This window comes from Amborella trichopoda, chromosome 8 (assembly GCF_054954075.1).
Source record: "Amborella trichopoda isolate Santa Cruz 75 chromosome 8, AtrichopodaSantaCruz75HAP2 v2.0, whole genome shotgun sequence".
NCBI classification, from domain to species: domain Eukaryota; kingdom Viridiplantae; phylum Streptophyta; class Magnoliopsida; order Amborellales; family Amborellaceae; genus Amborella; species Amborella trichopoda.
Genome location: NC_142343.1, coordinates 28,938,687 through 29,010,775, shown reverse-complemented (window position 1 = coordinate 29,010,775; position 72,089 = coordinate 28,938,687). Strand labels below are relative to the sequence as shown.

Here is a 72,089-nt window from a genome sequence, read left to right as displayed (position 1 = left end):
ATGGTGATGAGCTTCCTCCATCCATGACAAAGGAGTAAGAAGAGAGAGAAAATATGGATGGCGGTGAGCTTCTGCCGTTCATGATAGAGAATCAAGAAGAGAGAGAAAAACATGGATGGCGATGAGCTTCTACCGTCCATGACATCGTAGTGAAAAGAGAGAAAATATGGATGGTGATGAACCTCCATCGTCCATGACATAGAAGTGATAAGAGAGAGAAAATATGGACAACGATGAGCTTCCACCTTCCATGACATAAAAGTGAGAAGAGAGAGAAAACATGGACGGCGATGAGCTTTCGTCATCCATGATAGAGTAGTGAGAGAATAGAAGAAAACATGAACGACGATGAACTTCCGCCGTCCACGACATGGGAGAGAGAAGAGAGAGAAAATATGGACGGCGATGAGCTTCCGTCGTCCATGACAGAGGAGTAAGATAGGGGAACTTTAACAGAGGCCTCAAGGCTCAGCTCACTGTTTTATGTCCCAGGAATAAGAAGACATCACACCCAACAAAAGGCTCTGCCATGCATGAACAAAGAAGAGAGAGAAGAGAACAAGGAGAGAGAAGGAAAGAGAGGAAAAAGAAATGAAAGATAAAAGAGAGAGAAGGAAAGTGAATAAAGATGATCAAGAAAGAGAGAGGAAAAAGAAAGAGATAGATGAGAGGAGAGAGAAAGAGAGAGATGATAGGAGGAGAGAGAAAGAGATAGACGAGAGGAGAGTGAAAGATATATATGAGAGGAGAGAGAGAGATGAGAGGAGGAGAAAGAAAGATATATACGAGAGGAGAGAGAAAGAGAGAGATGAGAGGAGAAGAGAGAAAGTTACCTTCATCAAAGCATACTAGACTTTTTCTTATCTCTCATCTCTCTCATCTCTCTCCTCTCTCTCCTCTCTCTCTCTCCAAGATGTGCCCACAATTTCAATATGAAACTTCCCAAATTTTATTCATGAGATTAAAAAATGAGGGGTCCCTTTTACAAAGGGATTTAGCATGTACTTATAGCATTGGGCCTTAAACATGAGTGTACACCTAAAAACTATCTAAATTAATGATAATTACAATTTAATTGAATCAAAAAAAAATTCTAAAAATGAGTGCAAAATGGTTGTTTTGCCCCTTCCCAACAATACATGAAATTCCAAAACAATCCATGTTGCTGCCCTAGAACTTGCGTGATCTTCCATGGATGATTCGGGATTGCTTACCATCTGTTTGGCTGAAAGATGATTGCTTTCTTGTCGGGCTCAGCATGACGATCGATTTGATACCAACTTCGAGCCATGAATCGCGTTTTCAAGCCATGATCACGTGACTCAAAATATGTATAGATCTTGAAAACTTTTAGTAGATAGTGTGCCTGTTTCTTGATGTTTTTCAATGGTTTCTTCATTGAATCACACAATCATGTCGTCACGATCATGTTGCAATGAATGCAGCTCGATTTTGTGTCTAGACGAAGATTTTGTTATCATGGGTTTGTTGCCGGAATCACAAAATTCGACGGCCAAAATCTACAGCAATTTTGATGCCCTCGTGTGCCGAATCCAACCGTTCATCATATGCGGGGGTCGAACCAGACATAGCCTCGGACCTTACGTACATAATGCAATTGGTTTCGCGTCAATCGGGTATGTGAGTACTGTGATATGGCTCCTCGAGCGAGGCGTGTCACTACTAAATTTTCTACTCCTATCTTCACAAATCGCCAACTTCTCTCTAGTTTTCCTCCCTACTCGAGTATCGTCACAGGTCGTGCAACATATTAAAATGCTTGTCTTGACAAGATGAACGCGCTTAACAAAGTTGAACGTGATCTGACCCAAGACAAGTGAGATACGAGTCTTCAAAGTTGCTGCTCGTGACTGTTTAAACCAGTCTCCTTTAATGGAGATTGGTGCAGGAAGGCCGCACGGGAATAGCATGCGGTCTACCTCTTTCGGTCTTTTACCCATAACTTTATCCTGGAGCACCCGATTAAGCCGAAACTTGATCCCTAGGGGTTTTCAACCGTGCCAGCTCCAATGGGACCCAATGGCGGTGGTCCCACAGTTGTTTGACGCACCAAAAATAGAGTTTTAATTATGGGGTCTATTTCAGGGTGCTAGAGGCTAATTTTTCCAAAATTGTTTCTTTGTCTGCGCTGCCTTAAACATGTCGAATTATGAAGAAACTTGGCAGGTGGCCTTTTGGAGTGCATAGGAATATTCTGACTTATTCTGGGGAAATTTTGAGACTGTTAGGAATTCCACTGTATGTCGAAGCTTTGTTGACTCGCTTCTCTTTTTATTCTACATCGGGGACCCAAGGTGCTGAAAAATGTATTCAAACAAAGTGATGCCACCTCCAAGGAATTTGCGAGAGTTGAAGGCTCTCCAAAGTCATTTGGCATATATATGAAGGTTCATATCCAGCCTCTCAGGACAGTGCAAACCTTTTTTCCGATTCATGAAGAAAGACATTCCTTTTGCATGCGATGAACCTTTCCAAAAGGCTTTTCAAGATATCAAGGATTATCTATTAAGCCCACCGGTCCGTACAGCTCCCATAGCAAACAAGCCAGTCATCTTATATGCGATAGCTTTAGAAGGGTCTCTAGTTGCCCTCCTTGCCTAGCATACTGATGAAGGGAAAGAAGTAGCTTTGTACTATTTGAATTGTACTATGATGTCAGCCGAATACAATTATTCCCTTATTGAAAAGATGTGCTTGGCCTTGGTATTTTCTATTCAAAAGTTGTGGCCTTACCTCTTGGCACACTCAGTATAGTTGTTATCCTATGCTGACCAATAAAATATCTGATGACAAGGCATGTCTTATCATGAAGCCTCACTGATTGGCCTTTGCTCCTCAAAAGAGTTCGATATTATTTACATCCCACAAAAATTTATCAAAGGTCAGGCCCTGACGGATTCCCTGGCCGCTCATTCCCTGCTCGAAGGGTCACCCTTGAATGAAAACTTACCCGATGAGGAAGTCATGTGTACGAATGTACTTGCACAATGGAAGATGTTATTTGATGGTGCTTCTCAAGTACAAGGAGCCGAAGAGGGCGTGCTATTTTTTACACTTGATAAAGGGCTCCTCCCTTATGCCTTCTCGTTAAGTGAGAAGTACTCAAATAATGAAGCTGAATACCAGGAGTTGATCACCAGTTTAGATATGACACTAGAATTGGACTTGGGGTTTCTCAATATCTTCGGTGACTCCCAGCTGATAGTCCGATAGTCAAAAGAAATATATGAAGTTTGAAAAAATGAGCTCAAGCCATATTATAAAATCGCAAGTTATCTCCTTGGGAAGATGGACGAAGTCACTCTAAGAGGAAATGTTCAAGCTGATGCCTTGGCTAAGCTTGGGGCCGTCATGGTTGTCAAGCCTAGGGTTCCCCTTCATGTCCCCGTACAAGAATGGCGAGCCATCTCCATGATGGAAAGAGCCAATTTCGTGGACAAAGTAGATTTATGGGTAGAGTTTCCCTCATACCCTCAGGGGGATATGAGGAAATTAGAGGAAGATCCTACCTCGGCTGATATTGTGTTGTTGTGGAAGCAACTTAACCAGACTGACTTCAGCCTTTCCTGGAATATTTGGTGCATGGCTAACTCCCTGAACTAGGATAGATAGGTTAGCCCATAAAAGGCGAGCCACAAGATTCACTTTTCTCGATGACCAACTTTATAGGAGGCTAAATGATGGGATGCTGCTAAGGTGTCCCTCGCATGAGGAGGGACAGGCACCTTTGAATGAGGTGCGTGCTGGGGTATGCAACATGCAGTAGTTTGGGACCAATTTATATCGCCAACTACACCATATGAGATATTTTTGGCTCACTATAGCAAAGGATGCATTTAAATACACCAAAAGATGTCATGCGTGTCAAATATATGCAGACTATATTGACCAATCACCATATCCATTGCATCTGACTCTTATGACCTGGCCTTTCTCTCAATGGGGAATAAAAATTATGAGACCCAATACCCCAGCCTTGACAGGTAGTGATCTTTATATATTGGCAGCCACTAATTATTTCTCAAAGTGGGTAGAAGTTATTCCTCTTCGGAGGTATCAGATAATGGATCTTGATTCAAAAATGACCACATTTATCAATAAACCAGCCAATTCAGTATTGATTGGAGGTATTCGTCCATGTACAACCCAAGGGCTAATGGACAAGCCGAGGCATTCAATAAAAGCCTCTGCAAGGTACTAAAAAAGATCATTAGAAAAAGTCTGCATGATTGGTATGAAAGACTCCCCATGGCTCTCTGAGCATATTGGACGACGAGGAAGAATGCCAACTCAGTAACCCTGTATCCGTTGGTCTATGGGGCAGAAGTTGTTCAAATACCTTCTTTGAAGGTGGCAGTCCACTATGGGCTAATTGATGATGAATGTGTTAAGCTCCGACATAATGAGCTAAACACCCTTGATGAAAAACGATCGTTACTGAACAAAATTGAAGGTTTATCAAGAGATAATGAGTAAAGCATTTGATAAGAAGATACGATTACGATCATTCAAACCATGTGATTTTTTTTTTTGCCATAAGACACCCTATTGGGGCACCTCAATCAAAATTTCAACCTAAATGGGATGGGCCTTATATGATTAAGAATGCATAATTTGCTGCGGCATACCTCCTCTGCAATGAAACAAGGGAAGATGTCATGCCTTTGATTAATGGGAGGTACTTGAAGAAATATTATCCTTAAAGATATGATAGTATGCGTTGCACGACTTTAAACTGCCCGTCACATAGTTCAAACTACAAGACTTTAAATTGTCTAGCATATAACGGTCTTTTCTTAAACCAACATGACCAGATGTTGATATTGTGAAATGGTCGCTATATACTAGTCCATACCTAATGACTATAAACTGGTGAGTATAGCAGTCCTAATATATAACTTCAAATTGTGTCAAAGATGTTGTCCGTTTGGCATGACTTTAAACTACCATCAATACAACCCTGATACATGAGTATAAAATGCATCAAGAAATGATTCGTGACACATGACCTTAAAATATCTATCAATAGTTCCACGACGTATGACCTAAAACATCGCTACATAGTCCTTCCTGTATGACTCTAAACTACAGTACCCTCTTGGGGTCTTATGACTGAGCATTGGACCAGCCGCACCCTTTTATAAGGAGTAAGGAAGGCTTTTATACATAGTCTTTCCTAAATGACTCTAAATTATAGTACCCTCTTGAGGTCTTATGACACTTGAACATGGGGCCGCCCATACCTTTTATAAGAAGAAAGGAAGGCCTTTATACATAGTCCTTCCTGTATGACTCTAAACTACAGTACCCTCTTAGGATCTTATGATTCTAAGCATTGGGCCACCCATACCCCTTTTTATAAGGAGTAAGGAAAGCCTTTATACATAGTCTCCCACTGTATGACTCTAAACTACGGCACTGCATGGCTATTAGCGTTAGCTACTCGTGCCCTCTTTACAAATGATGTGGAAGGCTTTCATATGACACATCCCTATCGTTGCACATAACCAAACTACCGAGATATGGTTCGTTTTATCATAATGATGATGCGAAAATTCCTTTGAAATTCAAAAGCATAGGGGATAATTACTAAGCCAAAAGATAAAAGACAAGAAGGAGATTCATAGAGAAGATAGCCTTTTTACATCGGTCCAAAAAGAGCGAGAAAATAAAATAGTTTATCACAAAAGAGGGTTTCCTATAAGAAGGAAAGGAAACATCCAAAGAAAAAGGGGGAAGCGAAAAGTAAGTCCATCAGAGAGTTTTGAAGTGTTGTAACAACTCCTCCAGCCTTTTAGCTTTCTCCTATATCTGCTTCTGAGCTGCCTTTATGTGAGCCTCGTTTGAATGAGATCCTGGTGGACTACAATAGTTTCTCTGGCAATCGAATCCACGTGCCATAATGAAACTTGAAGTTCATGGAATGCGAGGTCCAACCTCTCAAAGATGAAACAAATGAGCTAACACTCGACGAAGCTCCCTCTTCTGTGTGGCAAGGAGAGGCTCGGTCTTCTATATGAAGTCTAGTATGACAGCCTTATGAGCATTCATTTGAACACGCTGCTCACTAAGTTGCCCCACCTTGTCCTGGATGGCCCTTAGATCCTGATTGGCGTTTGACATTGCCTTATCAAATTTTACAACAGCCGCCTCTCCCTCAGCTATCGCGAGAGGAAATTCATGAGCAAGTCCCTCCTAGTTAGACACAAGATCCCTAGCATCTCGGATGATCTGGTTCACCAGCTTATGGATCTTATCTTCATATGTGCCCAATGACCCAGCGAAAGATATCATCAGGGATATCACGAATCGGATATCCTCAAGGCCTGATAGACAACTGTCGCCTAAAATCCTGAAGATTTCCCTCACCATGCTTGTCCCCACTCGTCTCTAAACCACATTCACAAGCGAAGGGTCTCTCATTACAAACTCTATAAGATCCTCCGAAGAGTCAGCAATGGTGATCAAATCCCCCTCAGTGTCACTTCCTGCTTCTCAAAAGCCTCAACTTTGGTAGGAGTAGCGACCACGTCCACAATTGTAGCCACTACCTTTGAAGTTTTGGCCACAACTTCTTGAAACTTAACACCTTCAAGGTCAATGAGAGGAACGGGAACCTCAGCTCCAGTCACAGTCGCGGGAACGGCAGCAGCAATGATATCACTTTGAGCCTCCAGTGATGCTTCAGCATTATGAGTGTCTTGCGCATGAAGAAGAGGTCCATCTGTTGTATGGGTAAAAGTGGTCCCTACAGAGATAAGGAAGTCAGAACATAAAATAAGGGATCAGGAAGTTCTTAAAAAAAGGGGAGAGAGAAAATACTTTAATACCTGAGCAAACGACGATGTCTATTTTAATTGGGTTAGGTGGTAGACCGGAATCCGAAAATGGATGATCATAGGAAAACTCACCATGCGACAGATTTCACAATACTATTGCCATGCCTGCATCCACTTGAGACTGGGTAAGGAATGGCTGAGCAAACGACCCCTCTTTTGGGGTGGCAACAACTGCCGATGAGTTGTCCACTGAGGGATCAACATCGACCACATAAGCTTTCCCTTTAGCCTTCCCTAATTCGTTTACCTTGGGCTTTATCTCTAAAACTCCCTCATAATCCTCTGCCCTACCACTTCTAGAGGATGGATCCTCACTCTGTTTGGGGGGAGGAGGGGATGCCTTTTAAAGAATCAATATCCCATTCATCCTAGTATGAAGGGAGTAAAACTTTCTTTATTTCACAAAAGGACAGAGAGTCATCTTCGGGAATTTTTAAGATAGGAGCAGGAGATGTCGAGGATGTAGGAGAATCCATCTCAATGACCTCAGTCTTCTTTGGCAAATGTGCTTCGGGTAACTCTTGGTGGTAGAGCGAAAGCTAAGGGCACCGGTGAAATTGGGACAGAGGATGTCTCAACAGCCTCTCCTTGAGAATCTGTGTCTTTCGCCCTCTTTGACGATCGCTTGAAAGATAACACCAAGGAAGCAGAGCCAATCGATTTTCTCTTCCCTTGAGAATCCACATCCAAGCTTTCTTACAGTTCAGTGGAGACGTCTTCTCTCATAAAGACCTCTTTGGTCAATTGGGCTTGTATCATGTTGCCCACTCGATACACCAAACTCTTCAAAAGCACCACATGATGGATAATGTTTTTCTACCATCCCCTTGCTCATCCAATCCTCTTTAGTAGAGGAAGGGATTATACCTTCCTTCTTCTTCTTCTTCTTCTTTTGCTCAGACAAGGGTTTGCTTGGTGGAGTGATCAGGCTTTTGCTTGTCTTCGCACTTTTAGGCTCTTTTGTCAAAATGGGAGCTCGGAGCTGCTAGTTATGCGTGGCGCGCATGTGGGCGTGGGGCGTGAAGTGCGAATAGGTACCAACAGTAAGAGAATTTTAAAATGACAAGAAGGGACTTGAGCACCTATGCCCCAGCCCCGCCCCTTGACAGCTACCGTACTAGCCGGAGAGCAACAGAGTGTGGGATCGTGAACTAGAGTAGTGAAGGCCACTCAGGTGGGAGTGCACTCAACGCCTTAGAAAAGTGGTAATCAAAGCAAACCATGAAAGAAAACAAAACTTCCATAACACACACACATTCACTAAAAGCTGGACAACCAGATCCTTAACTGAAATACACTGTATATAAACTTTTCCCAAAGTATTACAAAGGGTTGCCGGGCATCGAAGGCTCTGATCATTACATAACTTCAAAATTTAATCAAAGGTTGTGCCTAACAACCATCAGAAACATACAATGGAAATCAAACTTATGTAAGCAGCACAACTTCACCCTCCAGTCGAGGTCCTTGGGCCACCTGTCCTCAACTATCTGCTATCAATCTACAAGGATGGAAGTTGAAGGAATTAGCTTAAACACCCAGTAATTAGATTCAGATGCCATGTTCCACTATTATATCAAGTAATGTTTCGAGAATGATTCTTTTCAGGGATGAGCAGTTACAATGCAGGGAACATATGAATTAGCAATTATCAAATAATCCCATCACAAGCATCCTAACAAATCATCATCACTCATAATTCAACAGGCATATTAATGAATATAAACAACAGTAGCAATCATTAACCAACTCACTCCATGATTCTCTTGCTCCCGAAGTAGAAGCCTTATTCATCATGCCAAGCCAATCCCATTGTTTAGGACTTCTACCATCACTCAGGAGGAAAGGCAATGAAAAGTAGGTGACCCACTTTGTAATGCCTTCACTCACACATACACACAGTTCCCAACTCGCTTTGGGACTTTTGATAGGCACTTGCCTTGCACGACACGATTCACTTTTCTTTTTGCATCACACAAAGTTTTTGGGGGTGCGACCCTCCCATCACACACTTATCCTAACTCCCCTCCTATCATAGGGAGTTAGGGAAACTGCCAGCACCAGTTGGCAATGCAATACGCTCAAAGCATGCCACTGGATCACATGTCTCTTTGCTTGTCTCAATATCAAGCACACATATCACTGACACTTATCACATGGTACTTATCAAATAACACTCATCACATGGCACTTATCACATGGCACTTAACAAATAACACTTATCACATGACACTTATTACATAACACTTATCACATGGCACTTATTACATAACACTTATCATGGCACTTGTCACATGGTACATAACAAATAACACATCACATGGCACTTTTCACATGACACTTAACAGAAATTACTTATCACATGGCACTTATCAAATAACACTCAACACTTTTCTGGGAATTCTTGCAACCACAACAACGATGTCCTCATAGAAAGATGAGCATAACATCCAAACCATAAAGAATTTTGGTGTGGTCAAAAGACCATTTTTGAAGTAGATTCACACATCCTTCATTCAAAAGATGTTTCAGTTAATTTGGATAAGATTTGGTAAATCAACTCGTTACAATACGTGTCACAGTTCTGGAAATTCCTGCAACCACACAGAGACACACTTATGGAAAAATGAGCATAATTTTCAAAAAAGGTTCCGAAACAATTTTGTGAAGTAGATTCATACATCATTCATTTAAAAGTGGTTTGAGTTCATTTGGATAAGATTTAGTCAATCAATAACTCATTACAAAACATGTTACAGTTCTGGAAATTTCTGCAACCACCACAGTGACACACTCACTAAAAAATGAGCATAATTACCAAACCATAAAGAATTTTGGCATGGTTCCAAAACCAATTTCAAAGTAGATTCAAACATATTGCATTTAAAAGTGGTCTGCGTTCATTTGGATAATATTTTCTCAATCAATAACTCGTTACAAAATGTGTGACAGTTTTGGAAATTCCTGCAACCACCATAGTGACACACTCAAGGAAAAATAAGCATAATTTCAAAACCATAAAGAATTTTGGCATGGTTCCAAAACCAATTTCGCAGTAGATTCATACATATTGCATTTAAAAGTATTTTTACTTAATTTTAATAATATTTGGTCAATCAGCAACTCGTTACAAAACGTGCGACAGTTCTCGCAATTCCTGCAACCACCAGAATGGCACTCAAGGGAAAATGAGCATAATTTCCAAACCAAAAAGAATTTTAGTATGGCTCCAAAACAAAATTCATAGTAGATTCACACATATTGCATTTAAAAGTATTTTTCGTCCATTTATATAAGATTTGGTCAATCAACAACTCATTACAAAATGTGTGACAGTTTTGGAAATTCCTGCAACCACCACAGTGATACACTCATGGAAAGAAGAGCATAATTTCAAAACCATAAAGAATTTTCGAATGGTTCCAAAGAAAATTTCAGTACATTCACGCATATTCCATTTAAAAGTGGTTTGAGTTCATTTGGATGAGATTTGTTTGGTCAACAACTTGTTATAAAACATGTAACAGTCCTTGGAAATTCCTTATTACAATTTTGGCATATTTTAGTAAATGGCTCATAACTCTTTAATCAAAATAGATATTTATATGGGGTATTTTCCCTTTTCAATTAGACTGAAAGAGGTATTTTTCTAAAGAATTTTATGCCCAACAGAGGTATTCTCAAAGCTCAAATAGTTGCTCAAAGCAGCATCAGAGTTCTGAAAAACAGAGTGCACACATGACTAACTACATTCACTTCCATTTTCCTACTTAATTTTCATAATTTAACAACAATGAATCATGCATCAAACAAACATGAAACATGGATCTTGAGTCCACTTACAATATTACAGACTCCTAGTGTACTCCAAGGGCCAAGCTCCAAAGATGGTGTGTGTCTTCAAGTTCTTAAGGCTAAGGGGTGGGCATGAGGGAGAGAGAGAGAGAGCAATGGCTTAAGGAGGGGTGAGAAGGGCTTACATAGGCCAAAGGGAGAAGGTGGCAGCAGGAGCATGCCAAGTGGCCTCCTTGGCAGCATACAAGGGCCAAGTGTCAATAAGAGAAACATGCAAGTGCCACTTAGCACACAAGGAGCATGCAGACATTCATGGGAGAATTGTGCTCGACAGTGTCTTCTTCGTCCAATTCGCGCACGGCAGCACTCTTTTCTTCTGGTGCGCATGGCAGTGTCACCTCTTTTAGTGCGCACGACAACATGCTTACTGCCGCGGGCTCACTCTCTCTTCTTACTGTCATGGACGCTCACTGTCACGCGCTCTCTTCTCTTCTTCCATCTCTTACTGTCGCGTGCGCTCACTGTCGCGCACTCTCTTTTCTTCTTCTATCCCTTATTGCCACGTGCGCTCACTGTTGCGCGCTCTCTTCTGATCTTCTATCCCTTACTATCACGTGCTCTCTTTTCTTCTTTTATCTCTTATTGCCGCATGCAGCGGTAAAACTTACACGCACGACAGCTCCTTCCTTACACACACGACGGCATCTCAAGCACGCACGGTGGCTCCTTGAGCACGCACGGCGGCTTCTTCCTTGCAAGCACGGCGACATCTCAAGCACGCACGGTGGCTCCTTCCTAGCACGCACGACGGCTCCTTCCTAGCACGCACGACGACATCTCAAGCACGCACGGTGCCTCCTCAAGTACGCATGGTGGCTCTGTCCTTGCACGCACAAATGGGGATACTTATTCCAGATTTCATCTTCCCGTTCCCAGGTCGACTCTTACTGTGAATGGTATTGTCATAAAATGCAGACCATAGGAATTTCTTTATTGCACAACACCTGCAGTTCGACCCCATATCTCAATAGGTTGCTCGATGTAGGTCAAGTCTTCTCTTATTTGAATTGGTTCATATCTTAGAACATGGGACGGGTCAGGCTGGTAGTTCCTTAACAGAGATACATGAAAGACATCGTGGATGTTTGCCAACTCAGGTGGCAGGGGCAGGCGATATGCCACGCTCCCAACTTTTTCTAGAATTTCAAAAGGTTCAATAAATCTTGGGATCAATTTTCCTTTCTTATCAAACCTCATAACACCCTTAGCTGACGACACCTTTGAGAATACCCGATCACCCACCTCAAACTTGAGTTCTCTTCTTCGGTTATCGGCGTAACTTTTCTGCCGACTCTGAACTGTTCTAAGCCCTTCTCAGATCAAAGTAATCTTCTCGAAAGCCACTTGAATAATTTCTAGCCCTAAAAGCCTCCTTTCACCAACCTCATCCCAACAGATAGGTGACCTACACTTCCTCTCATACAGGGCTTCAAAAGGCTCCATCTGAATACTAGCTTTTGTAGGCAAATTCTATATGACATAAATGATCATCCTAGCTTCCCTTAAAGTCAGTAATACAAGACCTTAGCATGTCCTCCCAAGTCTGAATGGTTCTCTCTGATTGCCCATCAGTCTGGGGGTGAAAGGCGGTGCTAAGAGTAAGTTTCGTCCCCAAGGCTGACTGTAGACTGACCCAAAATCTAGAGGTGAATCTAATGTCCCTGTCGGACATGATGCTGATAGGTATTCCATGCAATCTCACTATCTCCTTAATGTATAAATGGGCCAGTTTATCCAAGGTATAGGTCGTGCAGATCGGTAAGAAGTGAGCGGCTTTTGTCAGCCGATCCACTACAACCCAAATGATATCATGCTCAGAACTCGTTCTAGGAAAACCAGAGACAAAGTCCATAACAATGTGTTCCCATTTCCATTATGGCCCATTTCCATTATGGGCAAGGGCTGCAATAATCCGGCGGGCTTTTGGTACTCAGCTTTCACCTGTTGGCATGTTAAACACTTAGAGACAAACAATGCTACATCTCTCTTCATGTCATTCCACCATAAAGCTTTTCTTTAAGACTTGATACATCTTAGTACTCTCGGGGTGAATGGCATAACGGGAGTCGTGAGCTTCTTCTAAAATAGCTCTCTTCACATCCTCATCATTCCAAACACAGACCCGATCCTTGAATCTTAACAAGTCATCACCATTTACAGAGAAATTATCTTTTCTTCCCAGTTTTATTCCTTCTGTAATTTTCATGAGCTGGGGGTCTTTCTTTTGTGCCATTCTGATCTGTTGAAAGAGCTGGGGCTCCACCCTTATGCAAGCAGTCATACCTACCCCATCATCAAGGGGCAGAGCTGGGTACCACCCTAGCGTATCCTCTAACAATTTCATCTCTCGAACCATTAGATATGCCACTGATACTACAGGCTTTTTGTTTAAGGCATCTGCTACCACATTAGTCTTGCCTGGGTGGTACTTGATGGTACAATTATAATAATTCAATAGATCCATTCGTCTCCACTGCCTCATGTTTAATTCCTTATGAGAAAATAAGCACTTGAAGTTCTTATGATCTGTAAATACCTTAAATTGGGCTCTATAAAGGTAGTGTCTATAGATTTTTAAGGCAAATACTACAGCCGCAAGCTCCAAGTCATGAGTCAGGTAATTCTGCTCATACGGCCTTAACTATTTGGGGGCATAAGCAATGACCTTCTCTCGCTGCATCAGGACACATCTAAGCCCTTTCTGAGAGGCATCAGTGTAAATCACAAAGTCCTCATTTCCTTCGGGTAAGGTCAGTCTCTTCTTTAGTTCTTGAAAACTTCTCTCACAATCATCTGACCACATAAATTTTACTTCCTTCTGCGTTAGACGAGTTAGGGTGTAACAATCCTAAAATTTCAAAACAAAAAAAAAAAAAAAAAAAGGAGAAAAGATGCTTTTAATAGGTGATGGTCTGATTGAGTATGATGGTCCTTGGGGACCATCACTATTTTCAAAACTTTTTACTTAAAACTTTTGCTGCTGCTTTTGTTTGCAGCCTTTGCAGTTGCTGCTTGCAGCTGGCCACGTCCTTTAGCGGACGTGGTTTTCGTATGTTAAAAGCAGACGCTTAACGCGACACCTCAGGTATGAGGTAAAGCGTAATAAAATATTATAATAATACGTTATAAGAATTTAAATAAGGGAGGTGAGCACTCCCACCCTAGAAAATTTTGAGATCTCTCTCTCTCTCTCTGGTCGAAACACAGTGAACTCCTCTCTCGAACCGAATTTTTTATCGGAAGCTTCCTCTCAAACATTTGTGGGTAAGTGACATCGTCTTCCTGAAAAATAGTCTATTTTTAATAAATAGTGATATTTTCGTCCAGGATCTTTATTTTATAAGTTTTGTGTGTAATTGACCTCATTGTCTCGAAAAATAATTCATTCTTTTTTAAAAATGAAATGAAATAATTATTTCTGCTTATTATCATGAATTTTAGGCGCGATAAATTTTATGCGCACGTGACCTCATTATCTTGAAAAATAATCTTTCTAATAAAAATTGTGATATTTTATCTATGTTAGAAATTTTGAATGCCGTAAATTAGAAAAATAAATTTATTTATTTTTCTTGTCTATTGTTAGAAATAAATGTGATATTTCTGCTTTTAGTAAAATTGTGATATTTCTTTCTACTGTTTTGAATATTTAGACATTGTAAAATTCATGTGCAAATGACTGCTTTATTATTTAAAAAAATTGACATTTTTGCAATTGATTATAGTATTGTTGTGAAATGTTTATTTGTAGATTGATATCCCATAAATTGTGATAATTTCGTATTCTTGAATTTTTATAAGAGTTTTTTTATACATATTAAATTGGCAATTATGCTAGAATGCCTTTACAAACTGCTACCTTTCTAAATTTGAGCCCAAAATATTTGATTGGTTATTTTTAAATGTTATAGAGAGTGACTGTTATTAATGGTTTAAGTGAAATTCATATTAATGATTTCAGTTATATGTTGAGTACATGATATTGCTGCTTTCGAATGTTTAAAGAGATTTAGAAATAATTTAAGTATGTAAGTGGGACTCATCCGGTTCGCCGGTGAGGTATAAGTGGACCTATCTGGGACGTCGGTAGGGATTAAGTGGACTCATCCGGTACGCCGGTGAGGTATAAGTGGACCTGCAGGGATTAAGTGGACCTATCTGGGACGCCGATAGGGATTAAGTGGACCCATCAGGACGCTGATGGGGTATATAGGTGACCTACTTGGGACTCCAGTAGGGTATTTTGTGAAATCCTTTGAATTATGTACTGCCGTTAAAAGTGTTATAAGCATTTCAATTACTCGGATTATACTTAATTATGCATTTATTGAAAGTGAAACTGTTGATGCATTTCTGTTAATAAATCTCATTTTGGAAAATATTGATATCTTTCAATCATAATTATTTTTAGGATTATGATGATCACTTACTGAGTAGCCAAACTCATCTAATTATGGTAAACATTTTTCAGGATAACTGCAGATTCATTTTGAGTGCTAGTCAATGGCAACTTTGGAAGATATTGTAGTTGTGTCTAAGCTTTTTTTTGTTACTTTGTAAGAATTCGTCAGTGTAAATTTGTCCTATCAATAGATGTATATATGTTTTGTCTGTCACATCTCAGGAATAACAGCATTGTAAATTCTTGGGGTGTGACAATTATGGTATCAGAGAAATAGGTTTAAGATCCTTAGGAAATTTAAAAAGAATGTACTTAAAATCACATTTATTGTGTGTACAGACCGAGATAAAGTTAAGATCCAGAATAGCTGAAGCCAATATGGAAGGAATTCACAACGCCTTGGAAAATATGGTTGCTCTAATGCAACATCAGATGGAAAACAACAATCCACCCAGGCAGTCAGTTACAGGAAATGGTGGGAGCAATATCGAACAATTTAAGAAATTAAACCCAACTTCTTTTAAGGGTGCTGTAAACCCACTGGAAGCCGAGGGATGGATTATGCAATTGGAAAAAATATTCGAGGTTATGGAATGTCCTGATGATAGGAAGGTGGCCTTGGCAGTTTTTATGTTAGAAGGTGAGGCACAACACTGGTGACGAATGGCAAAAGGAGTATTGGTCAAAGAAAATAAAACCTTGACTTGGGAAGTATTTCTAGAGGCATTTAATGAAAAATATTTCCCAAATTTTATTCGAGACCAAAAAGAAATGGAATTTCTAGAATTAATCCAAGGAAATAGGACAGTAGCACAGTACGAGGCCAAGTTTACTGAATTAGCCAGGTTTGCACCACATATGATTAACAATGAGGCAAGAAAGGTGAAGAAATTTGAAAGGGGTCTCAGGCCAGCTATTAGAAGCAGAATATCAGTCTTGAAATTAAGAACTTATGCTGAAATAGTGGATCGTACCCAAATTGTCAAAAAAGATTTTGAAGATTACCAAAAGACGAAAAATCAGAACAGTCATGTTAGACCTACATCATCTAATCGACAACAGTTTGAAAGGCCAAACAAGAAGCCAAGGCCCTCGCCATTTCAAAACCCAATAGAACCATATAGAAAATGTGGGAAAAATCATGGATCAAGCCCTTGTTATTGGAATACCGGAGCCTGTTTTAAATGTGGAAAATTGGGACACCAGATTAAACAATGTCTTAGCTTACAGACACAACAGCTTCCAAAGCAGGGAGAGATAGCTCCAAAGCCTCAGATGAAGGGAAGAGTATTTGCGATTACCGAGCAAGACGCTCAGGCCTCAAAATCAGTGATCCAAGGTACTCTTACTATCTTCCAAAAAGTAGCTCATGTTTTGATTGATCCTGGATCTACTCATTCATTTGTGTCACAACACTTTGCATGCCACTTAAAGGTAGAACCAGAACAATTAGAATACATTCTAGAGGTAGCCACACCGATGGGAGATTCAATTAACACCAATATAATGTACAAATCATGTGTAATAAAGATAGAAGAAAAGGAACTGTTGGTTGATTTAATACTCCTGGAAATTCAAGATTTTGATGTAATCTTAGGCATGGATTGGCTTTCTGCATACCATGCAAGTATTGATTGTTATAAGAAAATTGTTACCTTTAGTATTCCGAATCAACCAGTATTTTACTTCAATGGTGTCAAAGAAGACTCCCCATCATATTTAATCTCTTGTATTCGAGCTAATCGCCTCCTTCGAAAAGGGTGTCAAGGCTTTCTTGCCTATATCAAAGAAGATAGGAAGGAAGAAATAAATTTGGATACCACTCCGGTTATCCGAGAATTTCCCGACGTTTTTCCAGAAGAATTGCCAAGATTACCACAGGACAGGGAAATTGAATTCTCCATTGAATTATTGCCACGGGTAGCACCAATTTCTAAGGCACCTTACAGAATGGCTCCTGCAGAACTTAAAGAACTGAAACAACAATTGGAAGAATTATTAGATAAAGGTTTTATCAGGCCCAGTGTGTCACCTTGGGGTGCTCCAGTACTGTTTGTCAAAAAGAGAGATGGGACTATGAGATTGTGTATTGATTATAGATAGTTGAACCAAGTGACAGTGAAAAATAAGTATCCATTACCTAGAATTGATGATTTATTTGATCAATTACAAGGATCACAAGTGTTTTCAAAAATTGATCTTAGATCTGGATACCATCAGCTTAAGATTAAAAGTGAAGATGTACTCAAGACAGCTTTCAGAACAAGGTATGGCCATTATGAATTTTTAGTCATGCCTTTTGGATTAACCAATGCACCAGCTGCATTTATGGATTTGATGAATCGGATCTTTAAGCCCTTTTTGGATAAATTTATTGTGGTATCCATCGATGATATTTTAATTTATTCCAAGAATCAGAAGGAACATGAGCAGCATGTAAGAATAGTATTGCAAATATTAAGAGAGAAGAAATTGTATGCCAAACTTAGTAAATGTGAATTTTGGCTTGAACAAGTGACATTTTTAGGACATGTCATATCAAAAGAAGGTTTATCAATTGATCCTTCAAAGGTTGAAGCCGTTGTTAATTGGAAACAACCAAGCAATGTGACTGAAGTTCGAAGCTTTTTGGGATTGGCAGGATATTACAGAAAATTTGTAGAAGGATTTTCTCGAATCGCAACCCCATTGACTCGATTGACACAGAAAAATGTCAAATTGGAATGGACAAGTGAATGTGAGGAGAGTTTTCAATAACTAAAAGTTCGATTAACTTCAGCACCTATTTTAACTATTCCTGAGGGGAGTGGGGGATTTGTGATTTATAGTGATGCTTCACATAAAGGTTTGGGCTGTGTATTAATGCAATATGGGAAAGTAGTGGCATATGCATCCAGACAGTTGAAAGAATATGAGAAAAAATATCCAATTCATGATTTGGAGCTAGCCGCAATAGTATTCGCTTTGAAAATATGGAGGCATTATCTATATGGTGAGCAATTCGTAATATAAACGGATCATAAGAGCTTGAAATACCTTTTCTCTCAGAAGGATTTAAATATGCGGCAGATAAGATGGATGGATTTCTTAAAAGATTATGATTGTACAATCCATTATCATTCAGGAAAAGCTAACGTTGTGGCCGACGCTCTAAGTAGAAAATCTACGTGAGTCTTAGCTCATCTAATGATCCAAGAAATGCGATTGTTAGAGGAAATAGTGGATTGGCATCCAACTCCGTCCATTAATGGTGTGGTAAGTATGATTGCCAATATTAAGGCGGAACCCCAATTAATCCAACAGATTCGATTGGCACAAAAGAAAGACCCTCAGCTTATAACAATTATAGAAGAGGTGAAGCAAGGAAAGAGAGATGAATTCTCTATATGTAGTGAGGATTTGCTAAGATTCAAAGGTCCGGTTTGTGTCCCGAATGATGAGAGTGTAAAGAAAGCTATCTTAGAAGAAGCACATCATTCTCGTTATACAATACATCCCGGAAGTATTAAAATGTATCAGGACCTGAAGAAAACCATTTGGTGGAATAATATGAAAAAAGAGGTAGCACTATTTGTGTCTAAATGCCTAACATGCCAGCAAGTAAAAGCTGAACATCAAAGGCCTGCTGGGTTGTTGCAGCCTTTACCGGTGCCAGAATGGAAATGGGAGCACATCTCTATGGATTTTGTCTCTGGCTTGCCTAGAACAAATTCAGGACATGATAGCATTTGGGTCATTGTGGACCGGTTAACCAAAGCTGCCCACTTTCTACCGATTCGCACGACGTACACTTTAAATCGACTGGCTCAGCCGTACATTAAGGAAATAGTGCGGTTGCATGGAGTTCCTGTCAGTATTGTATCGAACAGAGATACTCGGTTTACTTCTAAATTTTGGGCTAGACTACAGTCAGCCATGGGGACGAGACTCACCTTTAGTACTGCCTTTCAACCCCAAACTGATGGACAATCGGAGAGGACCATCCAAACCTTAGAAGATATGCTGAGGGCCTGTGTTATTGACTTTACAGAAAGCTGGGATGACCATTTACCCCTAATTGAGTTTGCTTATAATAATAGCTTCCAAGCCAGTATTCAGATGGCACCATATGAAGCCCTGTATGGAAGAAAATGCAGGTCACCCATATGTTGGGACGAGGTTGGTGAAAGAAAGCTTTTGGGGCCCGAAATTGTCCAGATAACCACAGATAAAATAACATTAATTCGTGAAAAGCTCAGGACAGCTCAGTGTCGGCAAAAGAGTTATGCCGATAACCGAAGGAGAGATCTTGAATTTGAGGAAGGTGATCGAGTTTTCCTAAAAATCTCACCAATAAAGGGTATTATGAGATTCGGCAAGAAAGGAAAGTTGAGCCCACGTTACATCGGACCATTTGAAATCCTGAAAAGAATTGGAGGTGTCGCTTATAGACTTGCCTTACCACCCGAATTGGCAAATGTCCATAATGTCTTTCATGTATCTTCACTACGAAAATATCAGCCCGACCTGTCCCATATCTTAAAATATGAACTTTTACCGATTAGGAAGGCCCTATCCTTCATTGAGCAGCCAATTTTGATACTGGATAGAAGGGTGCAAGTGTTGCGTAACAAGGAGATTCCTTTGGTCCGTGTATTATGGCAGTACCATTCAAGAAAAGAGTCGACTTGGGAACAAGTAGACGAAATCAGAGAAAAATACCCCTATCTTTTTCAGTAATCAGGTACACAAATTTAGAGGACTAAATTTCTTTAAGGGGGGAAGAATGTAACAATCCTAAAATTTCAAAAAAAAAAAAAAAGGAGAAAAGATGCTTTTAATTGGTGATGGTCTGATTGAGTATGATGGTCCTTGGGGACCATCACTATTTTCAAAACTTTTTACTTAAACTTTTGCTGCTGCTTTTGTTTGCAGCCTTTGCAGTTGCGGCTTGCAACTGGCCAAGTCCTTTAGCGGACGTGGTTTTCGTATGTTAAAAGCAGACGCTTAACGCGACACCTCAGGTATGAGGTAAAGCGTAATAAAATATTATAATAATACGTTATAAGAATTTAAATAAGGGAGGTGAGCACTCCCACCCTAGAAAATTTTGAGATCTCTCTCTCTCTCTGGTCGAAATACAGTGAACTCCTCTCTCGAACCGAATTTTTTATCGGAAGCTTCCTCTCAAACATTTGTGGGTAAGTGACATCGTCTTCTTGAAAAATAGTCTGTTTTTAATTAATAGTGATATTTCCGTCCAGGATCTTTATTTTATAAGTTTTGTGTGTAATTGACCTCATTGTCTCGAAAAATAATTCATTCTTTTTTAAAAATGAAATGAAATAATTATTTCTGCTTATTATCGTGAATTTTAGGCGCAATAAATTTTATGCGCACATGACCTCATTATCTTGAAAAATAATCTTTCTAATAAAAATTGTGATATTTTATCTATGTTAGAAATTTTGAATGCCGTAAATTAGAAAAATAAATTTATTTATTTTTCTTGTCTATTGTTAGAAATAAATGTGATATTTCTGCTTTTAGTAAAATTGTGATATTTCTTTCTACTGTTTTGAATATTTAGACATTGTAAAATTCATGTGCAAATGACTGCTTTATTATTTAAAAAAATTGACATTTTTGCAATTGATTATAGTATTGTTGTGAAATGTTTATTTGTGGATTGATATCCCATAAATTGTGATAATTCCGTATTCTTGAATTTTTATAAGAGTTTTTCTATACATATTAAATTGGCAATTATGCTAGAATGCCTTTACAAACTGCTACCTTTCTAAATTTGAGCCCAAAATATTTGATTGGTTATTTTTAAATATTATAGAGAGTGACTGTTATTAATGGTTTAAGTGAAATTCATATTAATGATTTCAGTGATATGTTGAGTACATGATATTGCTGCTTTCGAATGTTTAAAGAGATTTAGAAATAATTTAAGTATGCAAGTGGACTCATCCGGTTCGCCGGTGAGGTATAAGTGGACCTATCTAGGACGTCGATAGGGATTAAGTAGACTCATCCGGTACGCCGGTGAGGTATAAGTGGACCTGCAGGGATTAAGTGGACCTATCTGGGACGCCGATAGGGATTAAGTGGACCCATCAGGACGCTGATGGGGTATATAGGTGACCTACTTGGGACGCCAGTAGGGTATTTTGTGAAATCCTTTGAATTATGTACTGCCGTTAAAAGTGTTATGAGCATTTCAATTACTCGGATTATACTTAATTATGCATTTATTGAAAGTGAAACTGTTGATGCATTTCTGTTAATAAATCTCATTTTGGAAAATATTGATATCTTTCAATCATGATTATTTTTAGGATTATGATCACTTACTGAGTAGCCAAACTCATCAAACTATGGTAAACATTTTTCAGGATAACTGCGGATTCATTTTGAGTGCTAGTCAAGGGCAACTTTGGAAGATATTGTAGTTGTGTCTAAGCTTTTTTTTTGTTACTTTGTAAGAATTCGTCAGTGTAAATTTGTCCTATCAATAGATGTATATATGTTTTGTCTGTCACATCTCAGGAATAACAGCATTGTAAATTCTTGGGGTGTGACATAGGGGAAGTGCTATCTTCGAAAACCCTTTTACAAAACGTCTATAATATCCTGCTAACCCTAGAAAACTACGGACCTCTGCCACATTCGTCGGTCTCCCCCACTTAAGTAAGGCCTCAATCTTAGAAGGGTCAACTGCAACCTCGTCCTTGGAAACCAGATGCCCAAGGATGGCCACACTAGGATGCCAAAACTCACTCTTGCTCAGCTTGACAAATAACTTTTCTGACTTTAGAGTCTAAATGACTACTCTTAAATGCTTCTCATACTCTTCTAAGTTCTTTGAATACACCAAAATATCATCTATAAAGACCACCACGAAATTATCCAGAAAGGGTCTAAAAACTCTATTCATCAGGTCCATGAAAACAGATGAGGCATTTGTCAACCCAAACAGCATTACCAAAAACTCATAGTAGCCGTATCGGGTTCTGAATGCGGTCTTGGGAACATCTTCCTCCTTGACTCGCAGTTCGTGATAGCTCGATTGAAGATCAATCTTAGAGAATACTTTGGCCCCTTGAAGTGGTCAAAGAGGTCATCAATCCTAGGCAGACGGTACATGTTTTTCACTCTCACTTGCTTCAATTGTCTATAGTCTATGCAATGTCTCATGGACCCATCCTTCTTCCTCACAAATAGAATAGGTGTACCCCAAGGTGACACACTAGGTCGGATGAACCCCTTTTTTAGCAACTCCTGCAATTGTTCTTTTAGTTCTTTCAATTCTGATGGGAGCCATCCTATATGGCGCCTTAGATATGGGAGCAGTATCGGGGACCACATCTATTACAAACTTTATCTCTCTGACTGGAGGTAAAGAGGTCAACTCCTCAGGAAAACTTTTGGATACTTCTCTTACCGCATGCATCTCTTTTAACTTGAACTGGACATCCCAATTCTCTACTACATAGGTTATGTATCCCACACATCTTTTGGTCAGAAGATAGGAAGCCCAAAGGGCAGAAATAAAGAGTAGAGGGGGAGTATCCTTGAAACCCACAAAGTGCAGTTCAGGTTGGTTAAGGCGTCTAAAGGTCACCGTCTTATCATAACAATTAACAGTAGCAAGGTGTGTGGCCAACCAATCCATGCCCATAATAACATCAAAGTCCTTAATATCTAAAAGTATTAAGTCTATGGGCAAGTCACATCTCTCAAGCAAGACTTCACATTGTTTGTAGACCCTATCAGTTTCCATAGAATCCCCCACAGCTATGCACACCACTAAAGTATAGTCAAGACATGAAGGTTCAATATTTAGATGACATGCAAAATGAGGTGCAACAAAAGAGTGAGAGGAACCAGGGTCAATTAAGATTTTAGCTTCTCTACCACAAACAGGGAGCGTACCTCTAATCACCGAGGTAGATGCCTTGACCTCCTATTCCGCAAGTGCAAATACCTAACCTTGAGTCTTCTGTTGGTTCTCTGGCTTTATCATAAGATAGTCCTTGATCTAGTGGTCAGGCTTGCCACACTTCAGACATGTGTTCAACTTCTTGTAACACTCGGCCACACAATGGTTATTCAACCCACAACAAGAACAGGCTTGGCGCCGATTATCGCCCACATTGCCCGGAAAGGTCTTTTGGGCTTTCACGCTACACTGATTTGCCCTTCCCTTGAAGTCTTTCCTAGGAGGCAGCCGAGTCCTCTTCCAAAAATTCTCGGATGGTGCGGACCTTACTTTCCCTTCTTTCCTAAACCAAAACTCCTCACAATCTCTCTCAATCTTTATAGCGAGGTCTACCAACGGGGAGAACGTCTTAAGATTAGCTAATATTACCCTCCCTCTGATATCTGGTTGAAGGCTCCTTTCGAACTTGTTTGCTTTACGTGCCTCTGTATTGACAATATGGTGCGCGTATCAAGAGAGCTTCGCGAATTTGGCTGCATATTGCTCCACTGACAGCCTTCCTTGTTGCAGCTCAATAAACTCGACTTCCTTCCTTTCCCGAACAAAATTGGGGAAGTATTTTTCATCAAATGCCACTAGGAAGTTTTCCCAGGTGGCCTTAGTCCCTGTCTCCCTCCAGGACTGCTTCACCGAATTCCGCCAATGTTCAGCTTCCCCTTCAAGCATAAAAGTCCCCAATCTTACTTTTTGCTCATCAGAGCAATGCCAAACATCCAACATCTTCTCTACTTATCTCTTCCATTTTTCTGCCTTTTCTACTCCATCGTGCCCCGTGAATGATGGAGGTGCAAGTCTCCTGAACCTCTCAATCAATTAGCTGCCATCTTAGCCTGGGGTAGAGGTAGTTGGGGCGGGCATATGGTCTTCCATTATTTGAGTAATGGCCCCAAGAGTCCTCGTCATATTGACCTAAAACAGGAACACCCAATTACTAGCCTATCCAAACAAAAGAAAATCACCCAAATGACACTTCTAAAACTTTCTAGGTCAAGAATCCTGTTCTGGCTGCTCTGATACCATAACTGCCACAGCCCCGCCCCCTGACTCCTACCGTATTAACCGGAGGGCAACAGAGTGCGGGACTGTGAACCAGGGTAGCAAATGCCCCTAAGGTGGGAGTGCATTCAATGCCTTAGAAAAGTGGTAATCAAAGCAAAAAACAAAAGAAAACAAAACTTCCATAACACACACACATTCACTAAAAGCTAGAAAACCAGATCCTTAATTGAAATACACTCTATATAAACTTTTCCCATATTATTACAAAAGGTTCCCGGGAATGGAAGGCCCCGATCCTAACATAACTTCAAAGTTTAAACAAGTATGTGCCTAATAGCCGTCAGAAACATACAGTGGAAATCAAACTTCTATAAGCAGCACAAATTCACCCTTCAGTTGTGGTCCCTGGGCCACATGTCCTTGACTCGCTGCTATCAATCTACATGAATGGAAGTTGAAGGAATGAGCTAAAAAGCCTAGTAAGTAGATTCAGATGCCATGTGCCACTATTATATCAAGCAATGTGCGGAGAATGATTCTTTTCAGGGATGAGTAGTTAAAATGCAGGGAACATATGAATTAGCAATTATCAAATAATTCCATCACAAGCATCCTAACAAATCATCATCACTCATAATTCAACATGCATATTAATGAATATAAACAACATTAGCAAGCATTAACCAACTCACTCTCTGATTCTTCTGCTCTAGAAGTAGAAGCTCTATTCATCAGGCCAAGCCAATCACATTGCTTAGAACTTCTACCATCACTCAGGAGGGAAGACAATAACAAGTGGGTGACCCACTTTGTAATGCTTTCATTCATGCACATACACACACAATCCCCAGCACTCTTTGATGCTTTTGAAAGGAACTTGCCTTGCAAGACACAGTTCACTTTTCTTTTTGCATCACACAAAATTTTAGGGCGTGCGACCCTCCCATCACGCACTTATCATAACTCCCCTCTTATCATAAGAAGTTAGGGAAACTTTCAGCATCAGTTGGCAATGCAATACGCTCAAAGCATGCCACTGGATCACATGTCTCAATATCAAGCACACATATCACTAACCACATGGGCCATATCACATAGCACTTAGCACAAAACGCTTATCTCTTGACACTTATCTAATAACACTTATCACATGGCATTTATCAAATAACACTTATCACATGGAACTTATCACATGGCACTTAACAAATAACACTTATCACATAACACTTGTAACATAACACTTATCACATGGCACTTATCACACGGCACTTAACAAATGACATTTATCACATGGCACTTATCAAATAACACTTATCACTTTTCTGGGAATTCCTGCAACCACAACAGTGACGTCCTCATATAAAGATGAGCATAATGTGGTCAAAAAACCATTTTTGAAGTAGTTTCACGCATCCTTCATTTAAAAGTGGTTTGATTTAATTTGGATAAGATTTAAAACCACAGTGACACACTCATGGAGAAATGAGCATAATTTTCAAACCATAAAGAATTTTGGCATGGTTCCGATATCAATTTTTTAACTAGATTCACACATCCTTCATTTAAAAGTGGTTTGAGTTCATTTGGATAAGATTTGGTCAATCAACAACTCGTTACAATACGTGTGATAGTTTTGAAAATTCCTGCAACCACCACAGTGACACACTCATGGAAAAATGAGCATAATTTCCAAACCATAAAGAATTTTGGCATGATTCCAAAACCAATTTCTAAGTACATTCACACATATTGCATTTAAAATTAATTTGAGTTCATTTGGATAATATTTGGTCAATCAACAACTCGTTACAATACGTGTAACAGTTTTGGAAATTCCTGCAACCACCACAGTGACACACTCATGGAAAAATAAGCACAATTTCCGAAACATAAAGAATTTTGGCATGATTCCAGAGACAATTTCTAAGTAAATTCACACATATTTCATTTAAAAGTACTTTAAGTTTATTTTCATGAGATTTGGTTAGTCAACAACTTGTTAGAAAACATATAACAGTCCTTGGAAATTCCTTATTACAATTTTGGCATATTTTAGTAAATGACCCATAACTCTTTAATCAAAAGAGATTAATATGGGGTCTTTTCCCCTTTCAATTAGACTCAAAGAGGTATTTTTTCATAGAATTTCATGCTCAACAGAGGTATTCTCAAAGCCTAAATTGTTGCTCAAAGAAGCATCAGAGTTCTGGAAAAACAGAGTGCACACATGACTAACTACATTCTCTTCCATTTTCCTACTTACTTTTCATAATTTCACAACGATGAATCATTTCTCAAACAAACATGAAACATGGATCTTGAGTTCACTTACAGTATTACAAAGACTCCTAGTGTACTCCAAGAGCCAAGCTCCAAAGATGGTATGTGTCTTCAAGTTCTTATGGCTAAGGGGTGGGCGTGAGGGAGAGAGAGAGAGCAATGGCTTAAGGAGGGGTGAGAAGGGCTTAAATAGGCCAAAGGGGGGAGGCGGCAATAGGAGAATGCCAAGTGGCCTCCTTGGCAGTATACAAAGGCCAAGTGTCAACAAGAGAAACATGCAAGTGCCACTTAGCACACAAGGACCATGCAGACAATCATGGGAGAACTGTGCTCAACGGTGTCTTCTTCGTCGAAGTCATGCACGTCAGCACTCTTTTCTTCTGGCACGCACGGCAGCACTCTTACTGCCGCGTGCTCACTCTCTCTTCTTACTTTCATGCACTCTCACTGCCGCACACTCTCTTCTCTTCTTCTATCTCTTACTATCGCGCGCGCTCACTGTTGCGCGCTCTCTTTTCTTCTTCTATCTCTTATTGTCGCACGCTGTCCTCTTCTTCTATATCTTAGTGCCATGCACGCTTATTGTTGTGTGCTCTATTTTTCTTCTTCTATCTCTTACTGCCGCGTGTGGCGATAAAACTTACACGCATGACAGCTCCTTCCTTGCATGCACGGGGGCATCTCAAGCATGCACGGCGGCTCCTCGAGCCCACACGGCGGCTCCTCGAGCACACACGGTGGCATCTCAAGCATGCACGGCGGCTCTTTCCTTGAACTCACAGCGACATCTCAAGCACGCATGGAGGCTCCTCGAGCACGCACGGCGGCTCCTCGAGCACACACGACGGATCCTCGAGCACGCACGACGGCTCCTTCCTTGCACGCACGGCGCCATCTCAAGCACGCACGATGGCTCCTCAAGCAGGCACTGCAGCTCCTTCCTTGCACGCACAACACCATCTACAGCCAGAAAAGTCTCAGTCCTTATAACCTACCTCACTGATTGGGTTCGAGGGATGCGTCTGGGCCTTTAGACCTCTTAGATCATTTCAAAAGTCCTCTGACCTCTACGACTCGGTTTGAATTCGGCTCCCCCATGTCCTCGCAGAGCCTTCAATCCACATGTCAAATGGCTTTGGAGTATACCTCTTGGGATTTCCTCATATTAGTAGTTTATGGTAGATTGCGGGTCTAGTCTAGGGGTTAGAGGGGTTGAGAGGAGAGAGAAGAGATAATAGAGTAGAGAAGAGAAGAATGTCAACCCAAAACTCAGGCAACCTTCTGGTGTAACCTCTTCTAAGAGGTATTGTTGGAGACAAGAAATATACTAGGCTAAGTTTAGGCTTTTTTTAAAAAATAATTCTTTTGGGATCCTTAAGCAGACTTGGAGTCAATGCATTTTTTATTTTTTTTAGTATGATCTTTCCAAGCCTCTATTTGGGACCTTTAGGACGATGAATCATTGCGTACTTTTCATCTTTCATCTTGACTGTTTATACAACTCAAGGGAGAGTTTTTCTTAAAGTTCCTAAGCAAACCGGTGTTTTAAATAATATGGAATATTGCCTCTGAATGCTCAGAATCACCTTGGACTTCCAATTTTGTTCCTCTAATTACCTACCCTTTGAAATTCAGATAGTCGAGGTTCTTAAAATTACTTGGACGATGCCCTTCATAATTCTTTCACTTTTAACACCATTTTGAATTGGGAAGAGAATAATTTTCAGATGTTCTGGAAAAGAGATGTAAAGATAGAGAAGTTCCTTTTTCTATCACCCCGAGTTCCCTTTTGGGTGTTCAACCCAATGGCATTTTTTACAGCACTTGGAGTTTCTTTCAGATTTCAGCCCTCCAGATTTTTTTTTGTCTTTTTTTTTTTTTTCTTTTTTTTTTTCTTAATCGCTCCCAGGGTCCCTTTCAGGTTTTCAGCTCAGTGGCATTTTTTCCAATACTTAGGATTTTTTTTTTGTTTTTCATTTCGACGGAATTTCTTTTTGTTTTATTTTTATTTTTAAAGAATATGAAGAAAGAGGAGGCGAAGAAGAAGAGTCATTGTGTTTTTCCTACTTCCAGGTGGCAAGGAGGTTCTAATCTTGGTTATCTTTGAATTTTCCTTGCCCCTGGTTAGTATCCAACACTTCTATGACTGAGGTTGTTGAATTGCCGGTGTATTTTCCTACTTTAATTGCTTCACTTGGACCTTAATCTTCATACTCGGAGTTTATCACAGCATCCTAGTTCTTCAATCTTCTGCTCGGTTGACTAAGCTCGTTTCACTCTTCTTTTTCTTTTTCTTTTTTTTTCTTCTTTTTTTTTTTTTGACTCCTTAGTCTGTCAATGCTACAGAGATGCCAAGCGGAGCGTGGATGCCCCACTTGGCTTATTTGAGAGAGAAGAGTAAGTGATCACCCCACACCTTTTCGGTAGTCTTTTTCAGCCTCAACTTTATGTTGCTCTATGGGCGTTGATGGCCTTGAGGCATTTTGGGAGTCATCGGATAACGTGTGGGCCTCACTGATTGTCCTTGCTATATTTTCATCATTAAGTGAGGGTTCCCCTACCAAGTAATTTGGTGGGGCAGCCCCTGTAGGGTGTTCTTCGTTGGACAAGACTGTCCCTATCATTATGTTGGATGGGACTGCCTCAATTATATTTTCAATAGATTGGATGATCCCTATCAAGCTGGTGGATGGTATTGCCCCTTCTAGATCTTTTTTTTCCTCTTGAAACCCCAAGTATGGAGTCATACCCTTATCTTCTTCTTGGGGTTCTTCATCTCAAATGGGCGGATCGTCTAGAAAATCTTGTGAGAGCACTCCAAGTGGTCCTCTTAAAGCTTCTAAGGGTTCCACTTCTTCTAAATCTTGCAAAGATGTTGAATCTTTGGGAATCATCAAATCTGGATCCTTCACTTCTTCTCTTATGATTGGTGGATCGACCTTAGAGGCTAGTGTAATTGACTGTTCTAGGCTTAACTCTTCATTCCATATAGGTGGGTTATCTAAGAACTCAAGTGAAGGTGGCCCAAGCGGACCCCTTAGGATTTCTAGAGGTCCCATTTACTTCATCTATTCCTATGAGGATGAACCTTCTTTTGGGTTCACCTTTGGGGATAATTTAATTGAATCCTCTAGGCTTGACTCCTTTGTTTCTTCTTAGATTACAGTTTTGATATTAAGGTGTTCCTCATTAATGTAGTCTTAAGAATCCCTAGCTTCGGGATCTTGATTGAGCTCATGGATGACTTGAGCCTCTTATGAGTCACGTACGGCACTTATTTGAAAGATGGGACTTATTAGGTCTATTTCTTTCATGATGACATGTATCACATGGATGTCTTGAACTTTCTGTGGAGGTCGCTGGTGCGCCCCCAATTGGGCAACATCAGACAAGGATGGGTGGTACACCCCCAGTTGGGTAGCATCAGACAGAGATGGTGGTATGCCCCAGTTGGGCAGCATCACCCTTAGAGTTGGAGATTTGTGGGAGGTGTACCCCTGATTGGGCAATATCTCCCCTAGACTTTGACATTTGTGGGAGGTGCGGGCCTGATTGAGCAACAACTCCCTTTGATTTAGATGGTGGTGTGGGATGAGCCGCCATCTGGGCAACATCTCCCTTAGACTGAGAGGATGAAGGGGGTGAGCCATTGATTGGGCCGCATGTCCCCTAAACTGAGGGGATTGAGCCGTTGGTTGGGCAACATGTCCCTTGAACTAAACACTTGTGGGTGGTGCAACCCTAGTTGGGCAGCACCTCCCCTAGACCCAGAGGATGAAGGGGGTTCAACCTTGATTCTGTAGACCTGGGTTGAATGCACTGAGTATTTCAGGTAACTCAAGCCATGCTGACTTGCTGCACTATAGGTGAGTTAGCTAGGCTTAGCTTTGGATCTGGGATTCTCAACTAATCTGAGACAGGGTAGGCTCCAGGAACTAAGCCATAATGTCATGTGAGTCAAATCATCCTAGGAGGCCTAGATGGTGCAGTAGTTAGTATCCAAGTCACTACGAATTATAGACATAACTACAAAGACTATGCAACACAAGAAGCAATAAAACATCTTTTTTCAATTTTTTGTTTGCTTGTTTTCATTTTTTTGTTTTCTTTATCTATGTAAAAAAGAAGATAAAGATGCTTCTTTTTTTATTGTCTTTTTTTATCTATCTAAGAAAGAAGATAAAGATGCTTTAAGAAGATAAAAATGTTTTATTTTAGAGAGAATAAATGATGCTTCTAAAGAAGATAAAGTCAAGAAAAATCTTAAGCTTATGCAGAGAAGAATTGTAAAAGAAGGGATTAGATCTAAACATATAAGATCAAGTCCAATCTAGAGAGATAAGAGGAGAAAATCTAGATTTATCTTTTTTTTTATTATTATCATTTTATCAAAAGAGATAGAGATGCTCTAAAGAGATAGGAATGATCTAAAAAGATAAGCATGAATAAAAGATAATCTAAAAATATGATAAAGATGATCTAAAAGACGATCAAGTAGATCTAAAGATGAATCAAGATGGATTTAAAAGATGAATCAAGATTGATCTAAAAATGATAAAAGGTGATATAAAACAAGATGACAAAGATTGATATAAAATATCCTAATTTTGTATGGAGAGAGAAAATGATAAGATATAGAAAAAGATAAATCTAGAAAGAGAAGATAGAATCTCATAAAAGAGAAGATAGAATTTCATAAGAGGAAATCCTTTCAAATCTATCTTGATTTTCCTATTTTTCTTATTTTATTATTATTTACTTGAAAATAAATATGAGAAAAAAGAAGTTTATTTTTATATGGATCTGAAGCTCAAGATCCCCACGGTGGGCATGTTACTGGTTACGCTCTAATCTATGCCGATCTCTAGGTGAGATCAACTCAAATATTTACTAAATTAGGTTTTATGAAATAGTAGAGAAGGGGGGGTCACTTGAATTATGGGCTCAAGAACAACACATATTTATTTAGATCCAATTTTTCTTGATTCCACTACAGCATTAGCTTCCAGATCTGCATTTTGATTTAAGAACACTTCTAAATTTAACTAACTAATTAATAACAGAAAATTACATAAAATTAAATTAAATTAATGATGAAAATAAACTAAATTGAACAAGAGAATGAGTATTTACATCTAGAAACTTGAAACCCAGAGTTTTGGGCATGGAACATGCCGCTATTCTAATTTGTGCCACCAGCTCATTTTAGATGCCTTCTTCTTGCTGTAATTGCCAGATCTAAAGTTTTATGACCTAGATTTAAGGTTCCTAAGGCATTTAAAAAACGTTTAGAATTTTTAAATATAGTCTAACTAGGCTTGTTTTAGAGGAGGCATTCCTTAGTTTTCTAAGGTTTTGAGATTTCTTAAGGTAGAATATGAATTATGAGATTTTCAATGATTTTTGGGGAATTCTTGAGATTTTTCCTAATTCTTAAGAATTTCTTAGGAGCTTTTCTTATTTTTCAGTATTTTTTAACCTTTTTTTTTTTTCCTTCTAATTTTGTGTTTTTCTCATATTTTCTAAGAATTTCTATGGAGTTTTTTATCTTTTTAAGATTTGTTTTTTTTTTAGTTTTGGAAAAAGGTATTTATAGGAGTCAACTAGGGATTTTTCTTATTTTTTTTTGGAATTTTCCAGATTTATCTGATTTTTTGGATTTATTCCAATTAGATAACACCTATACTGCATCATCGGGCTGCACGATGTGTCACACGTTGATACGTGTCCAGCTTTGGTTGTGGCTAAATTGTTATTTTATCGAACAATTTCCCCCAGACTAAAACTTTCTAACTGTAAGTCTAATTTAGGTGATTATTGGACCGTTGGAAAGCTTGTGAGCTCTTTTATAATTTGAACAAATTTGGTTAAATTGAGATAATTTTTAGGAAATCTACATAGCTAGAATTTTAAAGTCTCAGTTTTAGGTTTCGGGATGTCCGATCAGTGTTCGGGTTAGTTTTCTGGGTTCTCAAGGCTCATGGATGTCTGAGGTAACTATGTGAGGGTTACTGGGATAAGTTTATGTCACCTACAGTCGATTAGGGTTTGTGTGGTCTTTTTAGACTCATAATTAAAAGTTTAAAATGAGTGTCTAAAAAAACAAAACACAAAAAACTCTATGTGAAATCTAAGGGAGGGATGCAAGAGAGAGAAACTAAAACCTAAAAGAAGAAACAAAGATTAGAAGATAGTAAAGCTTAAGGAACGACCAAAAAAAGGAAAGAGGAATCATATTTGAAGAGATCTAAAGAAATAAGCTTAGATCTAGGATAATTACCTTAGATCAAAGGGAAAGAAGCAAAGATATACAATATTAGGCTGATATCTATGGGAGGAAGACAAAAAAAAAAAAATCATTTGGAAGAGGAAACACATAAAAGGAGAAGGCAAAAAGTCACCATTTACTGGTGAAGGTTGCCGAAGATGGTCTCTGCTATAGATCTACATGTTGGAGATGGCCGCTACTAGGAGATGGTCGCAAAAAATTCTGCTCACAGCTCACCGATATTCTATGGTGGGTTATGCTCGCCATAGCCACTTGCTTGATGGGTGTTTCTCGCCGCTGTGCACAACTCGCCGATGCCTAATAGTGGGTGTTGATTGTCGGAGATGGTGGGTACTGTGACCCCTAACCAATGTGAAAATATTTTCATGAAAGTACTTTTACATAATAGAGTTCCTCCAAGTGATTATGAGAAGTAGAGTTTTTTACACAACAATTAGCTGCCAAATGGTATGAAAAAATACGTTAGGACCAATTGGTGTGAAAAAATCTCACATCTAATCATGAAAGAGTACTTTCCAGTGAAAATACTTTCACTAAAGTATTCTCATGCATACCAAATGTGCTCTTATGGATGTAGTACTAAGAAAAAATGTTCATCGCTCAGTGTTTGTTCCATGCTTCCAGTTTAAGAAATACACAAAAATATCCTTAATTTCCATAAATAAGCAGGTGGATGGCCTGTAATTAATTTACTGCACAAGTTACGTTTAGGTTGAGCAAATAGAGGACCAATGAGAGATTTCACCACCTCGACAAAAAGCAAGCATTCAAACCAGCACGTGCTAAAGCTGGTGGGAACTTGGATTCCCCACTAGGGGCGTTGGATCCAGGACTAAGACCCAACCAACCCCATCCGACCCCACCCCACATTGTTTTCAAGTAATAACTCAAAACTAAATGTAGAATTGCACTTGCCAATAGTGTCTCTGGACATTGCTTAAGACCAATACCATAAATTTAGATTCACACAATGAAAAAACACCACCATATTAATCATCACTGAATAAAGTTCCAGATTCATGGCAGTTATCCCTGTCCATTCAAATGCACAGCATAAGATATATAGAGAGATGAGAGAGAGAGAGGAACCTACACACCAACAGGCCATTGAAATCAATGGTATCATCATGTTCAAACGGGTCCCACTCTCTCTATGTCATTGCAACTAGTGTTTTAGGGCTTTGAATGGGAGCTTGGATTGCAAGGACTAATTCTGGTTCTCCTGTTCATTTCCTACTAATCTAGAATTAGATAGGAAGACAAAAAAAAAAAAAACCTAGGAGGGAATTAATCACGAAAACTAGGAGAATTGGGCAATTTCAAGGTTCTCATGAACAAATCAGACAATCCTTATTTGAATTAATTGGTTTTTAACTGATGATTTTGGTTTCGAGCAATTTAAAATTGAATTAGTGATTTTTAAAACACTATTATTGCAACCACAAAAAGAGTTGGCAACAGGCCGGGCCAGCCCAACCCTGGTCCTAGTACTCATGGCCCAGGCTAGATAAAAATAGAAAAACATAAACAAAAAAATAAAGAAAAAGAGGATCACACTAGCTAGCCTTGGCCTATACCTGGCTCAACTCTACTCTCGGGTTATGGTCGCCTTGCCCTGGCCCGACCCTCGAATAGGTCTACTTTTTTACAATTGGTAATGCCACCCCTGATAGCAATGAGCCTCGTGACTAGGGGCAGCAGCTGGTCAGGTCGGGTTTGGGTCTCGGACCCGAAAATTTATGGGACTCAGACCCAACAGGTTCCGAACTTATCAGACCCCGACCCGACTGGACCTGGATCAAGACCTAGATCCGATTGGACCAAAACTAGGACCTAGACCCTATAGGACGCGAACAAAAAAAATAAAAACATAAAAACATTTAAATATTATATTTAAAATATACATGTATATTATAACTAATAAAATCATTCAAATAATTACACTATTCGGATCGGGGTCCACATGGATCACGACACGGACCTGAATAGTATTCAGGTCCAAATATTGGACCTGAACCGAACCCGCAAGGTCCATTGTTTAGACCCATACCAGGACCCAAGTCGGTTCCATGACATCGGATCTCGATTCATTGCCACCCCTACTCGTGACTACGAGAAATTATAGTGTACGTTCCTTTAACAATGTTAAACATGTAGAGACTTGGGTGCCAGGTTGGACGGAAAACATCAGCTGATGTCAATTTGCTGTGCCTGTGCTCAATGTAGAAAAAGCATAGTTATACGAGCGATTTGTTATTAGGGCCACAGGGATGAGATATTTAGGAACAAAATACTATTTACGAGAATATCCGTAGCCTCTAACAATGGGGCTTGATTCCGGTGAATTCATAAAGAAAAGTGTCCGTACCTTTTGGAAAGGAAGGGGAAAAGAAAGGGTAAAAAGCCGGGGGGTTATAAAAGGAATTGAACGGTGAAGATAGGGAAAGCTTTCCTCGAGGGTTTCATCTGAGTCGTCTCTCTTCTCCTCTGTTCCCCAGCGTCCGATCGCCCAAGCATCCCCCCTCCATCGCCTCTCCCTCTCCCCCGAATACAAAAAGAACTCCCTCTCTCTCTCTTCGCGCCTGGTATGACCAAAACCATCTTCCCCTCTCTCTCTGTATATGTCTCGCCTCTTTTCTCTCTCTAACACGATCTCCCATTTGTACAGAGTTTCTCTTTCTTGTTCTGAATCCAGTGGATCTAGGGTTTCCTTTCGCTTCTGGTTGTCTGGTTTCCACCTTAAGGGCTCTAGGGTTTCAATTCATTAGTTGTAGCTCTGGGCGTTTGACTCCCAGGGTTTTACTGTTTTTTACATGCATGGCTCTAGGGTTTCGGTTCATTTGTTTCTTGTCCCGGCTTTTGATACTCAGGTTTTTGCTGGTTGTTACTTGCATGGCTCTGGGGCTTCAATTCGTTTCCTTTTACTCTTGGGCTCTGGTCAGGGTTTCAGATAGGGTTTCTCCTTTGTTTCCTGGTCTGAAAGCTGGAGTGGCGTGATTCTCTTGTTTCATTGTTGCAGTTGTACAGTGTAACTGTTTCAAGGGTTCAATTTTCAGAAATTTATATCAAATTTGTCTAGGGCTCCGACTTGTCTCCTCCTTTGCTATTTCTTCTATCTCCACTGATTCACCATTTATTAAGTAGCTTGTCTTTTTCCCCCCATTTTTTCTCGACTTCGCAGTAATGGTTTCAGTCTTACAGGTTTTGCCTCGGATTCTCCAAATTCTGCTACTCTTAGAGGCTCCCTTATCCTCTATATTTAGAGGACTCCCTGTATTTTGCTATATTTCACGGCTTGAAGGTTCAGATTCTCCTTATTACATAGCATCACCCCTGGGGTTTTTCTTTATGTAATGTTTTTCTAATTGTATTACTGGTTTTTCTCCAGGGTTTTGCAATGGCAGATGCTTCAGCTAGTCCTGGAAGCCCTGAAAGTCCTAACTCTGGGGAACAAAGCCCCCACTCCAATGTTAGGGAACAGGACAGATTCTTACCAATTGCAAACATCAGCCGTATCATGAAGAAGGCTTTACCTCCAAATGGAAAGATTGCTAAGGATGCGAAGGAGACTGTTCAGGAATGCGTATCTGAGTTCATCAGCTTCATTACCAGCGAGTATGCATGCGAAGTTTTTGTTCTAAGTTCTTCTATAATTTCTGGACATATCATGTCTATCTTGTGTATGATAGCTAGATTTATTTTACTAATGTGAATATTGTATAAAACCTATGTTGCATTAATTGTTTGCTTTTATTGAAATTAGAAAATTTGTGAATTATCGAATCGGGTTTTCCAAATTGTTGCGTATACCTTTTCTCCCATGGCAATGGCTTTAATGTTCCTAAACTGTATGAATATGTGGAATGTGTTTCATATATACTTGTTATGAATCTCAATGATTTTCAAGGCCTTGGGTCATGCAATTTATTTACTTGTCTATAAATAACTTTTCATAAACATGCATAAGCAGGCAAAGAGTATGAATATCTATTGAAATTCTGATGATTTTTTATCCATTATCTCATTAACTGTTATACTCATCTATAGTTATCTTTTCATAAACATGCATAACATGCAAACAATGTTACATCTAGTCGCACATGCTACAAAGGACAGAGATGTAGACAACCTGCTCGGTGACCAAACAACCGAGAAGGTCTGTACCTGGAGGGGCTGGGACGAAGTGAAGCAAAGAGAGAAAATGAAAGAGGAAAGGAATGGAGAGGAAGTTAGAGAAACCCCTCCAAAATCTGGGGAAGCACTTCCATTTGGTGGCTCCCTTTTCACTTTCTCCTGTGCCGGACTAGGTTTCATCATTGACCTTGACTTCGTAGAGTGTGAGAGGAGTCATTGAGTTGTATCTGCTGATGTCCATGGAAAGGGAGATTCCCGAACGCAATGTCATTGAATGATCACCCCCACCACCCGAAAATTGAAATCATTTATGTGAGAAACCTCTTCCCTGTGAGAAGAGTTCAAGCCCTGGTCAATGCTCAATGACAGATTGTAACAGTGCATCCTTTAGAACAGTGTCAACCGTTACTGGGCTTGGGTTCTCAAGAGTTATAATTGTCGTTGATGTTAAACCTCCAGGCAATAGTGGGCTGAGTAGTCCTAGTCACTGGTCTTAGCATGTGGGGTCCACTGTGATCCAATTAATTCTGAGGCTTGCGAGTCTAATGCCCAAGAACTTTGAAAGATTTGCGATTGTGATGTGCATAACTCACATGTTGCAATCATGGTTAGGAATATTCTGTTCATCAAAAAGTTCTTTTTTTTTTTAATGGATGTTTGAATTGTTGTGGTTTATAAAAACTTTAAAGCTTATGAAGAAAATGAGATATCTTTCAAAGCTCTTTTTTTTGGTTATTGCGGGCTCATTTTACCCAACCATTTGGCGATGCTAGAGGGTTTTAAAATCCACACAAGTTTACCTCTGGTCCTCTCTCTCTGCCTTGAAAATTCTTACTAATTAACCTCTCTCTCTCTCTCTCTCTTTCTCTCTCTTTGTGCGCACCTGTGTGTGTGTGCGCATGTGTATGTTTGCGTATGCTTGCCCATGCACGTGTGTCCCCAATCCCCCCCTCCCCCCCAGGTGCCAATAAATTGTCTTCCTTTGGCATTTGGTTTTTCTATTTGGAAGCCCATTCAGAGAACATGGAAATCTTTTTCTGTTGTTTTCATACTTCAGCATTTTGACGCACTACTTGCAGATGTGAATCAGGACTTATTTCGTTTAGCACTACTAAACTTTGAGGTCCTCACGTATTAACGGTATGTATTGTGTATTATGTGTTCACGCCATTTTCTTTAACTATGGTTTCTTGTTTATTCTGCAGTTATCCTATTTTATTATCTAAACGTTCATCTATTATCTGGCTTCTTTTTTTGAGCTCTTTTGACTCCATGGTTGCAAGTTCTCTCATTGCATGATGCTCTCTTGAAAGGCACTTTTTTAAAGATCTTGCTGTTTTCCTCCATCTAAATGCCTAGAAAACAACAAGGTGATGTTCCTCTTTGTTGCAATCCTAGAGGATATAACCAATATGTGAGAGAGAGGTAAGTGTTGATGGGTCCTAGCATCATCTCAAAATTCGAAGAACTTAGAAGTTTTTCCAAATAGACGGCAATGAACTGTATAGTAACAAATGATGCATTGTTTCCTTTGCCTCTTAACCAAGGACTGCAAAGTGAGGAATTGGAGATCATAGTCATGGAGTCTGCATTTGGTGCTCTGTTGAGGATGAAAATCCACCTAAATCTTGGGCTCTAGGTGATTGAGAAATTGAAGCTTGAGAAGCATTTAGACTTTGTCGAGTCCAAAAGGAAATAATATACTCAAGGTAGTCTTCTTTTATGATTTTTGGGTGATCATTTCAACCATATAATCTGTGTGTATACTTGTGTATACATACATGCATGCATGTTGTAAGCTGCTTGGACAATGGAACGGTTGCCCATGTTTGTTGAGAGTGGAAGGGGCATTTTGTCCATATTCGTTATGTGTAAGATGTTTTCTAAATGATTTCCATGTGCTTGAGCTTCAGCACATCTCTCCACAAGATTCAGTTCAAAACAATTTATAGAAGAAATTTTACAACTGAAAAACTGACCATATATTGGCCATTGGATGTGCTCATATTCATCCTGAGCTGTTTGGCCTATACTGTTTTAGAGTCCTGGCAGCTGACAAACATTTTTCTTATTCCACTCACTCTCTGCATGTGTATAGTACGTATGTATTGTGTGTATGTGCATGTGAATTTGTTCTACATATATAAAGCTGTATTTCAGCGTGGTAGTCAAGTAGATCATGTGACCTATTAGAGAGAGGTGGGTACCCTATTATGAGCATTCTTCCTAGGATTTATCTCTTGCTAAGGTCTAAGTCTTAGATGATATTTTATATTTTTAGCATCTTATTTTCCCATGTTTTAGTTCCATTTAAAACTATTATCCATCTTTCCATTTAAGATAAGATCCTTTAGAATGGATGAGGAAGATTTAAGGAGTTGAGTTCTTTATCAAAAAAAAAAAGGATTTGATGAGATTTATTTGTTTTTTTTTTAAGGGGAAGAGGCATCCAAATTTTTGTGTGGGTGTGGACATAATATAGGAAGAGAATCTCTCACTTAGAGGATACAATTTAAGCATGTATATATTTTAAGAGAGGAAATAGGTAAGAGGAGAGCTTCATCTCCATCTAATTCTAATTTTTTCCATAACTACTGCTAAATAGGAGTTCCATGGAACAAATAATGTTGACTTAGTATACATTGTGTGTATACATGGTGTGACCATGCAAATGGGTTTGTATTTAAGTATCATGTGCTGACAAACACACATGTGAGGGTGTGCATAGGCTTTTGTCTGTGTGAGTTAAATGCATGCAGTGACTGTTGGACTTGATGAAGGGAGATGAATTTATTGACTTTATGAAGAGCATTGACTTTAAACTCTGACCTGGCTTGGGACTTAGTCTTGCCCTGAGCCAAGTCATCATGACTCGGCATGGTCGGCTTGGCCAAGTCTCTTTATAAAAGCTTATAGAATGGCATTACTTGCTTGTTGGCTGAGTTTATACTATTCGGGCGAGTCTGGAAAAGATTCAATGAGTTTTTTAACTGTTGAATTGATAAAGGGTACATTCTGTTCAATATGGTTGTAACCGTTAAACATACCAATTTTATTTCAAAGGAAGTTTAAATATTTGAAAAGTTTACTATGCTTTGGAGTTTTTTGATTGATGTTAAGGCCACCATTTTCTCATAGCCATATTTGGCGTGAGTGGAATGAACCGGTTGACTCCTTAGCAAGAAAAGGGGTTTCTAGAACTTCTCTTCATGTCAATCAAGACTACTTTAAGCTTTGGCAACCCGACATGAATTTATATATAAATACATACATTCATGCACACACGTGCACACACACACACATGTATAATGAGCTCTTGTATTCTCAAATGTATTTTTTTGTCATTTACAATTAATTTTATATATGTTATTATCCATAAAAAAAAGTTAGAAGAATCTCGCAAAGTAAAAAATTGATGCTGAGTAGAGCCAGGAAGATAAGTAATGGGGTTTTTCCACTGACTATGTTGATACATATATCCTACCACATCAATTTAGTGTGTGGAAGATAAATAATGGGGTTTTGCCACTGACTATGTCGATACATGCATCCTACCGCATCAATTTAGTGTGTATTGATTGATAGTCATATTGTGTGATTTATGACCCAACACATCAATTTATTGGCCCTAATTGGTGTGATTTTCCTTTCTTTTGTTAATACCACCTTCCTAAAATTTTGTTCATATTTTTGAGAAGTGCCCTCTCTCATACCAAAACAAACAACCAAACCTCTCTCTCTCTCTCTCTCTTTCTCACTCTTCTCTACTTGAACCCAAAATCCCAAGGCTCTCTCTGTACCCAAACCCAAGCAAAAATTCTTGAATGTTCTCTCTGCCTGCGCAAATTAGAACTCGAGGTGTCTAGGTGCCCAAAGGGCCCAAAGCTGCACGCTTAGGCCTGGATGGCCGTCCCTGGATGCAGTCCTCGGTGGATGCCTAGGGCATGTGCCCTTTTTAATGTAATAAATAGGCCCCTAAGGGAGTTCTGGCTCATTTTGACTCGTGTATTAGACTTAAAACGTATTTGGGGGTATTCTAAACCCCAAAGACCACAAATTGATTGACTTCGCAAATTTTTTTGAATCGAAAAAGGATCTGAGTTTTGAAGAAGCATTCAAAAGCTTATCCTTTATCGTTAAATCTTTTATAGGGTGCCAATGAAGGTATTAGAAGACTTTTTCAGTGGAATTTTTTTTAGGGTAGTAGTGAAGGTATTAGAAGGCTATGGCTATGTGCTTGTAACTGTGTCTCATGATAGTATGTCCTATGTAGTATGGATTGGAGAGTCGACAAATACACCATGGATTAGCTTTGTTTGTTCACTAGATTTCAATGATTTGAAGTTTTGAATGTGTTTCAACATGCATGTGTATATATTTGCATGGAACAAGTTAATTAGAATCCATATAATTGCAAAAAAATACAAAATTAACACATATATCTGCATATATGTGCATTTGAATAGCACATATTATGCATATATGTGCATTTGAATAGCACATATTATGCATATTTCTTAAAATTTTTCACCTCAAGGCGCCTGAGGTTGCCTAGGTAGCTGCCCTTGGGGCTGGGCATTGGGTGCCAGGCTGGCCGTGTAGGGGCTGCTGCCTAGCATTTTTGAAACATTGATGTACTTCAAAATTGCTCTTTTTTCTCATGACCTGGATACTTGCTACTTTCGTTAGTGTGTTAATAATTACAACCCTATATCCTAGATCCAAGTCCCACATTCTCTACCCCAAAAACCAGATATTTCTTTTCTTTTTAAATAGGATGTGCTGGGCTGGGCTGGGCTGGGCCGAGCCAAGGCTCATACCCATGCATAACATGTTGGGCCCAGGTGAAAGCCGTCAGATTATAGGCCAGTTTGGGCTGTTCCCAGGTCAACCTTGACCTATCCCACTCGCAGTCATGCCAAGCGGCTTCCTCAAAGCAAGTTGGATCACACTTGCTTCAAGGTATGCCTTAGCTGGCTGCCTAGGTGGTAGGCACTTGCGTGGTTAAAGGTTTTGGCAGATTTTCCACATACTAGCAGGGTGAGAATAGTTGAATTATCCCCATTTAGTTGTGTCAAAAAAAAGAAAAGAAAATAGTCAATTGTCCCCTTAAGAAGGTAAAAGCGAGGGGTTTATGCCCCCCTAAAAACCTCTTTGAGAGTGAAAATATCTTTGACCTCCCTGTAAGTAAGTTTATTCTCTTTTTCATTTTGGGAATTGTCAAAAAAATTTTCTTCATTTTTGAAAATTTTAATGTGGGAACTCATGTACCCGCCTGGAACTCACCTGGGTCACCTGGTGATGCAGGTTCCCGAAGGCATACTTGTAGATGCAGATATCCATTTGGAGTTGTCCAAAGCTCAAATTGGAAACACTTTCTGATCCTTTATCTCTGTGGATTATTTCTAATTCAGGCATCTCATGCCCCAAATAATGGTCTAAAGTATGGTAACGAATTTTGTTGCAAATCTTAGGGTTAATTAGTTAGATTGAGTGCTTTTTATTTTTTCCGTAGTTCATTCTTTCCAAATTAGTAGTTGGATAAGTTTTCTGTTTTCTTAGAAGCGTTATAGAAGATTGAGTATCTTCCTTATTATAAAGGGACTAGTTCCTAATTTATAAGTTTCTTCTTTCCTAGTTTTGGAAAGTTTGAATGCTTAGAAAGTTCAAAAGTTTCTTGAAATTCGAGCCAAGCATGCTTAGCGGAGTCTACCTGTATATTGTACGTTGCCATTGGCTATTTAGTTGAGTTTAAGAATGAATTATGGCTTTTTTGATGTTGATTCCTTCTACAAAGTGTTGATGTTCCATCCTCTTATCGATTTTGATGCCGTGACACCCTAGATTTTTGTTGAGGTTGATTCCTTAAATCTAGAATCCCTACTTTATTTATGGTGTTCATATCATATGGATTCCCTCGTCTTCGTCATCATCTTCTAAAATGCAGTAAACTCCATCAGCCCCTACTAAGTACCTTTAAACCACAGTTCGAACCGTACATCAACCTATACATTCTACCTATGAATCCTACTCTTCACGACTTAAACCTAGGATTTCTCGTACCAACTTTATAACCGCAAAACCTTATTAGTCTACCACATTCCAGCAGGATTCATCTGCTACCATAAACTTCACCCTTAATTCCACAAACTATTTCCCCTAACCGAACTTGTATACATTCCTCTAGCTTTAAATCATCCACTCCTTCACGTATTAGAATCCATAATCCTAACCATAAACCTAGGTCTAAACTAATCCCATTCAAACCCTAAACATTCGCCTCTCCTTGTTGCACTTAAACTAAAAACCAAATTCACAAATGTTTCAACTCTAATTACCAATTAAGCTTGCCCTAGTGCTTGAGGGTGAGGGGAAGAGGGAGATTGAGGAAGAAGAGAGAGAGCGAGGGGAAAAAGAGAGAAAGAGAAGGGAGGAGAGAGGGGAGCCACCGGTTCAAACCGAGGAGAGAAAGAGAGAGAAAAGAACATGGTTAGACGTAGTGGGAAAAGATATAGAAACTTATGGCCTCGCTGAGGGTATGGCCCTTAATAGAGCATAATGGCAAACCAATTAGTTGGGAAAAGTCTTTGATGATGATGATAGTAATTCTTTTCTTCCTTCCAAAGTTACTAGTGGATCTATTGAGCTTAGAGTTGACTTAACGCCTAAGACAACCAAAAAAAACCCTATGAAGGAGACATTTTCTTTTTTTGGTGAGAAATGAAGGAGCTGTTCATGTAGGTGTCCATTAAGCTGCATTGTAGTCCCTGCCCATCAAGTCGGAATTAATGATTGACATTGTAAAATAAATAAATTTTCAACTCTCAATCTCTGAAGTACTTCTTGATGAGTGTTTGAGGGTATTTGTTTTTTTGAGGGAAGGTTAACTTGTATTAAAAGAGAAGAAATTACAAAAACACATTTCCGTAGTCACCCACAAGCGGGGACTATGTAATAAATAAGAGATTAGATATGAACAAAGATGATACAACAATATACTGAAGCTTAGAAAAGCTGAGATGTTAAGTAGAGCCAAAAAATAAGGGCTTATAGATTCGCCCTTTTACATTGATTGACAATAAGCTTTCAAAAAATAAGTTCCTATGCACGGTAAGGACAACTGGCTAGGCTAACTGTCAGACTGCCCCCAGTCCTATGTCAAAAGGGGGCCCCAGCCTTCTAGCTCCTTTTTTTCGCTAGTCGATCTGCGTACGCGTTGGACGTCCTCCAAGTATGCGTCCAAAAGATGTCCATACTCCTGCAAATGAATTGAATCTCGTCAAAGATAGGAATAAGGTGCCAATGTGGAGGGGTTGAGCCGTTAGCCCAGGAGATCACATTAGAGGAATTCCCTTCTACTATGAGGTGAGAACCCCATGACGAATTTCAGCGCTATTAATAGGGCTAGACTTTCGGCCTGAGTGGAGTCCTTGGTACCTACGTATTCTGAACATTCAAGTAGGGCAGAACTTGCATGGTCTCGATAGATACCCTTGCTCCCGCTGGGCCTGTATTGCCTAAGGAACACCCATCAAAGTTCAACTTGATAGTTCCTTGAGGAGGAGGCTGCCAGTTATTGGGCCTTGTGACTGATTGCGGTCGAAGGTGAAGGCGGTTCAGCCATTGGGGGAGGAAGAAACTCCTTGGAATGCCCGTGAAAGTCTTGTGGTTGGAGGCCCAAAAGGTGATTGAGGATAAAGCTCGATGGAAAATGGCCAGAGGTAGGAGTTTGCTTCCACGAAAGATTCTAGAGTTTCTTTCGATCCAAATGGACCAGATTATTGCTGCTACCACTGCCCTCCACAGGATTCTCCCAGCTTTTGGCCATCCTGAATCCAGGTCAAATGAAATAAGGTCCTTGATCGAGGGTGGGATAGCCCAGCTGATCCGAAATAAATTTAGTGCTTTTCCCTAAAGCTCCAAGGAAAAATCATAGAGGATGAAGAGATTTAGGTTGGTTTCCTCCTCATTTTCACAAAGAGCGCATCTATTAGGGAGTTGGACTCCTCTATGCTGGAGTTTGTCTATCGTGAGAGCTTTGTGAGAGAAGGCCAACCAGTTGAACGTTTGAACCTTAGGTGGAGCAATGGAATTCCACACTTTGAAAAGTGTTGAGGCGTGATGATCCGAGGTCATTGGTTGGGCTGCTAAGCTCTCATAAAAAGAGGCAACCAAAAAAATTCTCGAAGGTAGGAGTGTCCAAGCAATCACATCCCTACCTTGGTGCAAGAACAACCGAGAGTGAGTAGAAGCTAGGACCTGGAAGTCCCTGGTCTCTTCATCGGTTAAACTCCTTCGAAAGGAGGGGCTCCATACTCTTCGGTCTCCGGACAGGACAACCTCTTCCTCAATAGAAGAGTTTGCATTGCGAGTAAGAGAGAAAAGAAGGGAAAGTCTGATTGAAGGGGGTGGAACCCAACCACAGATTAGTCCAGAATTTGATTCTTGATCCATCTCTAAGGATGAACCTGATTGATCTGTTGAAGAGGGTAAAAGCCTTAGAGAAAGAAATCCAAGCACCCGAGACATTATGTTGCTGGGTCCTATGAGGTAGCCAATTTGCTTCAGCAACATGGTACTTGTGCTTGAGGACTCGAGCCCAAAGGGCTCTCGGATGGTTGGTGAGGCGCCACCACCATTTCCCTAGAAGGGCCACATTGTGCAAACGGAGGTTTTTGATGCCAAGTCCACCCTGCATTTTGGGGCGGTAGACCAAGTCCCAAGAAACTAGGTTGTATTTCTTCTTTTCCCCTTGACCTGACCAAAGGAAATTTCTCATGAGTTGGTTGAGGCGATTGGCCACAAAGGCAGGCATGTGAAAGATGGACATGAGGTAGATTGGCGTGTTCACTAGAGTGGCTTTAATCAGAGTGGATCGACTTGCCAAAGAGAGGAAACGACTTTGCCACCTTGCCAACCGTTTATCTACCTTGTCTATCACAGTTGACCAATGTCTTTTCTTTGGCTTGCCTAGGCCTAGGGGAAGACCTAGGTAGGTGGTAGGGAGGTCCTCGATCTGACATTCCCAGCTAGACACTAAGGCATGGACTTGAGTAGAGGTCAAACCAACCCCCAATAGTCTAGATTTGCACATGTTAACTTTGAACCCCGTTGCCTTCTGGAAGCAATGGAGGAACAATTTCAAAGTGTCAACCTCTCTGGCAGAGGCATCCAAGAAGACAAGGGTGTCATCTGCATACTACAGATGAGAAATAGTTAGACCTTGTCTATTGGTCTTGAATCCAGTGAGCGAACCCTCTTGATAGATTCAGGAGATGGATCGACTAAAGACTTCAGCCACAATTGCAAAGAGGAAAGGGGAAAGGGACTCCCCTTGACGAAGTCCCCTCGAGGAGGGGAAGAAACCTTTGGGTGTACCATTAATGAGGATAGAGAAGTGTGGATGGGAGTAGCAGCCTCTCATCCACATTCTCCATCTATCCCCAAAGCCCATTCTGGTCATGGTCTCGTCAAGAAATGCCCAGTCAACGTCATCATAGGCCTTCTCCCAGTCTATCTTGAAGATGAGATCAGGTAACTTGGAGTGGTGTCTAGAATGGATGCACTTGTGGGCAACTAATGCCCCATCCCGAATTTGTCTGTCTCTGACGAAAGCTATTTGGGAGGAAGAGATAACCCTAAGCAAGACGAATTGGAGCCTAGAGGCTAAGGTTTTGGCCAAGAGCTTGTAGGAGGAATTGAGAAGGCTGATTGGTCTAAAATCTTGAATTTCCTTCGCTCCTTCTATCTTGGGGACTAGAGCCAAGAAGGTGGCGTTCAAGTCTTTGTGGAGGATTTCTCTTTGGAAGAACTCTTTGAAGAAGAGAAGGAAATCAGGCGATTGATCTCCTAGAAGGCTTTAAAGGGGGCAATCTGAAATCCGTCAAGACCCGGCGCCTTGTCTTTTGGTAAAGCATTGAGGGCTTGAGTAATTTCATCTGAAAAAGGAAGTTCTGACCACAAGGCTAGGTCAACAGGGAGGGTTAAGAAGTTTAGGGAGGTCATTCTAGGTCTCGGCCCTTGGGGAGCAGAGTAGAGGGATTGGTAGAAAGAAAGTATGGCCAGCTCAATATCACCAGCTTGGGTAAGGTAGGAGTTGTGTTTAACCAGAGAGATTGAATTAACTCTTCTTCGGCAATTAGCAATCTTATGGAAATAGGCTGTATTGTGATCCCCTTCTTTCAGCCAAGAGACTCGAGACCTTTGATACTAGTAGGTCTTCTTTTTTTGATGGTGGAGAGATAGTCCAGTTTGGTTTTGGTTCTAAGTGATTGCTCAGAGGGGTTCAGGGGTCGGGTTTCCTCGACGTCATCCAGGTTTTTTAGAATTTCTAGAAGGCTGGCTTTAATGAGGGAAAAGTTGGTAGGGGAGGATTTGCTCCAAGATTTCAGAGCCGACTTTAGGAGTTGATCTTAGTTTGAAGTTTAAACCCAGCTCTGCCAGACACCTGAGAGGCAAAAGAAGTCCACCAGGATTTCACCAGAGGGAAGAGATTGGAATCTTGCAGCCAGTGGAGTTCGAAGCGAAAGGGGCAGGGGCCCTTAGGAATTGCATTGGTATCCAGGAGGATAGGGCAGTGGTCTGACGTAGGTTTAGGTAGGGTCAGTGAAGTGGCTTTCGGAATTTTTTCATCCCAATCAACCGAAGTAAGAAATCTGTCAAGTTTGGAGAGGGTTGGGTTAGAGGAGTGGTTGGACCATGTGAATTTACTTCCTTGAAGAGGGATGTCTAACAATTCGTTGCGGCTGATGAAGTCAGAGAAATCCCTCATCTCCTGAGTGAACAAGGAGGAGGTATTCCTCTCGAAGGACCATCGTGTGACGTTAAAGTCGCCTCCCAAACACCAGACAGGATGGGTTAGAGAGGACATGCGATCCAACTCTGACCGTAAGCTTGGCCCGAGTGAACTTGATTTCGGCCCCGTAGACAGCGGTGAACTTCCACTGAAGGTCATTCGAAATATTGGTGAGGAAGAGCGTGACTGTGAAGATCCCAATGTGGTAATGGTTAAGGGTCAAGTCGGAGGGGTCCGAAATCACCCAAATCCCACTTGATGCCCCTATAGCTGGCAGCACGACCTTCTTCCCCACACTACGGACAAGTTGGAGGTTAGGATCAGGAAGTTTGGTTTCAATCAGGGCTACAATAGAGGGGGAATGTTTGGCGGTGTGAGCTCGTACAACAGACTTTCTAGAGACTTGGCCTAAGCCTCTCACGTTCCAAACCAAGAACTTCATGAGGTAGGAGGAAGGGGTTGGGAGGAGGCTAGTCTAAGGGACCTCCTCAGACGGTTCTCTGGTGTCAAAGGCAAAGAGAGATCTAACAGTTTACCAGCAAAACTAACAAAAGTGAAGAGGTTGCAGAGTTCCCTCTGACCCCTGAGTCTCACCTGCATCCTACTCGGGGCGTCTGCTGTCAAGAACCTGTGAGTAGGGCCTTTCGGACCGTCGTACTCCAAGCCCATAAGTCTGTACATAGAACACAACATTTCATCGACAGTATTCGAGCCCTCTCCAATGGACTCCTTAAGAGGGTCTTCACTATCTTCCTTCAAAGGTTCTTCGTCATGCACAACTTGGGAAGAGGAGGTGCCAGAGACGGCTAGTTCCTTGTGGGAACCTGTTGAAGCCGAGGGGATTGAGGCCAAAGGGGCCTCCGAGGCCAACAGAGGACTGAGGCCTTCGAAGAGAGAGAATCCAAAGCCTTCTCCGAGGACCCTTCTTGACTATCCAGATTCAAAAGGGGATCACTGAGTTCAGGGTATTCAAGAATGGGAGAGGGAGATGAGGGATTAGATGGGTAAAGGTCAGAGGGAAGAGGGGGAAGGACAAGGGGGGATTGGGAAGGTGAGGGTACGAAGTAGCCAGAACAGGTGACTCCTGCTGGAAGGAGTGTTGGAAAGAACAAGGAGAGCCGGGAGGGGGAAGAGGAGGGGGGAGAGGGGGACCATGGGTAGGGTTAAAGGTGGGGATGAAGGCGAGAGGGCAGATGGTAGTAGCGGAACTTGAGAGGGGATGGAATAAGAGTCGTAAGGGACGTAGGCTAGAAAAAGGTGAGACTGAAAGGAGTAAGTGGACACAACAAAGGGGAAGGATGGGGGCCAGACAACCTGGAGGCTTTGAAGGCGACGGACATGGACGAAGTGCGGGACCAAAGTAATGCGGGGGGTGAGCAGGTCCGAAAGGAAAGCTGGGTTAGGGGGGGAAGGGTCCATGGAGAGAGCTGTAACAATACCCAGAGGGACCAAATCTTTGGGAAGAAAAGGGTCAACGAGCTTGAGGCCGAGGCCAAAAAGAGAAAAAGAAAAAATGAGGGGGACGAGGGGTTAGGGAGGTAGAGGAAGGGAGGAGGGGTCCATTCGAAGAGAGCGAAGGCTGAGGGGGAGGAGGGCTCTGTACAGTAGGGACCCCAGGAGGTTGAGCAAGAGGGAGGGAGGAAGGAGGAGAGAGAGAGAGGAGATGAGAGGAAGAGGAAGGCGGGAAAAGGGAGGCGCTGCTCGACGGATCCATGGCCACGTGTCCAGGGGGTGAGGAGACCTCCAGCACTAGGCGTAAGGGCTGCAAAGGTGAGGGCGGCAAGGGCAGCGAAAGGTGTATGTGAGAGGAGGGCTGGACAACGGTGGGCGGCTGTGTCAGAGAAGGAGGGGGTTACCTGATCAGCTGCCAGGTGGTCGGGGGTAGGTGAAGAGAGGGGCCACGTGGAGGGCAGTGAAGGAGAGAGAGTGGACGCCTGTGTAGCAGAGGGCGGTTGCAACAGAGAAGAGGAGATGGGGGCAATGTTATCGACTGCCAAGTAGGCGCGGTTAGGTGAAAAAGTGGGGCACGTGTTAGGCGTTGAAGAAGAGAGAGGCAAGAGGCAGGGTAGAGAGAGAGATAGGCTGAAAGGTTGTGTGGGCCAAAGTTATCGGGTCGGGTAACGGGGGAACCCTTTAGGGAAGTCAGAAGGACCAGGTAAGTCTGAAGGGTCGGGCAAGTCCTTGAAGTGGGGGGAAGGGGGGTGTAGTGTTCACGAGCACTTCTTTCTCGGGTTGATTCAGATCAGAGTGCAAATCTACGTAATCAGGCCCGAGAGTAGCTCCCTGAATCTAGACTGTCAGGACAGGGTTCTGAGAAAGATCTGAAATGTTGGAAGAGGGTTTGAGCCTATGTTGGCCCGAAGGGATCAGGCATGGGTTGGGGGGATGTCTTGGGGGCCTACGTCTGTAGCGCTTTCTTCTTGCTACCACAGTCCAATCCGAGGGGTTTTTCGACACCGGTATAGTACGATCCTGTTGCAAGAGCCTGGGGGCAAGGCATGAGACCAGGAGGTAGAGACCGAGAAGAACAAACCATCAGCTTCAAGCCACACCAATTGGGGGATCCGTTTGGGGTCAAGGACCTCTAAAAGCAGGCGAATGGCACCCACGGGAAGAGATTCAATGGAGATCTAGTGAATGGAGATGAGTGTCCCACAAGCAGCTGCTGATCTCTTGAAGGTTTTGGGTGACCAAACATGGAGAGGGATATGGGAGAGGGTGAGCCATATCCGTTGTTTCCTGAAAGATCCAATATTCGGGAACCAATGCCGTAGAGAGCAGGAAGCCCCTTTGAAGGAAAGAGCTGCTGATTTTTTTAGGGCAAGCTAGGCCTCAGAAGAGGAAGGGAAAGAGAACAGAACCTCACCATCGGAGTGGCGGTTGCAACTGATGTTAGGCTTTTGTCAGAGGCCTTTGGCCCATTTCTCTAAACCTGATAAGTCATCCCTTCTAGGTTTAAAGTTACCCACCAGGGATGTTGTAAGGCTGGCTTAAGAGCCACTGAGTTTACTGAGTTTGCAGGGGAAGGGGGAACACATAAAGGGCTGAAAGGAGAGAGGGAAGGAGGAAAAAGTGAAGGGGAGGCAGGGGAGAGAGGAGGGGCTTGGGCGGCTGGTTTGGGAGCAGCATCAACTTGAGCGAAGGAGGCTAGGCAACTATTGCCTGGCTGAGAGGGGGTCTTCGGAGGAGGACGAACAAGGGGAGACTTAGGAGAGCAAAGAAGGAGGTGTGTCTTAGGATACAAGTCATAAATATGATTCCAAGTTAACACAGGATTGTAATGGCGACACTTTCCTTTCCAAACACCCATTACGCCAGGTTAATACAAGTCGTAAATGTGTTTGAGGGTATTTTTCAACACTTGTACACCCGGTACGAATAAGGAGAGAGCAATTTGTGACTTAGGTCTGCAGGTATAAAAATGCTTTTGGACTACAGAAGCCGTAGCTGAATAAGCTCTGATTTAGAGTGAAATTTCCAATAGTTTCAGAATGGCCCAAGAATGTTAAAAAACGTGGCTATAGGTCTCTTAAGAACACCTATCAAGTTTCATCGTGATCCGATGACGTTAAGGCAAATCAGATGCAGAAATAATTTTCGAAATTCGACCTAAAACCCTATTATCAGAGCTTGTAATTACAACCCTATCATCGGAGCTTCAGACGATCACAAGACTACTGCCATTGGATTCAGAACGTTTGAAAACTCCCAGGTACCAAGTTTCGACTTGATCAGACGTTTTTGGACTAAGCTATGGCCAAATTACCCAAAACGGGTAGGTCACACACTATTCCGGTACACCCTCAGTGAATCGGCTTTCATTAATGGAAATTGCTTTTTCAACTTCGGGTTGAACTTTAGATACTTGTATCTTCCTCGTCCTGGGTCAGAATGAGCCCAAATTTTGAGAGCATGTTCGTCTCGTCGACCCGATCAATTGGATATATGGCACGCCCTACTGCGTGGCGCGAGCCGAGAGAAACTTAGAGAGAAGATCACAATTCGAAACAATGTTGCAAAATTTTCAACAAACACGTTCTTTGATCGAGCGGCCACATCATGACGCTCGCACGTCGGATTGGTCTGAAATTGGACCCGTTACAACCACAACGTCAAGGGCTTCATCCAAGCCGAACCTCATGCGTGATGAGCTGTTGGATTCGGCGTATGACAAGGACAAAGCCGCTGCAATTTCCGGCCATCGAAAACCAAATTCCGACCAAAATACCTAATGTGGAAACTGGTCATTCGGGCATCAAATTGAGCCGTTGTTCTTGCAAAACGTTCATGGCGACTTGCTCGTCAATCTACGATGAAGAAATCGACGGAAAACATTGAGAGACGAGCAAGATCTTGAATCAAAGATCGCACATTGTTCATGTTTTTCCCACGTCATGATTGCGGCCTAAAACCCGATCCATGGCTCAAGAAGAATATCAAAATGACTGTCTCCCCGAACTGATCAAGAAAGCAATATTCTTTTGGCCGAAAAGACCTTGAGCGGGCCACGTAAGATAGCAAGAGTTGCATGGCCATGACAAAGGACTAAATTGAAATTTCAGGCCGTGCGGCAAATCCAACCGTTCATCACGCATGAGGTTCGGCTTGGATGAAGCCCTTGATGCTGTGGTTGTAACAGGTTCGATTTCAGGCCAATCCTAAGTGCGAGCGTCGTGATGTGGCTGTTGGATCAAGGAGCGCGTTTGCTGAAAATTCTGCAACTTTGCTATGAATCATGATTTTCTTTTGGTTCGGGTCACGCCGTGGGGTGTGTCATATATCAAATCGATCGGGATGACGAGACGAACATGCTTCCAAAAACCTACCTTGGACGAGGAAGATACTAGTATCCAAAGTTCAGCTCGAAGTTGAACAACACAGTTTTCGTTAATGGAAACTGCTTCACTGAAGGTGTATCGGAATAGTGTGTGACCTACTCGTTTTGGGTAATTTGGCCATAACTTGGTCTAGAAACGTCCGATCAAGCCGAAACTTGGTACATGGGGATTTTCGGTCGTTTGAATCCAATGGCAGTGGTCTTGTGATCGTCTGAAGCTCCGATGATAGGGCTGTAGTTGCAGGGTCTATTTTCAGCGCGCTAGAGGCCGAATTTCAAATATTGTTTCTGCATCTGATCTGCCTTAACATCGTCGGATCACGATGAAACTTGACAGGCATTCTTAGAAGACCCATAGCCACGTTTTTTAACATTTTTGGGCCATTCTGAGACTGTTGAAAATTTCACTATGAATCAGGGCTTATTCACTTACTACTTTCGTAGTCCACAGGCATTTTGGTACCTGTAGACTTAGGTCGCAAATTGCTCTCTCTTTATTCTTTCCGGGGATACAAGTGTTGAAACATACCCTCAAACAATGAGCTACCACATATTAATGAGGCTGTAAATCTTGGCCTCCACATTCTCCTTGTTATCCAATTGGAGCAATTGCACACTAGTTATCCAAAAAATGCTGAGCGGCGCCTTGGTGGCTAGGGGGGTCTAGGCTGCTCAGAACTTGCACAAGCTAGGTTCAAGGGGGGGCAAAGGGTGTCTAGTAATCCTTTTTTAGGTATCGATTTTGTATAAAGATGCATATCCCTGCGTTTTTTTAAGCATCCCATCCAATGGGTATTTTTGGTAGTTTTGCATCTAGGCGAGCACAGTCCCCTGGGCACTTGATAGCCCGCCTAGTTGGTCCGCCCAGGCTTGGTGATGCGCCTAGGACCCCCTAGCCCACCTAGGTGTTGGGCTGATCGCTTTTTGAATCAATGTTGCACAAGGGACACATTGCTCCTATTCTCCAAATTTATGAAGTGGATCAGTTAAGAGCTTTACAATAAATTTTGAATTGGTGAAACTTTCCAACCAATGGTCGTTCCAATTCCATAATAGTTGAATATCCCAGCCACATGTTCTCAGAATGAAACCCCATGGCAATAGGTTATTATGAATGATATGTGAATATTTTGAAATATGTGGGGAAAGTGCCAGTAGAATGGACTTGTGAAGCTTGTTATCCCACTTGGATGATAACAATTAACAATAAACCTTGAAGAATGTTAGACCATAGTTGTTCGAACCTTGAAGGCAAGGTCACAAACCTTTCCGGAACCTTGATCCTAAGATTCCAACCAGGGATCTTGGATGGAATGCAGATCCCTATATTGCGATCTTCGTTTCTAAGTGGTTTGAACTATGGTTCTCAAGTGTAAGATGCAGTGCAAATGATGTTTTCTCTATTCCGCACTGATTCATATGCACTGATTTAGGTTTCTACCCATTGGTTATGTGAACTTAGTATATCCTTTATGATCCTTTATAACTCAATGTTGTGATTCTTACATCACAAAATCGAGATTCCTTGTGACAAGGTTCAAGCTACCTTGATATAGGATGGTACAAATGATGGTCCGCTTTCCATCAATCCATGGTTCAGTCGACTTGAGCCAGTTCACGTTCCTCGCAACGCACTCGAACCTGACAATTGTGTTAAACACTAGGTTAGCCCTATTGTTAGGGCAAGTAAACTACATGCCAAGAAAAAGATGGTGTAAAAAGAGACAACCGTGTTGGACGAACAATGATGAACTCATGTTGGTATTGATTCTGTCTTTGACGATCTACTTTATGTTATATCTTCTCTATATCTAAAGTACTTGCATTCATGGGAATCGTTGATGCGCCATGGATATCAACTCACCGTCCACAGTGGCCCCTCGTAACTTGGAAATATTATAGCCAAGTAATATCACAAATCCTTTCCTTGGGCACTGCTATAATGGTTGCTACCCTTTGTTTATAAAAAACATGTTAAGGTTTGTCGATATATGAAGTTTGCCCCCGAGAGAAAGCTAGCTGACGTACCCTCGCCATATATTGATTTATTTATGCCCCAAATTTCACCTACCCTCGCCATATATTGATTTATTTATGCTCCAATTTTCACCTGAACAAGATTTGTAAAACAAATGAAAAATAAAAAATGAAACTACTTTGTGGCATTGGATAGGTCCACATACTCGTCGAGAGGTGTTGTTGCCCATTTAAGTGTCCAACATGATGTGGATACTATACCATCCTAAAGAACCCACTAAAAAAAAAAACAGAAAAACTATGTCCTGACTCCCAAGTTCAAAGCCCATCGCCAAATTCCCTAAAAAAGGTATACTAAAAGGTCTAGTGAGGATTCTGAAGAATATCATGAGTAAATTTTTATGCTCTCTCACTACAGCAACGAATTATATTCCTTGGTATCTTTTGCCATTTTCTACTTGGGTAAGGGATATCATTTTAAAGTTCAACAATATATTCCATCTCTTCCTTGTATAGAATTTATTAATTGTTCGCTTTACGTTATTAAAAGGTCATAAGTCTGCTAACAATGGTCAAGAAAAACCATCAAATTCAAGGTTTTGTCTATCCTAATGGAATAGAAAAACTTTTACCCCTTTATTAAATACCTTTTGAAGGAGAAAAATGGGGCCAAATGCCATGTAACTCAGTTTCCTAATTGTCCTTTCCAAATATATAGATATGTGGAGGCATGCTTCCACATGCAAGTATATATCCATACATATTTACATCGATATAGACATACACACACATGTATCTACGTGTTTAATGCATGTTTAAGCATGTTTGTGTACTTAACTGCTACTTGCATAGTGTCATTTACACACTACATATGCATGCTTGATTACATATGTATTTGTTCTTTGTCATTCATGCATGCATGCATCAATGTTTTGTGTATAGGTTGAAATACATCACTCAAATCCATAAATAAACACACACATACTTACTTAAATGCAAACACATAGTAGTGTATGTATGTATATCCATAAGCAAGTGTTTCTATCGGCTTGTCTATATTTATGTATATCCAGGCCAATGTGATTCTTGAAGAAGCTCCAATATGCCTGCAATCATTCTCCACCACAAAAGATTTGATATGGAGCACCAAAAAAGAACTAAATTTCCTGGATGCACCATTTGTTCAATTGGATGGTTCGGATCTTATTTTGGGACAATATTGGAGAAAGCATTCTTAGAGCTTCGAGTTTTCTTTTTAGGGTATTGTTCTTGGAGTGGAGTAGATTGATTTTGGAACTTCTATCGAGTGCCTCATCCATTCAAAATGTGGTGAATGAGGTGGGGCCACGAGGGTATTGGTTCAAGCTAGGGCTGCTAGGCTACACCAGAACATTTTCCACCCCCACACACATAAATAGCACATAACTCATGTAGTTCATGGGCCAACTCGGAAACTTTGACTACAACTCCCCCAAAAGCTGAAATTTAGATTATAATAGAAGTGCTGCAGAGTAGAATTACACAAATATCCTTAAGAAAATTTATAAAACAAACAAAGAGGACAAAAGAAAAGTTCAATGTTTCAAAAACAGTTCACCCGGCGCCCAGAAAAAATTTCCTCGTGCCTCGACCTGGGCGTCCCAACATGGGTGACTGTACCTGGGCGGGTGCTTAGGTGGGTGTCCAGTCTTGGGCAGGCGCCCAGGAAAGTTGGCGTTTTTTTTTTGTTTTTTTTTATAACTTCGCCCAAAAGAGCAAAGGGGGTTATTTTGACCCCCAAGTTTGTATAAAGGAAGTTTTGGGGTTTATTTTTGAACCCCAAGGTGAAAAAAAACAAGAACCCTCAATCTTAAACTTATTTTGGACTATTTCGTTGTGTGGTTTACTGGTTTTTTTATAGTTTTGGAAGTCAGTTTGTTGATGACTTGGAGAGTTGGAGACTTGGATGTTATTATGGTTTATTTTATGGATATGGAATATGGAGAATATGAGAGTTGGAGACCTTACAATAGCCTATTAGACTTTTAAATGTTATGTATAGTTTGAAATTTTGAATAAGTTTATTCTCAATCTGATTACCTGAGAGGCTGAGACATGTGATATGTTTGTATATAAAAACGTATGTTGCGAACTTGCGATATTTTCAAATGGAATAAATTACAAAATTTGACACAAATATATGCATATATGTGCATTTGGATAGCAAATATAAAAAAAAAACTAAGAATTTGCACCACAAGGCACTCGAGGTTCTGGGCGCCCGCTTAGGTGCTGGGCGTCAAGCAAACCGCGTAGGGGCTGCCTAGCGTTTTTTGAAACCTTGGAAAAGTTATAAAATTTTTATGCAATTGAGCAATGCACTAAAGCTTTCTGAGCATCTTTAAGAATAATCAGAAAATCAGATTAGTGGGGATGCCATATTTTGGTAAAACATTCAGTATTACGTATTTTTATGGAGTACATTAAGGTATAATTATAGATGATGTTGTGGCAGACCTCCATGGTGACATTTGAAGAAATATTCAAAAAACTTAGAAATTCATCCAATGATTAGTGATAACACTCACCTTGTAAAAAACCGAGGGACATTAGGAAAGAACCAAATCTTTTAAATCGAGCGATTGCCTTTCTAAACATGAATGTTTAGTTGAATGAGGAACACTTTGGATGAGAAAATCCTTAAAAAGGAAACTCCATTCTTATTTCTAATCAGAATCTGGGCATCACAGGCATCATTGATGGGCACCCAACAGCCAAATAAGAAAAATGAACTTGGGGAATCCCTAATACCTGTCTGGTTTGACCTTCCATTCCAGACCCTAAAATCCCCTAGATATAAATTAGCCTAAAAACACTTTTTTTCCTTTTCTTATTAAAGAAGGGGTATGCACCATATCCTTTTAAAAAGATCGATAGTGTCGAAGGCATATTGGCACGATATAGGGAAAGCTTGAGCTTATTAAAGGAAAGAAAAGTAAATCTAATTGGCCAGCAGGTGGGTTAAAAATTAATCACAAATGTAGGTAAGTATTAAACAGGATCAATCTTGGTAAACATTAAAAGTCCCATGTCCTTATCTCCAAGGACTGATCTATTTTTGGTAAGTCTGTTTGCTACTTGCTTTATTTGGCTGTACAATTGCTAGTGAATTACCCTTATTTGACACCATTAAACCTCATAATGACTCTAAATACGCTAGAAATAAAAAAAAATGGCAATTTTTGGAAAGAAAATAATTTTTCAGGTCTCGACCCTTTTTTAGGTAAGTTATTTTTCTGCTCTTAGTTTTTCTCTCAATAGCTTCCATTTTTTAATTCCAATGGTTTCTATGAGAACACTAGAATACCAGAAAATTGACATCCATGAACCACTTAAGAAGATCATAAATATGTGGAAACTACAATGGATGCTTTGGTTTGTAATTTATATTTTCCTGGCTCTTGTTTGGATGGCACTGTTTTCTCTACTCCTGATTTCCTTTTATATCTTCATTTCAGAAGTCCAAGAAACTTTGTCCTTAAACTGCATAATATTTAGTTATTTACTTCCTCAAACCTTGAAATATTTGAGAAATGCAAAAGGGTATCTTTGGAGCAATTATCCCTCTTTGGGTGATGGAGCAATTATCCCCCTTTGGGTGATGGTATAGTAAAGTTTAAAACCTCTCCTCTGTATGGAGTGTAGATATTAATGTATGCTTGGAGATATCACTTTCCATATGTACTCAGAAATGCATACCGTTTAAAAAATAAAATGTAGATGGGCAAGTATAAATGCATGTGTATGCATGTCATTATGTGTTCCATCTCATTAGTATAGATATATAAACACATTAAGCATGTGTCTGTTGCCTGTGTATTAAGGCCTCAAACATATGTATATACATGAACATTATGTTTGCGTTTGTGCAAATCATAACATGACATGCCCTTTTTGCATGCACTTCCATGACCGCACATTTATATGCATATTTTCTTTATACAATATTCATGCGGTATATTTTGGGTATGTTTTTACATTTGTATATGATGTTTTTGCATGTGTATATGTCCATGGATAGTTATATCTTTATTTGTTTTTCTTTTATTGTTTGCATGTTTCTATTATGTATCTAAAACAGTATTCAAACAGTGATATGTATGATGCATGTGTGAGAGAGAGAGAGAGAGCAAGAGAGAGAGAGAGAGTAAAAAAGGACCAACTCTATATGTTTGATTTTAGATTGCATAAGACAGGTTATGGTAGTCGATTTTATGATTTATGGAAATTTATGGGAATGTTTGTCTTATTTTAAGGATGAGGTTCCACTCTCATGGGATATTGGAAAGAATTACAAGGGCCTAAAATGCATAACATTGGTGAAAATTAGGTCGGGCTAATAATTCTTATCTGACATTCGAGGTATGAATTTTGTGCAAGATACATTCTGGATGTGTCAAGTATATATGAATCTCCAGTCAAAATCATGATAGGAATTTAATCACAAAGAACTTTGCTGAAAATTATCCTTGGAATTATCTCATCATGCTAGTATGAGATTTGAGGGAGCATATTGTCCATTTGTTCCCTCTATAAAACCCAATCAAGAAGTATTTTCAGGACCCCAAATTTGGGATGTAACCTTTTCAACCAATATGCTAAAATCAATAATAATAATAAAAAGTTTGAAGTCGCATTTTCTATGGGCTCGAAAAAAAAATGTGTCAAGATTGAATAGAAATTGTAACAATTATGGCAGGGTGAGATCCAAGTGTTAGTAAACTCAAAATTCAAGATTTTTTTCTTTTGAACATAATTATCTAGTGATATTTAGGTGGTTCAAAACTTCGGATCAAAATATTCTTCCCAAGTCTCTTACCCAAATGGAGTAAGTATACAATATCCTCTAGCTGGAGCATAGTATATATGCTCTTTAAATTTTGTATGATATATATTGAGGAATGGGAGTACCCATATCATCATCGTCAAAGCCTTTTCCCAACTAATTGGGGTCGGCTACACGAATTATGATCTGATGTTCTGCTTTATTAAGGACCATGACACAGTGAGGCCATAAATTGCCATAGTTTTTCTCAGGACCATGACATCAGTGAGGCCATAAATTGCCATAGTTTTTCTCACTACTTCAAACCATGTCTTTTTGGGCTTACTCCTTGTCTTTTTTTAGCTTTCGATTTAAACTAGCTCGTACCTCCTAACAGATCATGCACATCTCCACTTCCCCCAACCAACTCCAAATCTATGTTCGACATCTTCCTCAATCTCTCCGTTTTTTGGATTATCGACCCAAGATATCGAAAGTGTGCTCTTTTTGGTATTTCTTGACCGTCAATCTTAACTACTTCCTCGTCTCTACTCCTATTATTACTAAACTTGCATTCCATATTCTCTGTCTTAGTCTTGCTAATTCTAAAACCTTTAGATTCTAGAGCATCCCTCCAAAGTTCTAACTTTGTGTGGATGCCATTTCGGGTCCTATCGATCAAAATGTCATTTGCGAACAACATGCACCATGGTACCTCATCTTGTAGGTGCCTAGTTAAGTTGTCCATAACTAAGACAAAGAGGTATGGGCCCAATGCTGACCCCTGATGTAAACTTGTTGTTACGGAAAATTCACTCGTCTCTCGACTAGTTCTTTCTACACTAATTTGTGCTCCTTTTTACATATCTTTCACCAAATTGATGTAGTGTCTGAAAACTACTTTCTTTTCTGATGCCCACCAAATAAATCTCGAGGTACTCTATCATAAGCTTTCTTTAGATCAGTAAAGACCGTGTGGTCTTTTCTCGTTACCCTAAACTTCTCAATCAATCGCCTAAGTAGGAAAATAACCTTGGTTGTTGTCCTCACTGGCATAAAATTGAATTGGTTTCTGATACTGTTTTATGTCTTCATCGTTGCTCAATTAATCTCTCCCACATCTTCATAGTGTGGCTCATAAGTTTGACCCCTCAATAGTTTGCAGAATTCTCTCTGTCTCCTTTGTTGGTACCATAGTAAGTAACAAGTATAAATGGACCTCTAGTCAAAATCATATAGGAATGTAAATCACATCATGGCACATGTGCTTACAACACGCAAACAGTCATTGTTTTGGAGCCTAACGATGAATTCTGGTGTCCTTCTGTGGTAACTCTGCGGATTACCTATTTTTCGTCTTTATAATTTCTCCCTTATTGGTTATACCTTTTTCTCAGGTCATTTTTCTTTCTTTTGTTCAGGGCAAGTGATAAATGCCAGAGGGAGAAGAGAAAGACAATTAATGGTGATGATCTGCTTTGGGCAATGAGTACGTTGGGCTTTGAAGACTATATTGATCCCCTTAAGGTTTATCTGCAGATGTATAGGGAGGTAATTCTAGGTGGATCTGTTTGGCCTTTCTTTCATAAATTGCTGTATAAGTTGCTCCTTAGTGTTTTCTAATTTCTTGCGGTTCTACTTAAATGCAGTAATCTTTTTGTTTTTGTTGATTTTAGCTTTGGCTTATCTTTCTTCACTAGTCGATAAGGTTTTATGCGAACCAACTAACTCTTTTTCTTTTTCATTTTATGGCTCATTTCCTCGGGGATATTCACGAATTAAGATGGAGGTAGCATTCTAATCCCTTTCTCTTTTCCGTAATTGTGGGTTCTGAATGTGGGTGTGTGGTACTTTTGATTTCCCCATTCATTGATGGTATTATACTTTCTTTGCTCAAGTGCCTACATGCATGTTGGGTATTATAGTTTACAAACCAGATGTGGAGGAATTTTACCTTCCATATACCTGAAAAATATATATTATCTTTGTGAATCTTCTGCTGCGATATGCTTATATTGTTTGGAAGCCATAGTGCGCGACCTTTTTCGTTTTCAGCAAGGGAACTTCTTACAAGTTTTGAGTTTTATTGAATATTCAGAGCATGGAATGGAAACCAAGTGTATTTTGTATCTTTGGTAAATGGTCATGATCGGTATTGCTGTAGTTCATCATGCTTGTCCAAGTTAAAGGAGCAAATGCACTTGTTTTTCATTGACTACTAAAGTATGCATTGGAAAATGAATACATTTATACATCTTTGGTAACTATGATTATTGTACTTCTATATTACAATATGTGTGGCAAGTTGAATGAGCTGTATACTGAATCATGGGTGGTGTGAGTCTTTTCATCAGTGAAGCTGTCGATATCAACTTAAGTTATGCTAGTTGGTTTGTTGGTGCATATAATGTTATCCTGGTTATCTTGACTTGCTTTTTTGACTCGGGCACTAATTGAGCATGCTTTTTGACTGAATATTGGGCAGGGCGACAGTAAAGGAACAAAAGGTGGAGATCAATCGGCTAAGAAGGAATCTGCTGGAGTTCAGGCAGGTTCAAGCACACAGGTGGGAATTTTTTTCGTTGACCATCCTATCCCTGCTTTCCAAGCTGTATATTAAAAGTTTTACATACGATCCTTCATTCATTCTTTATTTCTTTATCTTGTGTTCAGCAAGTTTCTCATCAAGGATCTTTCAATCAAGGCATGAACTACATGCGTTCTCAGGTATGTGCATAGATTTCTCTTGAAACTGTAGGCTTTGTGCATTATTCATTAAACTGTGCGCTGTTTGTTGATTAGCATGTGTACTTTGATGTTCTAAAAATCTTGACTAATGAAATGAACATCGACTGAAGCAGGCGAAGAAATCATAACCTATACCAAACTTACATTTCAAGTGATAAGGAATTACACTAGAGTTTAAGGACAATGCTGTCACTTAAGATGTTGAAATGTGCAGTAGATTCATGTATCTCTTCATGAGTGAGGAATAAATTTGGATTGCATGGCTCCTGAGCTCACATTGATCATTGGTTCTGTTGGCCTGCTTTGTATAACGGATCCGAACTATTCTGTATTTTCTGTGTCTCATATATTGCTATACTGATTCGTTAAACTAATTGCATCATGGATACCACCATTCTGGTGGGTCCACGGAAGTTTGTGTTTCTTTTCATGTTTTCCTTTCTTGGATGGTACTTGTGTTCCTTTTTTTATATGTAGCCACAGGATTTATATATTGACTTACTAAGTCTATTACTACTTTTGAGTTAGTTACATCAGTTGAGGGGTTGATGGATGGTTGCATTTGGTAGTCTTATGGGCTAAATTTGCCGTACATTGCACTTGTAGGTTCCACCACTCTTGTCGTTTTTACCTTTCAATGTACTTTTATGTTAGTTTAGTGCCCATTCCACCAAGAAAACAGAGGTTCATTAGCCTTTAGCGAACTTTTATTTTTGTAACGTAAAAGCTCTATTGATAAGACTTGATTATGCTCGCCTCTTGATTACCATGAAAGAGTTAGATTCAGAAGGGTTCTTGTTTTTAAAACCACATATCTAGGAATAAATCCCAAATATATGATGTGGATTGTCCACTAATCAGAGTTCTATGGGAAACCCTTGTCGATCCAATGGAATTTGCCTATTAACATTCTACATGTTGGCTATTAGGACAACATGGTCTCCTTGTATTGTTGCTTAAGCTGATTCATGACAGGAGTAGGAACTGGAACATCAATGCCTGAATCACTGTAGTAAAAAAACTTGGCAAATATCTTTGTGGGGCTATCCTAATTGTAATTTGGAAGGCGTACCAAGTTTGGTAATCTATGGGGATTCCTTTCTCATGTATGGTAGAAATGCTTGTATTTCCTTTGGTCAAATGAAGATAAAAACATGGTTTCATAGATATAGTTTTGGGCAATTCGATTCCAAATGTAGATTTAACTGGGAGATACATCCACACTTGATCTCTTCACAATTCCCATAAGATGCACAATTCCCATAAGCTTGGGAGAGCATCTTATGTTGTGATTCCCCATTAGGGAGTTATGTGTGGTGTCTTGATATCTTCTTATTAGCTAATAGCTTGGTTTCTCATGTGTTCCCAATCATAGTTGTCAACAACAACCTTCATAACCCCTTGGGGTTTAGGCCCTTTATTCATGAGCCTTGTAATTATTCTATTGAGATCCTATACTCATCTAATATAGGAGCTCCCTAATGACACTCATGTTATAGTTGGACCTTTCCGGTCCTTGACACAACAGTTCTCACGGTTCTTATGAGTAACTAAGAGCACTGACTTGCTGAACAGGCGATCTGGAGATGGTTTCCATAGAGTTACAAAACCCTGGATCGTGAGGATTGAGTGTGAGGGGCATTAAAGGGTTCTCCCTAGTCAGGGTTAGTACAAGAGTCCCTCATAATCATGAAAGCCAGGGCATCATTTTTGGAATTTTTGTATGGATCAGAGGATTATTGTAGCTAGGGTATTACTGGGAGAATTTCGAAGAACCTCATGTGAGATGGCTACCCTTTAGGAGGACATGAGCCAAATCCTTGACCTCGAACCATCTCATAGCATGTGCATACACAATTGAAAATGGGAAGCTGCTCTTTTCAGGATTGATCCGAATTTAATTGCTATTGGGGGAATGGACAGGAATCACTGGATTACAAGACATCCATCGCTTCGAATTCGAATTTGATCTCCTTCCATACCTCACAAGCAGCAGCTAGTTCTGGGCTCCACTTGCTAGCTTCACGGATAACTTCATTACCTTCACGAGCAAGATCATGTCCCTCATTACGAGCTTGTACGCACGCTTCTAAAGCCACCCGATTAGCTACATGTGTTGGAGAGAGAACCCCCTTGTACACGAGTGCATATCCTTGAGGATCTACTTGCAATGTACTATGATTCTAGAATGCAGCCATTTATTGGGTTGACTTTTATATGCCAAGCTCGAGCCCTTGTTAAAGACAATGGTTCGTGGGTCATGTTGGGTTAATAGATAAAATGATTTAAAGGTTACGGGACTAGCTCGGCGGATTAATAGATAAAATGATTTAAGGGTCACGAGACTAGCTTGGTGGAGTGCTCGGCTATCTAATTTGTTTCCTTAAGGGTTCCAATTTTCCTCCAAGAAATTTTTTGAGACTCAAAATCAGTTTAGAATAATGAAATAAACTTGAGAATGAATTTTAGTGATTTTTGAGAATTTTAGAGAGTTGTTTGGAGCCAAAAAGTAGGTTTAAACTTGTTCTTGGGAAATTCCAAAAGAGGACATCACACTCTACACATATGGGGGCCCAAATGGCCGATGGGCACCACCCCCGTGGTTCCACATGGCAGCCACAGTGTGATGACATGTGTGTAGTTTAATTGGTGTTTGGTTTAAGATATTTTTTATGTGCAATGTCGTATCATGTGTAAGGGACTTATTTTGGCACATGATATTTTAATTTCACATGAGTGGTACATAGAGGCATATGTGAGGAATGGCATACGGTTTGATATGTTAATTGGAACCCTAAGGCCAATTGGAATTTTGCATGTGCCATGCGTCACTCTATTATTTGATCTATGTATGAACCATAGTTACCAGAATCTCTCCATCGACCTCGCGTTTCCGGTTTCGAAACCCGATTCCATGTTTTCGTTAAGGAATGTCCACGAAAACCGTTTTTCGGAACCAAGGAAACTCGATTCCTTAATTTTGGAATCACGATTCGACATATCTTTAGAAACCTGTTTTCGGAACGAAGGAAACTCGATTCCTTAATTTCGGAATCTCTATTCAACACACCTTTAGAAACCATTTGTCAGAACCAAGGAAACTCGATTGTTTAATTTCAGAATCTCTATCCAACACATCTTTAAAAACTTGAACCCATTAATTGCAGGTAGACGTTCCCAAATATATCGAATTTGGATTTTAGCGAGGATTAAATCTTGTTTCCATATCAATTGGAGTAAAAATCTTCTTTCGAATGCTTCTAGTGGTTGCAGGGTTTCATTATTTTACTTGTGCCACCCTAGATGGCCTTTACTTTAAATTTAAAATATAATTGATTAATACAACACATACAATTAAAAGCATGGCGTAGACATAATCCTATTTTGTCTTTATAATAATGAAGTCAAAATCACAATTTAGGAATACTTGTCTTTTGTATATAATGACCATAAGTTTACTAGTCAACACAATCACTTTCAAATTCGGGAAACCTTCTACTAAGAGACATCCAATATAGGTTTTAACGTTGATGAGGCTCAAAATGTGCTTGTGGCTTCCTTCTCCATAAAAATAAAATCTTGATTCCTGGTAGGGGTCGTCAAACGCATTCCATAGTCCATATTATTGTAGATCTCGATCTCAAATTGGCATGGATCTCTGATTTATATACTTTAAAAACTTGATTCCAAATATGTTAGAACCATGATTCAAAACAACAACATATCTATGTTCCACATATGTCATAAACTCGACATAGATGTCGAAAACTCGATTCTGCATATTAAAAATCCGGACTTCTGGAGTGTCGATTTCAGGGTGATGGGAATCCCGATTCCATGGAGGACGAAATCTCGATTCCATAAGTCGATGAAACTTGAATCTATTTCGGTCGAAACACGATTCTCAAAAACTAATAATATCGTTCCTAGCGATTTCTATTGTACGGACAACGATTCTTAAGACAAGAATTCTGGTTTCTAAAACGATTCAGGTTCCCAAGCGTTTCCAACAACTATGGTATGAACTAGTTGTTAATTAAAACACTGTAGCCTATTCTACTCATCTTGATTTCTTTGCATTTGAATTTTCAAAACTAAAAGGAGGGAAATTTGGAAATAGAATTTAGTGGGGATAGTAGTAAAAAAAATCACATCCACCCATTGTGATAGCTAAATGTATGATGTGAGGCTTGGATCAAAGCTTCTCTCTCACACTCTACATGCTTTCACTTAGGAGGCCTACAGATACCTATCAAGTATCGACCCTAACCTTTCTCCTCTCTCTAAGCATTCATTTAACCCACAAGTTGGGCATAGAGGAGAGTTCAAGCTAGAATTAGACAGAGAAAGAATGGGAGGAACGGCCCCATAATGAGCATAATAAGGTTACCCTATGGAGTCCCATGGAGCACACCACCTTTGGAGATCCATAGCCATCAAGAATAAGCAATCTCCACACCACTAATCCATTTTCTTGGCTGAAGTTGCTCCAAACAGTAAGGAGTATGCTCTTTTATGTCCCATCCCTTTGATGGTTTTATACTTATTTCATACCTTGATTCATGACCTTGCTACCTAGTTTGATTACCTTAATTGTGGCATAGTTTCTTCATGGTTTTCACGAGATTTTCTTGTTAGAATTATCTGATATTTTTCATCACAGAATAGAAGCTATTTTGAGTTCCTAACGAGTTCTAGATGTTTTCGAGTCCTTACCAGACCAAAATTTCCTCTCCTACTTATTGGTTGATACCCTATTATATTGGCACGTATATTGACTCCATTGCCTATTGGCACTCTCTCTCTCTCTCACTTTTGGATAATGTATGATGTAAGGCTTGAATCAAAGCTTCTCTCTCACACACTACATGCTTTCACTTCGGAGGCCTATAAAAAACCTATTAAGTATCGACCCTAACCTTTCTCCTCTCTCTTTGTCCCCCTCTAGGGTGTCATGCCCCACCCATTGAGATACTTATCCAAAAGATCTTGTTTCCTTGATCCATTCATCCAGAAATACAAGATACTTATCCAAAATATCTTGTTTATCTATATTTTTTTGATGCTGAAAATACATTTATTTTTTGTTAAAATTAGATTTAAATTTTTTGATTAATAAATTTAAATTTATTTATCTAAATTTCATTTTTTGGATCCATAAGATCAAGAATATATTAATTTGTTGGGGCTCATGCTTGGTCCATCAAGTTGGCCAATAAATAGAGGAAACGGGGTCTAGTGTGTAGATTACAGATTCCCCTAAGGTGTCTTACATAGATATGGGCACACTCTCGCAATGGTGTAGGGGGGCTCTGTTCAGCACATGTACAAGTATCACCCATAGATGTGGCTATCGTTCGTACATTCCATGCCGTGGTAATATTAAAGATTTGGCCCTTACTCTCACAGGCCACCAACTACACACAGGAGTCCGGCCACCTCCTAGTTAATTCACCCCTAGGCATCTCTCTAAACTCCACTGTGGGGGTGTGCATTATGTCTAGGGTTTCGACATGGCTCTCCGGCCTGGAGTGCCCAACCCCGGGTGAGTCAACGGGAATTAGAAAACATGACTCTCTGGTCCCATGCGGACCACTCCCCCACTGGAGTAAACTATTACTATAATAATATGTTTTTACATGCTCTCAAGGCCTTTGAAGGCCACAAACCCCTACAAAGGCTTCACTAATTCGAAAGATGAAATAATTTAGCATTGGAGGTGGATGAGTTAAATCCTGGTTGGATAGGTTGTGTAAGTGGAGAATCCGGGATCCCCATTTTCCTGTTTTGGGAAATTGGACTTCTGATCTTGTAGTGTTTGGTGAGGGTTACCTTGGAGAGGAATGGGGATGGTCTTGAACTGGCACTACTACTGACAGTTTAGAAGGAAACTCAAGGATGGGAGGGTTTTTTATTTGGACAGAAGTGTACATTAGGAGCCATGACAAATCGGTTATTGAAGTGATGTTGTGTGGGTTTTATAGTTAGGAAAGTGGTATCATGTGGATTGTTCTGTCCTTTCTAGAACAAATTCAGGGGTTGAGGGATGAGTCGTCTCCATGTTACTTGCTTTGGCTTATGCAATGCTTACGCCTTACATTTGTATGAACATCATCTGACAAGAATCTTTCTGTGGATCATCTCAAAAGTAGGGTCAGTCCCCAATTTCTTTTTTATCTCGTAGGAAGGACAATAAGTCAGTGGGCCCCCACCTCCTCCATTCCTATGTTAGGCTGTGAGCATTTTTCTTTATAGTTTGTTTGGGGTTTCTTTTTTATGCTTGTTTTGATGTGTCGTGATATTATTTGAGAGGGTGCATTCTGCAGATCTCATGAGTTATTAATCTAATGTGTTCTGGGTCTTGCAAATCCCTGGTCTCATGATCTTAGAGATTTGGCTGAAGTTCAATGAACATGTTATGATATGTTCTTGGAGTTGTAGTGTTTGTCTTTGTTGTTTTGTTATAATACCATGTTATCATTTGGATTGATTCACTACATGAACTTCAATATTCAAACTTTCAGATCCCACAAATCAAATATACAGAATGTATGAGATCTGACAAATGGAAATTTAGATCCAAAATATGATTATCTTCCATTGGAATCTGAAATTTTATCATGTTTATTAAATATTCAAGTATTCCTATTTTTGAGAGGCTACATTAGTCCAAATGTTTGGATTGTTTGAATGTATCATGACCTCATGGCAAAAATATATATATATTCTTAAAGGAATTAAGCGTATTTTTTTTTGCAGTAGAAATTTGCTGCATGTTGCTTTTTTGTTCTAAGAAATCATGTTCTGCTCAATTGTTTGATGACATTGGTTACCAATTTGCTTTCCCTTCCCTTTGGTTTCATTTGTGTCCTTGCAGGCTCAGGCATGAGATCAAGTGTAGGGGAATGAATGCATGTTGGCTGGACATGTAAAATGGAATCATATTTAAGAAATGTTGGCCTTTCACCTATCTCCCCAAGAACATACATCATGCTTGTTTTTATAGAAGCCCCACTAGTAGATCTTGTTTGTTATTGAGTTTTGTGGGGTTTATATTCTTATTGTTTTCTGCTTTTTGACATCAAACCAAGGTGATTGGGAAATTTGGAAAGGTAATGACAGTTATGTTTGCTTATACATGGAAATTGGTGTCTGGTGTGAATTGTTATTCTAGACCCTGTATTTGTTACTTAGTAATGCTAGTGATCCCTCCCCGTAAAAATTATGGTCTTTCCATTATGTAATTATGATTTGTGGGTTAGAGTGTGCATACTGTAGAATAAAATAATAAATAATTTTTGTAATTATGATAGAAATGTATACAATGGGATCATTTATTTTTGGTAGAAGGAGGTCACTGTTATTATTGACGGTTGGATGCAAAATCGGGTGGTTGGTGTTGTATCTTTAGTTGGAGCACAAAGTCCAAAATAAAATTTCTCGAATGTTGTAACACTTCAATGGCTAGAAATGAGTATGGGTACTAAAAAGAAAAGGATTGTATACTATGAAACTATTTATTCTGATAACTTTTTGTAGCCATTGGATGTGAAATCTAACATATTATAATATATCACGACTTTTGAGAAAATTTATTTCAAGCTTTGTACTCAATTAGTGATTTCACATCCATTTGATTTCACATTCAATGGTTGATAATAATCGTGACATTCTTCTATCAATAAAATAAATGGTCTCATAGTATAAAAGCCTAATTATGATTTGTGTTTTAGTGTGTATATTGTAAAATAAAACAAAAATCTTGTTTCGCCTTACATATGCCTTGTTTGTGTTTCGTGGTCATGCAAATTTTGGTGAGATCTACTGCATTGATAATGTTATTTTGGAAATGAACATTCTATTATTCAAAGCAATGACAACCAGAAATCAAAAATAAAATCGTGTATGATCGTGCAAGTTGAGAGCTTTGATGTAATCAATTATATTTTTGAAATTTTAAGACGGTAACCACATTGGCACCCCAAAAATCGATTTGGATTGGTAAATCAACAGTTTAGATCGGAATCGATCGGATTCGGTTGGATTCAGTTTTAAATTTACATCATACAAAAGACGCAGCATAGAAATTATCTTGGATGAAGTATATAATCATACATGAACTACAATAAAATATACAATTTGTAAAATATGACCTAAAATCAAAATGAAAGGCGATGCTCTTCATTTTGATCACGTTAGCGTAATCCATTGAATTCACATGACAATTTATTGATTCGATCTAGAAACAAAACATTCAAATTAGTGGCCACTTGATTATATGCAAAATCCTAATACTTTATTATATAATACATTACTTTACTTTTAAATGGATTATCATTGTTTGGATAATATTTAGATGCAACTTGGTATATACATTGAACAAATATAAGAAATACATTACAACATTTTACGAGCATTTCTATAAACTATCATTACCAAGCATGCTTTGTTAAGTAGTGTGGATAGAGTGGATGCTTAGGGGACCGCATCCGTGCCCCAGCTAGTATGACACTTCTCGTCGTTATCTATCACCACAAACGTGATCATTTTCCCCAAAATATCATCCCCGGTATATTTTCTTTCCCTGTCCAAACTTGCAATTTTTCCCCTTTCCCTTTTGTGCACAGAAGTAGAATAGAGAAAGAAAGGAAAAATAATTACAATAATTTAAAAATGGATGCAAACGCTCAAGCCATGGCTGCTCACAATGGCTGCTCACAGCCGAGTAAGTAACCAGTTGATTAAACGACATAAAAAATTTTATCAGATTTTTACGGTATAATTCAGGGCATAAAAAAATCAATAAAGCAAAGAATTGCAGAGAGAGAGGGAATCAAGAACTCAAAGCGGTCGCTGAGGTAATTGCATACTGCAGACTGCTAAACAACAAGCAATTTAGAGAAGGGGTGAGAGAGAATAAGAGAGAAAGGGCGAGAGAGCTCAACGTGGATGCAGCTAAAAGTAAAGGCTTCTTACAAGTAACAAATGCAAGGAGATTTAGCAGATGATTATGAATTCTCGGCTTGATTCCACCGCAAATCCAACGAGGAACATCTGGAATTAATAGAGCACTTCATGAGAGCTTCCGAGACCATATTATCTCTAGAGAGAGAGAGTAATCGATGGGGCTGGAGAGAATTGTAGAACGCTTACCAGCAACAAATACAATGATGTTTATAGAGAGGATTGAGAATTCTTAGCTTGATATCTCTGAGTAGCAAGCAGAAGACGGTGAATTAAGGGAGGAAATTGTGAGGGTTCAGAGCTGTATAAACTTTTTAGAGAGAGAAGAAATGGATTCGAATCGTGCCAGCTCAAGTACACAGGGCGTGGGAACAGGGCAAGGTGGTGCGGATTTGTTCTCTTTTTTTTTTTATGGTTTGGTTTTCTTTGTAACACGTTTCTTTGTAATGGATTTCCAGGTATCCAAAGGACGTATAAGTCTGTATTTTGTTGCGCTCCTAATCTAAAATCCTGAAAGCTTGTCAGTTTTTCATGCTCACATATATTGTAATGCTCGCCCTTATCCTATTGTTTTTGGAATTCGATATATGAATAATTTAGTTGGGATAAGGTGACATCAAAATCATCTTCTCTCTCATTTTTCTTAAAACCCCATTCCTACTACTCATTGTTCTGCTGTGTCTATGCAAATATTGTATCTAAGTCTATCGGTCCGTAATCTTCAAGCTTCCTTATTGTTTGTTGCTCTCGGAGGTTCAAGTTGTAATGAACATAAACTAGCTTATAAAGCATCTCCAAAGCTAGTTGATTCCTCCTAGTGATGTGCAACAACTAAAATATACTTCATTTTCGCTCACACCCAGTAGTAGAATATATCTGGGAGAGTACTTTGGTTGCTATCCTTCTTAGGTAAGGTGCATCACTACCAAATATCTCCTATCATTCAGCTGGATTAAAATACAAAAAGCATTATAAAGACAAGAACGTTCTATATTATTAAAGATATGAAAGAGCAACATATTAGTTATGGGTTAACATGTATCCATCTTAGTTCGGGAATTTCTTGCAAGTCTAGTTCAAAATGATCCTACAACATCTCTATATATGGAAAGCTAAAAACATATATTTCGTATTAATGCATTATTTATTCCTCAC

General features: G+C 39.9%; 1 protein-coding gene across 3 annotated transcripts; it reads left to right on the top strand.

Moving 5' to 3' along the window:
• The first annotated feature begins 34,844 nt into the window (after positions 1 to 34,844).
• LOC18433056 (nuclear transcription factor Y subunit B-1) lies at positions 34,845 to 69,192 on the top strand. 3 transcript variants are annotated; one of them, XM_011624619.3, is made up of 7 exons: positions 35,374 to 35,976; positions 36,064 to 36,290; positions 60,644 to 60,773; positions 61,006 to 61,011; positions 61,708 to 61,788; positions 61,896 to 61,949; positions 68,848 to 69,192. In XM_011624619.3, exons 2-7 carry the CDS (start codon positions 36,073 to 36,075, stop codon positions 68,857 to 68,859), a joined length of 501 nt encoding a protein of 166 aa, XP_011622921.1. In that variant the 5' UTR covers positions 35,374 to 35,976; positions 36,064 to 36,072; the 3' UTR covers positions 68,860 to 69,192. The 3 variants fall into 3 exon arrangements, with proteins under 3 accessions (XP_088730478.1, XP_011622923.2, XP_011622921.1); XM_088874352.1 differs by lacking the exons at positions 61,006 to 61,011; positions 61,708 to 61,788; positions 61,896 to 61,949; positions 68,848 to 69,192 and adding an exon at positions 34,845 to 35,260 and having other exon boundaries at positions 35,877 to 35,976; positions 60,644 to 60,950; XM_011624621.3 differs by lacking the exons at positions 35,374 to 35,976; positions 61,006 to 61,011; positions 61,708 to 61,788; positions 61,896 to 61,949; positions 68,848 to 69,192 and adding an exon at positions 34,845 to 35,260 and having other exon boundaries at positions 60,644 to 60,947.
• The last annotated feature ends 2,897 nt before the right edge of the window (positions 69,193 to 72,089 follow it).

Coding starts and splice junctions, on each gene's coding strand:
- LOC18433056 (XM_011624619.3), top strand. CDS start 36,073: ATGGCAGATGCTTCAGCTAGTCCTGGAAGCCCTGAAAGTCCTAACTCT. Junction 36,291..60,643: donor ATCAGCTTCATTACCAGCGA/GTATGCATGCGA, acceptor TCTTTTGTTCAG/GGCAAGTGATAAATGCCAGA. Junction 61,789..61,895: donor AGGCAGGTTCAAGCACACAG/GTGGGAATTTTT, acceptor TCTTGTGTTCAG/CAAGTTTCTCATCAAGGATC.